Genomic DNA, 69,760 nt, shown 5'->3' on the forward strand with positions numbered 1-69,760 from the left:
GTTGGCTCTACCTCTTCCGTGGTCTAGCAGGGTAAAGGAGGAATTGTGCTCTTTGCTCAGCTTGGACCTCACATCGACGTCCTGCTTAAGCAAAGAGCCACTCGGTGTGAGCTCCTGGATGGAAGGCTGAGCAGAGAGTTTTTCTGAGTGCAGGTAGGGCCCTTGTCCTCACTGAGTCCACGTTACCCAGCACATGAGACCGGCTCTGACTGTCTTCGTGAGTTGGGACAAGCTGCGGCAACCTAGGTTTCCCAAGGAAGAGAGAGAGCAGTGTGCCCCCTTGGGCTGTGCATGAAGAAGTGTTCCGAAGAACCTACACGGCTGCTTTTTGCTCAGCAGGCAGATAGGAGACGTGGGGGGAATCCGTGTGGTAGCATGGGAAACGGTGCGATGGCCAGAGTGCTTGGAGTCCTGAAAGCTATCCTCGCGTTCCATTGAAGCACAACAACGGTGGAGACCTCATGGAAACCGAGGCACGCAGAGCTTGCCCGGTGGAAACTTAGGCACTACCCTGAGGCTCAGGGTGGCCTTGCGCTTTCCCAGGATGAAAGAGTACTGCGGGCTTAACTCTCTTCCAGCGTGGCAGGAACACGGTTTCTCGGGGGAAAGTGCTCGTTTACTACGCAAGTGTACCTGCGGAGGCTAGAACCTGGGCAACATCAAGGTTTGGCAAGCAGCCCCTGAGACACTAGAATCCAAACTTCCAAAGGGAAAAGGCTGCTTTTTCCGCAAAGCCCCCTACCCTTATTAGAACCCAGCAAAAGTACCTGAGCATGGGAGCTGCGAAGGGAAACAAACGGGACACCCTGGGCACCTGAGAAGCTCCCCTCGACACTTGCAAGCAGCCTGTTTCTCTGGGGGAACTATACTCGTTTCCTCCCCGGGCGTGCCTGCAGTGAGTAAAAGCTGGGCCTTCCTAGGGTTTCGCAAACAGCTCCGGGGCTACAAGAATCCAGGTTTCCAAAGGGGAAAAGACTGCTTTTCGAAGCAGGGCCACCTATCCTAGTTCATAGCAAACATGAGTCCCTGCAGTAGTGGAGCTGCCGAGGGAGAGCATGGCGAAACCCTGGGAACTTCGCTAAGTAGCTTTTACTCTGACGGCTTCGTAGTGTGGCAAGATTCCTGAAGGAGGGCTGGCCTGAGCGAGGCCTAGTTGGCTCTACCCCTTCCGGGACCTAGCAGGGTAAAGGAGGAATTGTGCTCTTTGCTTAGCTTGGACCTCACATCGACGTCCTGCTAAACCAACGCGCCAGTTGGTGTGAGCTTCTGGATGGAAGGTTGAGCAGAGTGTTTTTCTGAGTGCAGGTAAGGCCCTTGTCCTCACTGAGTCCACGTTACCCACCACATGAGACCGGCTCTGACTGTCTTCGTGAGCTGGGACAAGCTGCAGCAACCTAGGTTTCCAAAGGAAGAGAGAGAGCAGTGTGCCGCCTTGGGCTGTGCATGCAAGAAGTGTTTCGAAGGGCCTACACTGCTGCTTGTTGCTCAGCAGGCAGAGAGGAGACGTGGGGGGAATCCGTGTGGTAGCATGGGAAACGGTGCGGAGGCCAGAGTGCTTGGAGTCCTGAAAGCTATCCTCGCGTTCCATTGAAGCACAACAACGGTGGAGACCTCATGGAAACCGAGGCACGCAGAGCTTTCCCGGTGGAAACTTAGGCGCTACCCTGAGGCTCAGGGTGGCGTTGCGCTTTCCCAGGATGAAAGAGTACTGCGGGCTTAACTCTCTTCCAGGGTGGCAGGAACACGGTTTCTCGGGGGAAAGTGCTCGTTTACTACGCAAGTGTACCTGCGGAGGCTAGAAGCTGGGCAACATCAAGGTTTGGCAAGCAGCCCCTGAGACACTAGAATCCAAACTTCCAAAGGGAAAAGGCTGCTTTTTCCGAAAGCCCCCTACCCTTATTAAAACCCAGCAAAAGTACCTGAGGATGGGAGCTGCGAAGGGAAACAAACGGGACACACTGGGCACCTGAGAAGCTCCCCTCGACACTTGAAAGCAGCCTGTTTCTCTGGGGGAACATACTCGTTTCTTCCCCGGGCGTGCCTGCAGTAAGTCAAAGCTGGGCCTTCCTACGGTTTCGCAAACAGCTCCGAGGCTACAAGAATCCAGATTTCCAGAGGGGAAAAGACTGCTTTTCGAAGCAGGGCCACCTATCCTAGTTCACAGCAAACATGAGTCCCTGCAGTAGTGGAGCTGCCGAGGGAGAGCATGGCGAAAATCTGAGAACTTCGATAAGTACCTTTTACTGTGTAGGCTTCGAAGTGTGGCAAGATCCCTGAAGGAGGGCTGCCCTGAGCGAGGCCTAGTTGGCTCTACCTCTTCCGGGGCCTAGCACGGTAAAGGAGGAATTGTGCTCTTTGCTCAGCTTGGACCTCACATCGACGTCCTGCTTAAGCAAAGAGCCACTCGGTGTGAGCTCCTGGATGGAAGGCTGAGCAGAGAGTTTTTCTGAGTGCAGGTAGGGCCCTTGTCCTCACTGAGTCCACGTTACCCAGCACATGAGACCGTCTTTGACTGTCTTCGTGAGTTGGGACAAGCTGCGGCAACCTAGGTTTCCAAAGGAAGAGAGAGAGCAGTGTGCCCCCTTGGGCTGTGCATGAAGAAGTGTTCCGAAGAACCTACACTGCTGCTTTTTGCTCAGCAGGCAGAGAGGAGACGTGGGGGGAATCCGTGTGGTAGCATGGGAAACGGTGCGATGGCCAGAGTGCTTGGAGTCCTGAAAGCTATCCTCGCGTTCCATTGAAGCACAACAACGGTGGAGACCTCATGGAAACCGAGGCACGCAGAGCTTGCCCGGTGGAAACTTAGGCACTACCCTGAGGCTCAGGGTGGCCTTGCGCTTTCCCAGGATGAAAGAGTACTGCGGGCTTAACTCTCTTCCAGCGTGGCAGGAACACGGTTTCTCGGGGGAAAGTGCTCGTTTACTACGCAAGTGTACCTGCGGAGGCTAGAACCTGGGCAACATCAAGGTTTGGCAAGCAGCCCCTGAGACACTAGAATCCAAACTTCCAAAGGGAAAAGGCTGCTTTTTCCGCAAAGCCCCCTACCCTTATTAGAACCCAGCAAAAGTACCTGAGGATGGGAGCTGCGAAGGGAAACAAACGGGACACACTGGGCACCTGAGAAGCTCCCCTCGACACTTGCAAGCAGCCTGTTCTTCTGGGGGAACATACTCGTTTCCTCCCCGGGCGTGCCTGCAGTGAGTACAAGCTGGGCCTTCCTAGGGTTCCGCAAACAGCTCCGAGGCTACAAGAATCCAGGTTTCCAAAGGGGAAAAGACTGCTTTTCGAAGCAGGGCCACCTATCCTAGTTCATAGCAAACATGAGTCCCTGCAGTAGTGGAGCTGCCGAGGGAGAGCATGGCGAAACCCTGGGAACTTCGCTAAGTACCTTTTACTCTGACGGCTTCATAGTGTGGCAAGATTCCTGAAGGAGGGCTGGCCTGAGCGAGGCCTAGTTGGCTCTACCCCTTCCGGGACCTAGCAGGGTAAAGGAGGAATTGTGCTCTTTGCTCAGCTTGGACCTCAAATCGAGGTCCTACTAAACCAACGCGCCAGTCGGTGTGAACTCCTGGATGGAAGGCTGAGCAGAGTGTTTTTCTGAGTGCAGGTAGGGCCCTTGTCCTCACTGAGACCACGTTCCCCAGCACATGAGACCGACTTTGACTGTCTTCGTGAGCTGGGACAAGCTGCGGCAACCTAGGTTTCCAAAGGAAGAGAGAGAGCAGTGTGCCGCCTTGGGCTTTGCATGCAAGAAGTGTTTCGAAGGGCCTACACTGCTGCTTGTTGCTCAGCAGGCAGAGAGGAGACGTGGGGGGGATCCGTGTGGTAGCATGGGAAACGGTGCGGAGGCCAGTGTGCTTGGAGTCCTGAAAGCTATCCTCGCGTTCCATTGAAGCACAACAACGGTGGAGACCTCATGGAAAACAAGGCACGCAGAGCTTGCCTGGTGGAAACTTAGGCACTACCCTGGGGCTCAGGTTGGCCTTGCACTTTCCCAGGAGGAACGAGGTCTGCGGGCTTAACTCTCTTCCAGCGTGGCAGGAACCCGGTTTCTCGGGGGAAAGTGCTCGTTTACTACGCAAGTGTACCTGCGGAGACTAGAACCTGGGCAACAACAAGGTTTGGCAAGCAGCCCCTGAGACACTAGAATCCAAGCTTCCAAAGGGAAAAAAGGCTGCTCTTGTCCGCAGAGCCACCTACACTTCTTCGCACCCAACATGAGTACCTGCAGGATGGGAGCTGCGAAGGGAAACAAACAGGACACACTGGGCACCTGAAAAGCTCCCCTCGACACTTGCAAGCAGCCTGTTTCTCTGGGGGAACATACTCGTTTCCTCCCCGGGCGTGCCTGCAGTTACTATAAGCTAGGCCTTCTTAGGGTTTCACAAACAGCTCCGAGGCTACAACAATCCTGAATTCCAAAGGGGAAAAGACTGCTTTTCGAAACAGGGCCACCTATCCTAGTTCACAGCAAACATGAGTCCCTGCAGTAGTGGAGCTGCCGAGGGAGAGCAAGGCGAAACCCTGGGAACTTCTCTAAGTTCTTAAACTGTGCAGGCTTCGAAGTGTGGCAAGATCCCTGAAGGAGGGCTGGCCTGAGCGAGGCCTAGTTGGCTCTACCTCTTCCGTGGTCTAGCAGGGTAAAGGAGGAATTGTGCTCTTTGCTCAGCTTGGACCTCACATCGACGTCCTGCTTAAGCAAAGAGCCACTCGGTGTGAGCTCCTGGATGGAAGGCTGAGCAGAGAGTTTTTCTGAGTGCAGGTAGGGCCCTTGTCCTCACTGAGTCCACGTTACCCAGCACATGAGACCGGCTCTGACTGTCTTCGTGAGTTGGGACAAGCTGCGGCAACCTAGGTTTCCCAAGGAAGAGAGAGAGCAGTGTGCCCCCTTGGGCTGTGCATGAAGAAGTGTTCCGAAGAACCTACACGGCTGCTTTTTGCTCAGCAGGCAGAGAGGAGACGTGGGGGGAATCCGTGTGGTAGCATGGGAAACGGTGCGATGGCCAGAGTGCTTGGAGTCCTGAAAGCTATCCTCGCGTTCCATTGAAGCACAACAACGGTGGAGACCTCATGGAAACCGAGGCACGCAGAGCTTGCCCGGTGGAAACTTAGGCACTACCCTGAGGCTCAGGGTGGCCTTGCGCTTTCCCAGGATGAAAGAGTACTACGGGCTTAACTCTCTTCCAGCGTGGCAGGAACACGGTTTCTCGGGGGAAAGTGCTCGTTTACTACGCAAGTGTCCCTGCGGAGGCTAGAACCTGGGCAACATCAAGGTTTGGCAAGCAGCCCCTGAGACACTAGAATCCAAACTTCCAAAGGGAAAAGGCTGCTTTTTCCGCAAAGCCCCCTACCCTTATTAGAACCCAGCAAAAGTACCTGAGCATGGGAGCTGCGAAGGGAAACAAACGGGACACCCTGGGCACCTGAGAAGCTCCCCTCGACACTTGCAAGCAGCCTGTTTCTCTGGGGGAACTATACTCGTTTCCTCCCCGGGCGTGCCTGCAGTGAGTAAAAGCTGGGCCTTCCTAGGGTTTCGCAAACAGCTCCGAGGCTACAAGAATCCAGGTTTCCAAAGGGGAAAAGACTGCTTTTCGAAGCAGGGCCACCTATCCTAGTTCACAGCAAACATGAGTCCCTGCAGTAGTGGAGCTGCCGAGGGAGAGCATGGCGAAACCCTGGGAACTTCGCTAAGTACCTTTTACTGTGTAGGCTTCGTAGTGTGGCAAGATTCCTGAAGGAGGGCTGGCCTGAGCGAGGCCTAGTTGGCTCTACCTCTTCCGGGGCCTAGCACGGTAAAGGAGGAATTGTGCTCTTTGCTCAGCTTGGACCTCACATCGACGTCCTGCTTAAGCAAAGAGCCACTCGGTGTGAGCTCCTGGATGGAAGGCTGAGCAGAGAGTTTTTCTGAGTGCAGGTAGGGCCCTTGTCCTCACTGAGTCCACGTTCCCCAGCACATGAGACCGGCTCTGACTGTCTTCGTGAGCTGGGACAAGCTGCGGCAACCTCGGTTTCCAAAGGAAGAGAGAGAGCAGTGTGCCGGCTTGGGCTTTGCATGCAAGAAGTGTCTCGAAGGGCCTACACTGCTGCTTGTTGCTCAGCAGGCAGAGAGGAGACGTGGGGGGGATCCGTGTGGTAGCATGGGAAACGGTGCGGAGGCCAGTGTGCTTGGAGTCCTGAAAGCTATCCTCGCGTTCCATTGAAGCACAACAACGGTGGAGACCTCATGGAAAACAAGGCACGCAGAGCTTGCCTGGTGGAAACTTAGGCACTACCCTGGGGCTCAGGTTGGCCTTGCACTTTCCCAGGAGGAACGAGGTCTGCGGGCTTAACTCTCTTCCAGCGTGGCAGGAACCCGGTTTCTCGGGGGAAAGTGCTCGTTTACTACGCAAGTGTACCTGCGGAGACTAGAACCTGGGCAACAACAAGGTTTGGCAAGCAGCCCCTGAGACACTAGAATCCAAGCTTCCAAAGGGAAAAAAGGCTGCTCTTGTCCGCAGAGCCACCTACACTTCTTCGCACCCAACATGAGTACCTGCAGGATGGGAGCTGCGAAGGGAAACAAACAGGACACACTGGGCACCTGAAAAGCTCCCCTCGACACTTGCAAGCAGCCTGTTTCTCTGGGGGAACATACTCGTTTCCTCCCCGGGCGTGCCTGCAGTTACTATAAGCTAGGCCTTCTTAGGGTTTCACAAACAGCTCCGAGGCTACAACAATCCTGAATTCCAAAGGGGAAAAGACTGCTTTTCGAAACAGGGCCACCTATCCTAGTTCACAGCAAACATGAGTCCCTGCAGTAGTGGAGCTGCCGAGGGAGAGCAAGGCGAAACCCTGGGAACTTCTCTAAGTTCTTAAACTGTGCAGGCTTCGAAGTGTGGCAAGATCCCTGAAGGAGGGCTGGCCTGAGCGAGGCCTAGTTGGCTCTACCTCTTCCGTGGTCTAGCAGGGTAAAGGAGGAATTGTGCTCTTTGCTCAGCTTGGACCTCACATCGACGTCCTGCTTAAGCAAAGAGCCACTCGGTGTGAGCTCCTGGATGGAAGGCTGAGCAGAGAGTTTTTCTGAGTGCAGGTAGGGCCCTTGTCCTCACTGAGTCCACGTTACCCAGCACATGAGACCGGCTCTGACTGTCTTCGTGAGTTGGGACAAGCTGCGGCAACCTAGGTTTGCCAAGGAAGAGAGAGAGCAGTGTGCCCCCTTGGGCTGTGCATGAAGAAGTGTTCCGAAGAACCTACACGGCTGCTTTTTGCTCAGCAGGCAGAGAGGAGACGTGGGGGGAATCCGTGTGGTAGCATGGGAAACGGTGCGATGGCCAGAGTGCTTGGAGTCCTGAAAGCTATCCTCGCGTTCCATTGAAGCACAACAACGGTGGAGACCTCATGGAAACCGAGGCACGCAGAGCTTGCCCGGTGGAAACTTAGGCACTACCCTGAGGCTCAGGGTGGCCTTGCGCTTTCCCAGGATGAAAGAGTACTGCGGGCTTAACTCTCTTCCAGCGTGGCAGGAACACGGTTTCTCGGGGGAAAGTGCTCGTTTACTACGCAAGTGTCCCTGCGGAGGCTAGAACCTGGGCAACATCAAGGTTTGGCAAGCAGCCCCTGAGACACTAGAATCCAAACTTCCAAAGGGAAAAGGCTGCTTTTTCCGCAAAGCCCCCTACCCTTATTAGAACCCAGCAAAAGTACCTGAGCATGGGAGCTGCGAAGGGAAACAAACGGGACACCCTGGGCACCTGAGAAGCTCCCCTCGACACTTGCAAGCAGCCTGTTTCTCTGGGGGAACTATACTCGTTTCCTCCCCGGGCGTGCCTGCAGTGAGTAAAAGCTGGGCCTTCCTAGGGTTTCGCAAACAGCTCCGGGGCTACAAGAATCCAGGTTTCCAAAGGGGAAAAGACTGCTTTTCGAAGCAGGGCCACCTATCCTAGTTCATAGCAAACATGAGTCCCTGCAGTAGTGGAGCTGCCGAGGGAGAGCATGGCGAAACCCTGGGAACTTCGCTAAGTAGCTTTTACTCTGACGGCTTCGTAGTGTGGCAAGATTCCTGAAGGAGGGCTGGCCTGAGCGAGGCCTAGTTGGCTCTACCCCTTCCGGGACCTAGCAGGGTAAAGGAGGAATTGTGCTCTTTGCTTAGCTTGGACCTCACATCGACGTCCTGCTAAACCAACGCGCCAGTTGGTGTGAGCTCCTGGATGGAAGGTTGAGCAGAGTGTTTTTCTGAGTGCAGGTAAGGCCCTTGTCCTCACTGAGTCCACGTTACCCACCACATGAGACCGGCTCTGACTGTCTTCGTGAGCTGGGACAAGCTGCAGCAACCTAGGTTTCCAAAGGAAGAGAGAGAGCAGTGTGCCGCCTTGGGCTGTGCATGCAAGAAGTGTTTCGAAGGGCCTACACTGCTGCTTGTTGCTCAGCAGGCAGAGAAGAGACGTGGGGGGAATCCGTGTGGTAGCATGGGAAACGGTGCGGAGGCCAGAGTGCTTGGAGTCCTGAAAGCTATCCTCGCGTTCCATTGAAGCACAACAACGGTGGAGACCTCATGGAAACCGAGGCACGCAGAGCTTTCCCGGTGGAAAGTTAGGCGCTACCCTGAGGCTCAGGGTGGCGTTGCGCTTTCCCAGGATGAAAGAGTACTGCGGGCTTAACTCTCTTCCAGGGTGGCAGGAACACGGTTTCTCGGGGGAAAGTGCTCGTTTACTACGCAAGTGTACCTGCGGAGGCTAGAAGCTGGGCAACATCAAGGTTTGGCAAGCAGCCCCTGAGACACTAGAATCCAAACTTCCAAAGGGAAAAGGCTGCTTTTTCCGAAAGCCCCCTACCCTTATTAAAACCCAGCAAAAGTACCTGAGGATGGGAGCTGCGAAGGGAAACAAACGGGACACACTGGGCACCTGAGAAGCTCCCCTCGACACTTGAAAGCAGCCTGTTTCTCTGGGGGAACATACTCGTTTCTTCCCCGGGCGTGCCTGCAGTAAGTCAAAGCTGGGCCTTCCTACGGTTTCGCAAACAGCTCCGAGGCTACAAGAATCCAGATTTCCAGAGGGGAAAAGACTGCTTTTCGAAGCAGGGCCACCTATCCTAGTTCACAGCAAACATGAGTCCCTGCAGTAGTGGAGCTGCCGAGGGAGAGCATGGCGAAAATCTGAGAACTTCGATAAGTACCTTTTACTGTGTAGGCTTCGAAGTGTGGCAAGATCCCTGAAGGAGGGCTGCCCTGAGCGAGGCCTAGTTGGCTCTACCTCTTCCGGGGCCTAGCACGGTAAAGGAGGAATTGTGCTCTTTGCTCAGCTTGGACCTCACATCGACGTCCTGCTTAAGCAAAGAGCCACTCGGTGTGAGCTCCTGGATGGAAGGCTGAGCAGAGAGTTTTTCTGAGTGCAGGTAGGGCCCTTGTCCTCACTGAGTCCACGTTACCCAGCACATGAGACCGGCTCTGACTGTCTTCGTGAGTTGGGACAAGCTGCGGCAACCTAGGTTTCCCAAGGAAGAGAGAGAGCAGTGTGCCCCCTTGGGCTGTGCATGAAGAAGTGTTCCGAAGAACCTACACGGCTGCTTTTTGCTCAGCAGGCAGAGAGGAGACGTGGGGGGAATCCGTGTGGTAGCATGGGAAACGGTGCGATGGCCAGAGTGCTTGGAGTCCTGAAAGCTATCCTCGCGTTCCATTGAAGCACAACAACGGTGGAGACCTCATGGAAACCGAGGCACGCAGAGCTTGCCCGGTGGAAACTTAGGCACTACCCTGAGGCTCAGGGTGGCCTTGCGCTTTCCCAGGATGAAAGAGTACTGCGGGCTTAACTCTCTTCCAGCGTGGCAGGAACACGGTTTCTCGGGGGAAAGTGCTCGTTTACTACGCAAGTGTACCTGCGGAGGCTAGAACCTGGGCAACATCAAGGTTTGGCAAGCAGCCCCTGAGACACTAGAATCCAAACTTCCAAAGGGAAAAGGCTGCTTTTTCCGCAAAGCCCCCTACCCTTATTAGAACCCAGCAAAAGTACCTGAGGATGGGAGCTGCGAAGGGAAACAAACGGGACACACTGGGCACCTGAGAAGCTCCCCTCGACACTTGCAAGCAGCCTGTTCTTCTGGGGGAACATACTCGTTTCCTCCCCGGGCGTGCCTGCAGTGAGTACAAGCTGGGCCTTCCTAGGGTTCCGCAAACAGCTCCGAGGCTACAAGAATCCAGGTTTCCAAAGGGGAAAAGACTGCTTTTCGAAGCAGGGCCACCTATCCTAGTTCATAGCAAACATGAGTCCCTGCAGTAGTGGAGCTGCCGAGGGAGAGCATGGTGAAACCCTGGGAACTTCGCTAAGTACCTTTTACTCTGACGGCTTCGTAGTGTGGCAAGATTCCTGAAGGAGGGCTGGCCTGAGCGAGGCCTAGTTGGCTCTACCCCTTCCGGGACCTAGCAGGGTAAAGGAGGAATTGTGCTCTTTGCTCAGCTTGGACCTCAAATCGAGGTCCTACTAAACCAACGCGCCAGTCGGTGTGAACTCCTGGATGGAAGGCTGAGCAGAGTGTTTTTCTGAGTGCAGGTAGGGCCCTTGTCCTCACTGAGACCACGTTCCCCAGCACATGAGACCGACTTTGACTGTCTTCGTGAGCTGGGACAAGCTGCGGCAACCTAGGTTTCCAAAGGAAGAGAGAGAGCAGTGTGCCGCCTTGGGCTTTGCATGCAAGAAGTGTTTCGAAGGGCCTACACTGCTGCTTGTTGCTCAGCAGGCAGAGAGGAGACGTGGGGGGGATCCGTGTGGTAGCATGGGAAACGGTGCGGAGGCCAGTGTGCTTGGAGTCCTGAAAGCTATCCTCGCGTTCCATTGAAGCACAACAACGGTGGAGACCTCATGGAAAACAAGGCACGCAGAGCTTGCCTGGTGGAAACTTAGGCACTACCCTGGGGCTCAGGTTGGCCTTGCACTTTCCCAGGAGGAACGAGGTCTGCGGGCTTAACTCTCTTCCAGCGTGGCAGGAACCCGGTTTCTCGGGGGGAAGTGCTCGTTTACTACGCAAGTGTACCTGCGGAGACTAGAACCTGGGCAACAACAAGGTTTGGCAAGCAGCCCCTGAGACACTAGAATCCAAGCTTCCAAAGGGAAAAAAGGCTGCTCTTGTCCGCAGAGCCACCTACACTTCTTCGCACCCAACATGAGTACCTGCAGGATGGGAGCTGCGAAGGGAAACAAACAGGACACACTGGGCACCTGAAAAGCTCCCCTCGACACTTGCAAGCAGCCTGTTTCTCTGGGGGAACATACTCGTTTCCTCCCCGGGCGTGCCTGCAGTTACTATAAGCTAGGCCTTCTTAGGGTTTCACAAACAGCTCCGAGGCTACAACAATCCTGAATTCCAAAGGGGAAAAGACTGCTTTTCGAAACAGGGCCACCTATCCTAGTTCACAGCAAACATGAGTCCCTGCAGTAGTGGAGCTGCCGAGGGAGAGCAAGGCGAAACCCTGGGAACTTCTCTAAGTTCTTAAACTGTGCAGGCTTCGAAGTGTGGCAAGATCCCTGAAGGAGGGCTGGCCTGAGCGAGGCCTAGTTGGCTCTACCTCTTCCGTGGTCTAGCAGGGTAAAGGAGGAATTGTGCTCTTTGCTCAGCTTGGACCTCACATCGACGTCCTGCTTAAGCAAAGAGCCACTCGGTGTGAGCTCCTGGATGGAAGGCTGAGCAGAGAGTTTTTCTGAGTGCAGGTAGGGCCCTTGTCCTCACTGAGTCCACGTTACCCAGCACATGAGACCGGCTCTGACTGTCTTCGTGAGTTGGGACAAGCTGCGGCAACCTAGGTTTGCCAAGGAAGAGAGAGAGCAGTGTGCCCCCTTGGGCTGTGCATGAAGAAGTGTTCCGAAGAACCTACACGGCTGCTTTTTGCTCAGCAGGCAGAGAGGAGACGTGGGGGGAATCCGTGTGGTAGCATGGGAAACGGTGCGATGGCCAGAGTGCTTGGAGTCCTGAAAGCTATCCTCGCGTTCCATTGAAGCACAACAACGGTGGAGACCTCATGGAAACCGAGGCACGCAGAGCTTGCCCGGTGGAAACTTAGGCACTACCCTGAGGCTCAGGGTGGCCTTGCGCTTTCCCAGGATGAAAGAGTACTGCGGGCTTAACTCTCTTCCAGCGTGGCAGGAACACGGTTTCTCGGGGGAAAGTGCTCGTTTACTACGCAAGTGTCCCTGCGGAGGCTAGAACCTGGGCAACATCAAGGTTTGGCAAGCAGCCCCTGAGACACTAGAATCCAAACTTCCAAAGGGAAAAGGCTGCTTTTTCCGCAAAGCCCCCTACCCTTATTAGAACCCAGCAAAAGTACCTGAGCATGGGAGCTGCGAAGGGAAACAAACGGGACACCCTGGGCACCTGAGAAGCTCCCCTCGACACTTGCAAGCAGCCTGTTTCTCTGGGGGAACTATACTCGTTTCCTCCCCGGGCGTGCCTGCAGTGAGTAAAAGCTGGGCCTTCCTAGGGTTTCGCAAACAGCTCCGGGGCTACAAGAATCCAGGTTTCCAAAGGGGAAAAGACTGCTTTTCGAAGCAGGGCCACCTATCCTAGTTCATAGCAAACATGAGTCCCTGCAGTAGTGGAGCTGCCGAGGGAGAGCATGGCGAAACCCTGGGAACTTCGCTAAGTAGCTTTTACTCTGACGGCTTCGTAGTGTGGCAAGATTCCTGAAGGAGGGCTGGCCTGAGCGAGGCCTAGTTGGCTCTACCCCTTCCGGGACCTAGCAGGGTAAAGGAGGAATTGTGCTCTTTGCTTAGCTTGGACCTCACATCGACGTCCTGCTAAACCAACGCGCCAGTTGGTGTGAGCTCCTGGATGGAAGGTTGAGCAGAGTGTTTTTCTGAGTGCAGGTAAGGCCCTTGTCCTCACTGAGTCCACGTTACCCACCACATGAGACCGGCTCTGACTGTCTTCGTGAGCTGGGACAAGCTGCAGCAACCTAGGTTTCCAAAGGAAGAGAGAGAGCAGTGTGCCGCCTTGGGCTGTGCATGCAAGAAGTGTTTCGAAGGGCCTACACTGCTGCTTGTTGCTCAGCAGGCAGAGAAGAGACGTGGGGGGAATCCGTGTGGTAGCATGGGAAACGGTGCGGAGGCCAGAGTGCTTGGAGTCCTGAAAGCTATCCTCGCGTTCCATTGAAGCACAACAACGGTGGAGACCTCATGGAAACCGAGGCACGCAGAGCTTTCCCGGTGGAAAGTTAGGCGCTACCCTGAGGCTCAGGGTGGCGTTGCGCTTTCCCAGGATGAAAGAGTACTGCGGGCTTAACTCTCTTCCAGGGTGGCAGGAACACGGTTTCTCGGGGGAAAGTGCTCGTTTACTACGCAAGTGTACCTGCGGAGGCTAGAAGCTGGGCAACATCAAGGTTTGGCAAGCAGCCCCTGAGACACTAGAATCCAAACTTCCAAAGGGAAAAGGCTGCTTTTTCCGAAAGCCCCCTACCCTTATTAAAACCCAGCAAAAGTACCTGAGGATGGGAGCTGCGAAGGGAAACAAACGGGACACACTGGGCACCTGAGAAGCTCCCCTCGACACTTGAAAGCAGCCTGTTTCTCTGGGGGAACATACTCGTTTCTTCCCCGGGCGTGCCTGCAGTAAGTCAAAGCTGGGCCTTCCTACGGTTTCGCAAACAGCTCCGAGGCTACAAGAATCCAGATTTCCAGAGGGGAAAAGACTGCTTTTCGAAGCAGGGCCACCTATCCTAGTTCACAGCAAACATGAGTCCCTGCAGTAGTGGAGCTGCCGAGGGAGAGCATGGCGAAAATCTGAGAACTTCGATAAGTACCTTTTACTGTGTAGGCTTCGAAGTGTGGCAAGATCCCTGAAGGAGGGCTGCCCTGAGCGAGGCCTAGTTGGCTCTACCTCTTCCGGGGCCTAGCACGGTAAAGGAGGAATTGTGCTCTTTGCTCAGCTTGGACCTCACATCGACGTCCTGCTTAAGCAAAGAGCCACTCGGTGTGAGCTCCTGGATGGAAGGCTGAGCAGAGAGTTTTTCTGAGTGCAGGTAGGGCCCTTGTCCTCACTGAGTCCACGTTACCCAGCACATGAGACCGGCTCTGACTGTCTTCGTGAGTTGGGACAAGCTGCGGCAACCTAGGTTTCCCAAGGAAGAGAGAGAGCAGTGTGCCCCCTTGGGCTGTGCATGAAGAAGTGTTCCGAAGAACCTACACGGCTGCTTTTTGCTCAGCAGGCAGAGAGGAGACGTGGGGGGAATCCGTGTGGTAGCATGGGAAACGGTGCGATGGCCAGAGTGCTTGGAGTCCTGAAAGCTATCCTCGCGTTCCATTGAAGCACAACAACGGTGGAGACCTCATGGAAACCGAGGCACGCAGAGCTTGCCCGGTGGAAACTTAGGCACTACCCTGAGGCTCAGGGTGGCCTTGCGCTTTCCCAGGATGAAAGAGTACTGCGGGCTTAACTCTCTTCCAGCGTGGCAGGAACACGGTTTCTCGGGGGAAAGTGCTCGTTTACTACGCAAGTGTACCTGCGGAGGCTAGAACCTGGGCAACATCAAGGTTTGGCAAGCAGCCCCTGAGACACTAGAATCCAAACTTCCAAAGGGAAAAGGCTGCTTTTTCCGCAAAGCCCCCTACCCTTATTAGAACCCAGCAAAAGTACCTGAGGATGGGAGCTGCGAAGGGAAACAAACGGGACACACTGGGCACCTGAGAAGCTCCCCTCGACACTTGCAAGCAGCCTGTTCTTCTGGGGGAACATACTCGTTTCCTCCCCGGGCGTGCCTGCAGTGAGTACAAGCTGGGCCTTCCTAGGGTTCCGCAAACAGCTCCGAGGCTACAAGAATCCAGGTTTCCAAAGGGGAAAAGACTGCTTTTCGAAGCAGGGCCACCTATCCTAGTTCATAGCAAACATGAGTCCCTGCAGTAGTGGAGCTGCCGAGGGAGAGCATGGTGAAACCCTGGGAACTTCGCTAAGTACCTTTTACTCTGACGGCTTCGTAGTGTGGCAAGATTCCTGAAGGAGGGCTGGCCTGAGCGAGGCCTAGTTGGCTCTACCCCTTCCGGGACCTAGCAGGGTAAAGGAGGAATTGTGCTCTTTGCTCAGCTTGGACCTCAAATCGAGGTCCTACTAAACCAACGCGCCAGTCGGTGTGAACTCCTGGATGGAAGGCTGAGCAGAGTGTTTTTCTGAGTGCAGGTAGGGCCCTTGTCCTCACTGAGACCACGTTCCCCAGCACATGAGACCGACTTTGACTGTCTTCGTGAGCTGGGACAAGCTGCGGCAACCTAGGTTTCCAAAGGAAGAGAGAGAGCAGTGTGCCGCCTTGGGCTTTGCATGCAAGAAGTGTTTCGAAGGGCCTACACTGCTGCTTGTTGCTCAGCAGGCAGAGAGGAGACGTGGGGGGGATCCGTGTGGTAGCATGGGAAACGGTGCGGAGGCCAGTGTGCTTGGAGTCCTGAAAGCTATCCTCGCGTTCCATTGAAGCACAACAACGGTGGAGACCTCATGGAAAACAAGGCACGCAGAGCTTGCCTGGTGGAAACTTAGGCACTACCCTGGGGCTCAGGTTGGCCTTGCACTTTCCCAGGAGGAACGAGGTCTGCGGGCTTAACTCTCTTCCAGCGTGGCAGGAACCCGGTTTCTCGGGGGGAAGTGCTCGTTTACTACGCAAGTGTACCTGCGGAGACTAGAACCTGGGCAACAACAAGGTTTGGCAAGCAGCCCCTGAGACACTAGAATCCAAGCTTCCAAAGGGAAAAAAGGCTGCTCTTGTCCGCAGAGCCACCTACACTTCTTCGCACCCAACATGAGTACCTGCAGGATGGGAGCTGCGAAGGGAAACAAACAGGACACACTGGGCACCTGAAAAGCTCCCCTCGACACTTGCAAGCAGCCTGTTTCTCTGGGGGAACATACTCGTTTCCTCCCCGGGCGTGCCTGCAGTTACTATAAGCTAGGCCTTCTTAGGGTTTCACAAACAGCTCCGAGGCTACAACAATCCTGAATTCCAAAGGGGAAAAGACTGCTTTTCGAAACAGGGCCACCTATCCTAGTTCACAGCAAACATGAGTCCCTGCAGTAGTGGAGCTGCCGAGGGAGAGCAAGGCGAAACCCTGGGAACTTCTCTAAGTTCTTAAACTGTGCAGGCTTCGAAGTGTGGCAAGATCCCTGAAGGAGGGCTGGCCTGAGCGAGGCCTAGTTGGCTCTACCTCTTCCGTGGTCTAGCAGGGTAAAGGAGGAATTGTGCTCTTTGCTCAGCTTGGACCTCACATCGACGTCCTGCTTAAGCAAAGAGCCACTCGGTGTGAGCTCCTGGATGGAAGGCTGAGCAGAGAGTTTTTCTGAGTGCAGGTAGGGCCCTTGTCCTCACTGAGTCCACGTTACCCAGCACATGAGACCGGCTCTGACTGTCTTCGTGAGTTGGGACAAGCTGCGGCAACCTAGGTTTGCCAAGGAAGAGAGAGAGCAGTGTGCCCCCTTGGGCTGTGCATGAAGAAGTGTTCCGAAGAACCTACACGGCTGCTTTTTGCTCAGCAGGCAGAGAGGAGACGTGGGGGGAATCCGTGTGGTAGCATGGGAAACGGTGCGATGGCCAGAGTGCTTGGAGTCCTGAAAGCTATCCTCGCGTTCCATTGAAGCACAACAACGGTGGAGACCTCATGGAAACCGAGGCACGCAGAGCTTGCCCGGTGGAAACTTAGGCACTACCCTGAGGCTCAGGGTGGCCTTGCGCTTTCCCAGGATGAAAGAGTACTGCGGGCTTAACTCTCTTCCAGCGTGGCAGGAACACGGTTTCTCGGGGGAAAGTGCTCGTTTACTACGCAAGTGTCCCTGCGGAGGCTAGAACCTGGGCAACATCAAGGTTTGGCAAGCAGCCCCTGAGACACTAGAATCCAAACTTCCAAAGGGAAAAGGCTGCTTTTTCCGCAAAGCCCCCTACCCTTATTAGAACCCAGAAAAAGTACCTGAGCATGGGAGCTGCGAAGGGAAACAAACGGGACACCCTGGGCACCTAAGAAGCTCCCCTCGACACTTGCAAGCAGCCTGTTTCTCTGGCGGAACTATACTCGTTTCCTCCCCGGGCGTGCCTGCAGTGAGTAAAAGCTGGGCCTTCCTAGGGTTTCGCAAACAGCTCCGAGGCTACAAGAATCCAGGTTTCCAAAGGGGAAAAGACTGCTTTTCGAAGCAGGGCCACCTATCCTAGTTCACAGCAAACATGAGTCCCTGCAGTAGTGGAGCTGCCGAGGGAGAGCATGGCGAAACCCTGGGAACTTCGCTAAGTACCTTTTACTGTGTAGGCTTCGTAGTGTGGCAAGATTCCTGAAGGAGGGCTGGCCTGAGCGAGGCCTAGTTGGCTCTACCTCTTCCGGGGCCTAGCACGGTAAAGGAGGAATTGTGCTCTTTGCTCAGCTTGGACCTCACATCGACGTCCTGCTTAAGCAAAGAGCCACTCGGTGTGAGCTCCTGGATGGAAGGCTGAGCAGAGAGTTTTTCTGAGTGCAGGTAGGGCCCTTGTCCTCACTGAGTCCACGTTCCCCAGCACATGAGACCGGCTCTGACTGTCTTCGTGAGCTGGGACAAGCTGCGGCAACCTAGGTTTCCAAAGGAAGAGAGAGAGCAGTGTGCCGCCTTGGGCTTTGCATGCAAGAAGTGTCTCGAAGGGCCTACACTGCTGCTTGTTGCTCAGCAGGCAGAGAGGAGACGTGGGGGGAATCCGTGTGGTAGCATGGGAAACGGTGCGGAGGCCAGTGTGCTTGGAGTCCTGAAAGCTATCCTCGCGTTCCATTGAAGCACAACAACGGTGGAGACCTCATGGAAAACAAGGCACGCAGAGCTTGCCTGGTGGAAACTTAGGCACTACCCTGGGGCTCAGGTTGGCCTTGCACTTTCCCAGGAGGAACGAGGTCTGCGGGCTTAACTCTCTTCCAGCGTGGCAGGAACCCGGTTTCTCGGGGGAAAGTGCTCGTTTACTACGCAAGTGTACCTGCGGAGACTAGAACCTGGGCAACAACAAGGTTTGGCAAGCAGCCCCTGAGACACTAGAATCCAAGCTTCCAAAGGGAAAAAAGGCTGCTCTTGTCCGCAGAGCCACCTACACTTCTTCGCACCCAACATGAGTACCTGCAGGATGGGAGCTGCGAAGGGAAACAAACAGGACACACTGGGCACCTGAAAAGCTCCCCTCGACACTTGCAAGCAGCCTGTTTCTCTGGGGGAACATACTCGTTTCCTCCCCGGGCGTGCCTGCAGTTACTATAAGCTAGGCCTTCTTAGGGTTTCACAAACAGCTCCGAGGCTACAACAATCCTGAATTCCAAAGGGGAAAAGACTGCTTTTCGAAACTTGGCCACCTATCCTAGTTCACAGCAAACATGAGTCCCTGCAGTAGTGGAGCTGCCGAGGGAGAGCAAGGCGAAACCCTGGGAACTTCTCTAAGTTCTTAAACTGTGCAGGCTTCGAAGTGTGGCAAGATCCCTGAAGGAGGGCTGGCCTGAGCGAGGCCTAGTTGGCTCTACCTCTTCCGTGGTCTAGCAGGGTAAAGGAGGAATTGTGCTCTTTGCTCAGCTTGGACCTCACATCGACGTCCTGCTTAAGCAAAGAGCCACTCGGTGTGAGCTCCTGGATGGAAGGCTGAGCAGAGAGTTTTTCTGAGTGCAGGTAGGGCCCTTGTCCTCACTGAGTCCACGTTCCCCAGCACATGAGACCGGCTCTGACTGTCTTCGTGAGTTGGGACAAGCTGCGGCAACCTAGGTTTGCCAAGGAAGAGAGAGAGCAGTGTGCCCCCTTGGGCTGTGCATGAAGAAGTGTTCCGAAGAACCTACACGGCTGCTTTTTGCTCAGCAGGCAGAGAGGAGACGTGGGGGGAATCCGTGTGGTAGCATGGGAAACGGTGCGATGGCCAGAGTGCTTGGAGTCCTGAAAGCTCTCCTCGCGTTCCATTGAAGCACAACAACGGTGGAGACCTCATGGAAACCGAGGCACGCAGAGCTTGCCCGGTGGAAACTTAGGCACTACCCTGAGGCTCAGGGTGGCCTTGCGCTTTCCCAGGATGAAAGAGTACTGCGGGCTTAACTCTCTTCCAGCGTGGCAGGAACACGGTTTCTCGGGGGAAAGTGCTCGTTTACTACGCAAGTGTCCCTGCGGAGGCTAGAACCTGGGCAACATCAAGGTTTGGCAAGCAGCCCCTGAGACACTAGAAACCAAACTTCCAAAGGGAAAAGGCTGCTTTTTCCGCAAAGCCCCCTACCCTTATTAGAACCCAGCAAAAGTACCTGAGCATGGGAGCTGCGAAGGGAAACAAACGGGACACCCTGGGCACCTGAGAAGCTCCCCTCGACACTTGCAAGCAGCCTGTTTCTCTGGGGGAACTATACTCGTTTCCTCCCCGGGCGTGCCTGCAGTGAGTAAAAGCTGGGCCTTCCTAGGGTTTCGCAAACAGCTCCGAGGCTACAAGAATCCAGGTTTCCAAAGGGGAAAAGACTGCTTTTCGAAGCAGGGCCACCTATCCTAGTTCACAGGAAACATGAGTCCCTGCAGTAGTGGAGCTGCCGAGGGAGAGCATGGCGAAACCCTGGGAACTTCGCTAAGTACCTTTTACTGTGTAGGCTTCGTAGTGTGGCAAGATTCCTGAAGGAGGGCTGGCCTGAGCGAGGCCTAGTTGGCTCTACCTCTTCCGGGGCCTAGCACGGTAAAGGAGGAATTGTGCTCTTTGCTCAGCTTGGACCTCACATCGACGTCCTGCTTAAGCAAAGAGCCACTCGGTGTGAGCTCCTGGATGGAAGGCTGAGCAGAGAGTTTTTCTGAGTGCAGGTAGGGCCCTTGTCCTCACTGAGTCCACGTTCCCCAGCACATGAGACCGGCTCTGACTGTCTTCGTGAGCTGGGACAAGCTGCGGCAACCTCGGTTTCCAAAGGAAGAGAGAGAGCAGTGTGCCGGCTTGGGCTTTGCATGCAAGAAGTGTCTCGAAGGGCCTACACTGCTGCTTGTTGCTCAGCAGGCAGAGAGGAGACGTGGGGGGGATCCGTGTGGTAGCATGGGAAACGGTGCGGAGGCCAGTGTGCTTGGAGTCCTGAAAGCTATCCTCGCGTTCCATTGAAGCACAACAACGGTGGAGACCTCATGGAAAACAAGGCACGCAGAGCTTGCCTGGTGGAAACTTAGGCACTACCCTGGGGCTCAGGTTGGCCTTGCACTTTCCCAGGAGGAACGAGGTCTGCGGGCTTAACTCTCTTCCAGCGTGGCAGGAACCCGGTTTCTCGGGGGAAAGTGCTCGTTTACTACGCAAGTGTACCTGCGGAGACTAGAACCTGGGCAACAACAAGGTTTGGCAAGCAGCCCCTGAGACACTAGAATCCAAGCTTCCAAAGGGAAAAAAGGCTGCTCTTGTCCGCAGAGCCACCTACACTTCTTCGCACCCAACATGAGTACCTGCAGGATGGGAGCTGCGAAGGGAAACAAACAGGACACACTGGGCACCTGAAAAGCTCCCCTCGACACTTGCAAGCAGCCTGTTTCTCTGGGGGAACATACTCGTTTCCTCCCCGGGCGTGCCTGCAGTTACTATAAGCTAGGCCTTCTTAGGGTTTCACAAACAGCTCCGAGGCTACAACAATCCTGAATTCCAAAGGGGAAAAGACTGCTTTTCGAAACAGGGCCACCTATCCTAGTTCACAGCAAACATGAGTCCCTGCAGTAGTGGAGCTGCCGAGGGAGAGCAAGGCGAAACCCTGGGAACTTCTCTAAGTTCTTAAACTGTGCAGGCTTCGAAGTGTGGCAAGATCCCTGAAGGAGGGCTGGCCTGAGCGAGGCCTAGTTGGCTCTACCTCTTCCGTGGTCTAGCAGGGTAAAGGAGGAATTGTGCTCTTTGCTCAGCTTGGACCTCACATCGACGTCCTGCTTAAGCAAAGAGCCACTCGGTGTGAGCTCCTGGATGGAAGGCTGAGCAGAGAGTTTTTCTGAGTGCAGGTAGGGCCCTTGTCCTCACTGAGTCCACGTTACCCAGCACATGAGACCGGCTCTGACTGTCTTCGTGAGTTGGGACAAGCTGCGGCAACCTAGGTTTGCCAAGGAAGAGAGAGAGCAGTGTGCCCCCTTGGGCTGTGCATGAAGAAGTGTTCCGAAGAACCTACACGGCTGCTTTTTGCTCAGCAGGCAGAGAGGAGACGTGGGGGGAATCCGTGTGGTAGCATGGGAAACGGTGCGATGGCCAGAGTGCTTGGAGTCCTGAAAGCTATCCTCGCGTTCCATTGAAGCACAACAACGGTGGAGACCTCATGGAAACCGAGGCACGCAGAGCTTGCCCGGTGGAAACTTAGGCACTACCCTGAGGCTCAGGGTGGCCTTGCGCTTTCCCAGGATGAAAGAGTACTGCGGGCTTAACTCTCTTCCAGCGTGGCAGGAACACGGTTTCTCGGGGGAAAGTGCTCGTTTACTACGCAAGTGTACCTGCGGAGGCTAGAACCTGGGCAACATCAAGGTTTGGCAAGCAGCCCCTGAGACACTAGAATCCAAACTTCCAAAGGGAAAAGGCTGCTTTTTCCGCAAAGGCCCCTACCCTTATTAGAACCCAGCAAAAGTACCTGAGCATGGGAGCTGCGAAGGGAAACAAACGGGACACCCTGGGCACCTGAGAAGCTCCCCTCGACACTTGCAAGCAGCCTGTTTCTCTGGGGGAACTATACTCGTTTCCTCCCCGGGCGTGCCTGCAGTGAGTAAAAGCTGGGCCTTCCTAGGGTTTCGCAAACAGCTCCGGGGCTACAAGAATCCAGGTTTCCAAAGGGGAAAAGACTGCTTTTCGAAGCAGGGCCACCTATCCTAGTTCATAGCAAACATGAGTCCCTGCAGTAGTGGAGCTGCCGAGGGAGAGCATGGCGAAACCCTGGGAACTTCGCTAAGTAGCTTTTACTCTGACGGCTTCGTAGTGTGGCAAGATTCCTGAAGGAGGGCTGGCCTGAGCGAGGCCTAGTTGGCTCTACCCCTTCCGGGACCTAGCAGGGTAAAGGAGGAATTGTGCTCTTTGCTTAGCTTGGACCTCACATCGACGTCCTGCTAAACCAACGCGCCAGTTGGTGTGAGCTCCTGGATGGAAGGTTGAGCAGAGTGTTTTTCTGAGTGCAGGTAAGGCCCTTGTCCTCACTGAGTCCACGTTACCCAGCACATGAGACCGGCTCTGACTGTCTTCGTGAGCTGGGACAAGCTGCAGCAACCTAGGTTTCCAAAGGAAGAGAGAGAGCAGTGTGCCGCCTTGGGCTGTGCATGCAAGAAGTGTTTCGAAGGGCCTACACTGCTGCTTGTTGCTCAGCAGGCAGAGAGGAGACGTGGGGGGAATCCGTGTGGTAGCATGGGAAACGGTGCGGAGGCCAGAGTGCTTGGAGTCCTGAAAGCTATCCTCGCGTTCCATTGAAACACAACAACGGTGGAGACCTCATGGAAACCGAGGCACGCAGAGCTTTCCCGGTGGAAACTTAGGCGCCACCCTGAGGCTCAGGGTGGCGTTGCGCTTTCCCAGGATGAAAGAATACTGCGGGCTTAACTCTCTTCCAGGGTGGCAGGAACACGGTTTCTCGGGGGAAAGTGCTCGTTTACTACGCAAGTGTACCTGCGGAGGCTAGAAGCTGGGCAACATCAAGGTTTGGCAAGCAGCCCCTGAGACACTAGAATCCAAACTTCCAAAGGGAAAAGGCTGCTTTTTCCGAAAGCCCCCTACCCTTATTAAAACCCAGCAAAAGTACCTGAGGATGGGAGCTGCGAAGGGAAACAAACGGGACACACTGGGCACCTGAGAAGCTCCCCTCGACACTTGAAAGCAGCCTGTTTCTCTGGGGGAACATACTCGTTTCTTCCCCGGGCGTGCCTGCAGTAAGTCAAAGCTGGGCCTTCCTACGGTTTCGCAAACAGCTCCGAGGCTACAAGAATCCAGATTTCCAGAGGGGAAAAGACTGCTTTTCGAAGCAGGGCCACCTATCCTAGTTCACAGCAAACATGAGTCCCTGCAGTAGTGGAGCTGCCGAGGGAGAGCATGGCGAAAATCTGAGAACTTCGATAAGTACCTTTTACTGTGTAGGCTTCGAAGTGTGGCAAGATCCCTGAAGGAGGGCTGCCCTGAGCGAGGCCTAGTTGGCTCTACCTCTTCCGGGGCCTAGCACGGTAAAGGAGGAATTGTGCTCTTTGCTCAGCTTGGACCTCACATCGACGTCCTGCTTAAGCAAAGAGCCACTCGGTGTGAGCTCCTGGATGGAAGGCTGAGCAGAGAGTTTTTCTGAGTGCAGGTAGGGCCCTTGTCCTCACTGAGTCCACGTTACCCAGCACATGAGACCGTCTCTGACTGTCTTCGTGAGTTGGGACAAGCTGCGGCAACCTAGGTTTCCAAAGGAAGAGAGAGAGCAGTGTGCCCCCTTGGGCTGTGCATGAAGAAGTGTTCCAAAGAACCTACACGGCTGCTTTTTGCTCAGCAGGCAGAGAGGAGACGTGGGGGGAATCCGTGTGGTAGCATGGGAAACGGTGCGATGGCCAGAGTGCTTGGAGTCCTGAAAGCTCTCCTCGCGTTCCATTGAAGCACAACAACGGTGGAGACCTCATGGAAACCGAGGCACGCAGAGCTTGCCCGGTGGAAACTTAGGCACTACCCTGAGGCTCAGGGTGGCCTTGCGCTTTCCCAGGATGAAAGAGTACTGCGGGCTTAACTCTCTTCCAGCGTGGCAGGAACACGGTTTCTCGGGGGAAAGTGCTCGTTTACTACGCAAGTGTACCTGCGGAGGCTAGAACCTGGGCAACATCAAGGTTTGGCAAGCAGCCCCTGAGACACTAGAATCCAAACTTCCAAAGGGAAAAGGCTGCTTTTTCCGCAAAGCCCCCTACCCTTATTAGAACCCAGCAAAAGTACCTGAGGATGGGAGCTGCGAAGGGAAACAAACGGGACACACTGGGCACCTGAGAAGCTCCCCTCGACACTTGCAAGCAGCCTGTTCTTCTGGGGGAACATACTCGTTTCCTCCCCGGGCGTGCCTGCAGTGAGTAAAAGCTGGGCCTTCCTAGGGTTTCGCAAACAGCTCCGAGGCTACAAGAATCCAGGTTTCCAAAGGGGAAAAGACTGCTTTTCGAAGCAGGGCCACCTATCCTAGTTCATAGCAAACATGAGTCCCTGCAGTAGTGGAGCTGCCGAGGGAGAGCATGGCGAAACCCTGGGAACTTCGCTAAGTACCTTTTACTCTGACGGCTTCATAGTGTGGCAAGATTCCTGAAGGAGGGCTGGCCTGAGCGAGGCCTAGTTGGCTCTACCCCTTCCGGGACCTAGCAGGGTAAAGGAGGAATTGTGCTCTTTGCTCAGCTTGGACCTCAAATCGAGGTCCTACTAAACCAACGCGCCAGTCGGTGTGAACTCCTGGATGGAAGGCTGAGCAGAGTGTTTTTCTGAGTGCAGGTAGGGCCCTTGTCCTCACTGAGACCACGTTACCCAGCACATGAGACCGACTTTGACTGTCTTCGTGAGCTGGGACAAGCTGCGGCAACCTAGGTTTCCAAAGGAAGAGAGAGAGCAGTGTGCCGCCTTGGGCTTTGCATGCAAGAAGTGTTTCGAAGGGCCTACACTGCTGCTTGTTGCTCAGCAGGCAGAGAGGAGACGTGGGGGGGATCCGTGTGGTAGCATGGGAAACGGTGCGGAGGCCAGTGTGCTTGGAGTCCTGAAAGCTATCCTCGCGTTCCATTGAAGCACAACAACGGTGGAGACCTCATGGAAAACAAGGCACGCAGAGCTTGCCTGGTGGAAACTTAGGCACTACCCTGGGGCTCAGGTTGGCCTTGCACTTTCCCAGGAGGAACGAGGTCTGCGGGCTTAACTCTCTTCCAGCGTGGCAGGAACCCGGTTTCTCGGGGGAAAGTGCTCGTTTACTACGCAAGTGTACCTGCGGAGACTAGAACCTGGGCAACAACAAGGTTTGGCAAGCAGCCCCTGAGACACTAGAATCCAAGCTTCCAAAGGGAAAAAAGGCTGCTCTTGTCCGCAGAGCCACCTACACTTCTTCGCACCCAACATGAGTACCTGCAGGATGGGAGCTGCGAAGGGAAACAAACAGGACACACTGGGCACCTGAAAAGCTCCCCTCGACACTTGCAAGCAGCCTGTTTCTCTGGGGGAACATACTCGTTTCCTCCCCGGGCGTGCCTGCAGTTACTATAAGCTAGGCCTTCTTAGGGTTTCACAAACAGCTCCGAGGCTACAACAATCCTGAATTCCAAAGGGGAAAAGACTGCTTTTCGAAACAGGGCCACCTATCCTAGTTCACAGCAAACATGAGTCCCTGCAGTAGTGGAGCTGCCGAGGGAGAGCAAGGCGAAACCCTGGGAACTTCTCTAAGTTCTTAAACTGTGCAGGCTTCGAAGTGTGGCAAGATCCCTGAAGGAGGGCTGGCCTGAGCGAGGCCTAGTTGGCTCTACCTCTTCCGTGGTCTAGCAGGGTAAAGGAGGAATTGTGCTCTTTGCTCAGCTTGGACCTCACATCGACGTCCTGCTTAAGCAAAGAGCCACTCGGTGTGAGCTCCTGGATGGAAGGCTGAGCAGAGAGTTTTTCTGAGTGCAGGTAGGGCCCTTGTCCTCACTGAGTCCACGTTACCCAGCACATGAGACCGGCTCTGACTGTCTTCGTGAGTTGGGACAAGCTGCGGCAACCTAGGTTTGCCAAGGAAGAGAGAGAGCAGTGTGCCCCCTTGGGCTGTGCATGAAGAAGTGTTCCGAAGAACCTACACGGCTGCTTTTTGCTCAGCAGGCAGAGAGGAGACGTGGGGGGAATCCGTGTGGTAGCATGGGAAACGGTGCGATGGCCAGAGTGCTTGGAGTCCTGAAAGCTATCCTCGCGTTCCATTGAAGCACAACAACGGTGGAGACCTCATGGAAAACAAGGCACGCAGAGCTTGCCTGGTGGAAACTTAGGCACTACCCTGGGGCTCAGGTTGGCCTTGCGCTTTCCCAGGATGAAAGAGTACTGCGGGCTTAACTCTCTTCCAGCGTGGCAGGAACACGGTTTCTCGGGGGAAAGTGCTCGTTTACTACGCAAGTGTCCCTGCGGAGGCTAGAACCTGGGCAACATCAAGGTTTGGCAAGCAGCCCCTGAGACACTAGAATCCAAACTTCCAAAGGGAAAAGGCTGCTTTTTCCGCAAAGCCCCCTACCCTTATTAGAACCCAGCAAAAGTACCTGAGCATGGGAGCTGCGAAGGGAAACAAACGGGACACCCTGGGCACCTGAGAAGCTCCCCTCGACACTTGCAAGCAGCCTGTTTCTCTGGGGGAACTATACTCGTTTCCTCCCCGGGCGTGCCTGCAGTGAGTAAAAGCTGGGCCTTCCTAGGGTTTCGCAAACAGCTCCGGGGCTACAAGAATCCAGGTTTCCAAAGGGGAAAAGACTGCTTTTCGAAGCAGGGCCACCTATCCTAGTTCATAGCAAACATGAGTCCCTGCAGTAGTGGAGCTGCCGAGGGAGAGCATGGCGAAACCCTGGGAACTTCGCTAAGTAGCTTTTACTCTGACGGCTTCGTAGTGTGGCAAGATTCCTGAAGGAGGGCTGGCCTGAGCGAGGCCTAGTTGGCTCTACCCCTTCCGGGACCTAGCAGGGTAAAGGAGGAATTGTGCTCTTTGCTTAGCTTGGACCTCACATCGACGTCCTGCTAAACCAACGCGCCAGTTGGTGTGAGCTCCTGGATGGAAGGTTGAGCAGAGTGTTTTTCTGAGTGCAGGTAAGGCCCTTGTCCTCACTGAGTCCACGTTACCCACCACATGAGACCGGCTCTGACTGTCTTCGTGAGCTGGGACAAGCTGCAGCAACCTAGGTTTCCAAAGGAAGAGAGAGAGCAGTGTGCCGCCTTGGGCTGTGCATGCAAGAAGTGTTTCGAAGGGCCTACACTGCTGCTTGTTGCTCAGCAGGCAGAGAAGAGACGTGGGGGGAATCCGTGTGGTAGCATGGGAAACGGTGCGGAGGCCAGAGTGCTTGGAGTCCTGAAAGCTATCCTCGCGTTCCATTGAAGCACAACAACGGTGGAGACCTCATGGAAACCGAGGCACGCAGAGCTTTCCCGGTGGAAAGTTAGGCGCTACCCTGAGGCTCAGGGTGGCGTTGCGCTTTCCCAGGATGAAAGAGTACTGCGGGCTTAACTCTCTTCCAGGGTGGCAGGAACACGGTTTCTCGGGGGAAAGTGCTCGTTTACTACGCAAGTGTACCTGCGGAGGCTAGAAGCTGGGCAACATCAAGGTTTGGCAAGCAGCCCCTGAGACACTAGAATCCAAACTTCCAAAGGGAAAAGGCTGCTTTTTCCGAAAGCCCCCTACCCTTATTAAAACCCAGCAAAAGTACCTGAGGATGGGAGCTGCGAAGGGAAACAAACGGGACACACTGGGCACCTGAGAAGCTCCCCTCGACACTTGAAAGCAGCCTGTTTCTCTGGGGGAACATACTCGTTTCTTCCCCGGGCGTGCCTGCAGTAAGTCAAAGCTGGGCCTTCCTACGGTTTCGCAAACAGCTCCGAGGCTACAAGAATCCAGATTTCCAGAGGGGAAAAGACTGCTTTTCGAAGCAGGGCCACCTATCCTAGTTCACAGCAAACATGAGTCCCTGCAGTAGTGGAGCTGCCGAGGGAGAGCATGGCGAAAATCTGAGAACTTCGATAAGTACCTTTTACTGTGTAGGCTTCGAAGTGTGGCAAGATCCCTGAAGGAGGGCTGCCCTGAGCGAGGCCTAGTTGGCTCTACCTCTTCCGGGGCCTAGCAGGGTAAAGGAGGAATTGTGCTCTTTGCTCAGCTTGGACCTCACATCGACGTCCTGCTTAAGCAAAGAGCCACTCGGTGTGAGCTCCTGGATGGAAGGCTGAGCAGAGAGTTTTTCTGAGTGCAGGTAGGGCCCTTGTCCTCACTGAGTCCACGTTACCCAGCACATGAGACCGGCTCTGACTGTCTTCGTGAGTTGGGACAAGCTGCGGCAACCTAGGTTTCCCAAGGAAGAGAGAGAGCAGTGTGCCCCCTTGGGCTGTGCATGAAGAAGTGTTCCGAAGAACCTACACGGCTGCTTTTTGCTCAGCAGGCAGAGAGGAGACGTGGGGGGAATCCGTGTGGTAGCATGGGAAACGGTGCGATGGCCAGAGTGCTTGGAGTCCTGAAAGCTCTCCTCGCGTTCCATTGAAGCACAACAACGGTGGAGACCTCATGGAAACCGAGGCACGCAGAGCTTGCCCGGTGGAAACTTAGGCACTACCCTGAGGCTCAGGGTGGCCTTGCGCTTTCCCAGGATGAAAGAGTACTGCGGGCTTAACTCTCTTCCAGCGTGGCAGGAACACGGTTTCTCGGGGGAAAGTGCTCGTTTACTACGCAAGTGTACCTGCGGAGGCTAGAACCTGGGCAACATCAAGGTTTGGCAAGCAGCCCCTGAGACACTAGAATCCAAACTTCCAAAGGGAAAAGGCTGCTTTTTCCGCAAAGCCCCCTACCCTTATTAGAACCCAGCAAAAGTACCTGAGGATGGGAGCTGCGAAGGGAAACAAACGGGACACACTGGGCACCTGAGAAGCTCCCCTCGACACTTGCAAGCAGCCTGTTCTTCTGGGGGAACATACTCGTTTCCTCCCCGGGCGTGCCTGCAGTGAGTACAAGCTGGGCCTTCCTAGGGTTCCGCAAACAGCTCCGAGGCTACAAGAATCCAGGTTTCCAAAGGGGAAAAGACTGCTTTTCGAAGCAGGGCCACCTATCCTAGTTCATAGCAAACATGAGTCCCTGCAGTAGTGGAGCTGCCGAGGGAGAGCATGGTGAAACCCTGGGAACTTCGCTAAGTACCTTTTACTCTGACGGCTTCGTAGTGTGGCAAGATTCCTGAAGGAGGGCTGGCCTGAGCGAGGCCTAGTTGGCTCTACCCCTTCCGGGACCTAGCAGGGTAAAGGAGGAATTGTGCTCTTTGCTCAGCTTGGACCTCAAATCGAGGTCCTACTAAACCAACGCGCCAGTCGGTGTGAACTCCTGGATGGAAGGCTGAGCAGAGTGTTTTTCTGAGTGCAGGTAGGGCCCTTGTCCTCACTGAGACCACGTTCCCCAGCACATGAGACCGACTTTGACTGTCTTCGTGAGCTGGGACAAGCTGCGGCAACCTAGGTTTCCAAAGGAAGAGAGAGAGCAGTGTGCCGCCTTGGGCTTTGCATGCAAGAAGTGTTTCGAAGGGCCTACACTGCTGCTTGTTGCTCAGCAGGCAGAGAGGAGACGTGGGGGGGATCCGTGTGGTAGCATGGGAAACGGTGCGGAGGCCAGTGTGCTTGGAGTCCTGAAAGCTCTCCTCGCGTTCCATTGAAGCACAACAACGGTGGAGACCTCATGGAAACCGAGGCACGCAGAGCTTGCCCGGTGGAAACTTAGGCACTACCCTGAGGCTCAGGGTGGCCTTGCGCTTTCCCAGGATGAAAGAGTACTGCGGGCTTAACTCTCTTCCAGCGTGGCAGGAACACGGTTTCTCGGGGGAAAGTGCTCGTTTACTACGCAAGTGTACCTGCGGAGGCTAGAACCTGGGCAACATCAAGGTTTGGCAAGCAGCCCCTGAGACACTAGAATCCAAACTTCCAAAGGGAAAAGGCTGCTTTTTCCGCAAAGCCCCCTACCCTTATTAGAACCCAGCAAAAGTACCTGAGGATGGGAGCTGCGAAGGGAAACAAACGGGACACACTGGGCACCTGAGAAGCTCCCCTCGACACTTGCAAGCAGCCTGTTCTTCTGGGGGAACATACTCGTTTCCTCCCCGGGCGTGCCTGCAGTGAGTAAAAGCTGGGCCTTCCTAGGGTTTCGCAAACAGCTCCGAGGCTACAAGAATCCAGGTTTCCAAAGGGGAAAAGACTGCTTTTCGAAGCAGGGCCACCTATCCTAGTTCATAGCAAACATGAGTCCCTGCAGTAGTGGAGCTGCCGAGGGAGAGCATGGCGAAACCCTGGGAACTTCGCTAAGTACCTTTTACTCTGACGGCTTCGTAGTGTGGCAAGATTCCTGAAGGAGGGCTGGCCTGAGCGAGGCCTAGTTGGCTCTACCCCTTCCGGGACCTAGCAGGGTAAAGGAGGAATTGTGCTCTTTGCTCAGCTTGGACCTCAAATCGAGGTCCTACTAAACCAACGCGCCAGTCGGTGTGAACTCCTGGATGGAAGGCTGAGCAGAGTGTTTTTCTGAGTGCAGGTAGGGCCCTTGTCCTCACTGAGACCACGTTACCCAGCACATGAGACCGACTTTGACTGTCTTCGTGAGCTGGGACAAGCTGCGGCAACCTAGGTTTCCAAAGGAAGAGAGAGAGCAGTGTGCCGCCTTGGGCTTTGCATGCAAGAAGTGTTTCGAAGGGCCTACACTGCTGCTTGTTGCTCAGCAGGCAGAGAGGAGACGTGGGGGGGATCCGTGTGGTAGCATGGGAAACGGTGCGGAGGCCAGTGTGCTTGGAGTCCTGAAAGCTATCCTCGCGTTCCATTGAAGCACAACAACGGTGGAGACCTCATGGAAAACAAGGCACGCAGAGCTTGCCTGGTGGAAACTTAGGCACTACCCTGGGGCTCAGGTTGGCCTTGCACTTTCCCAGGAGGAACGAGGTCTGCGGGCTTAACTCTCTTCCAGCGTGGCAGGAACCCGGTTTCTCGGGGGAAAGTGCTCGTTTACTACGCAAGTGTACCTGCGGAGACTAGAACCTGGGCAACAACAAGGTTTGGCAAGCAGCCCCTGAGACACTAGAATCCAAGCTTCCAAAGGGAAAAAAGGCTGCTCTTGTCCGCAGAGCCACCTACACTTCTTCGCACCCAACATGAGTACCTGCAGGATGGGAGCTGCGAAGGGAAACAAACAGGACACACTGGGCACCTGAAAAGCTCCCCTCGACACTTGCAAGCAGCCTGTTTCTCTGGGGGAACATACTCGTTTCCTCCCCGGGCGTGCCTGCAGTTACTATAAGCTAGGCCTTCTTAGGGTTTCACAAACAGCTCCGAGGCTACAACAATCCTGAATTCCAAAGGGGAAAAGACTGCTTTTCGAAACAGGGCCACCTATCCTAGTTCACAGCAAACATGAGTCCCTGCAGTAGTGGAGCTGCCGAGGGAGAGCAAGGCGAAACCCTGGGAACTTCTCTAAGTTCTTAAACTGTGCAGGCTTCGAAGTGTGGCAAGATCCCTGAAGGAGGGCTGGCCTGAGCGAGGCCTAGTTGGCTCTACCTCTTCCGTGGTCTAGCAGGGTAAAGGAGGAATTGTGCTCTTTGCTCAGCTTGGACCTCACATCGACGTCCTGCTTAAGCAAAGAGCCACTCGGTGTGAGCTCCTGGATGGAAGGCTGAGCAGAGAGTTTTTCTGAGTGCAGGTAGGGCCCTTGTCCTCACTGAGTCCACGTTACCCAGCACATGAGACCGGCTCTGACTGTCTTCGTGAGTTGGGACAAGCTGCGGCAACCTAGGTTTGCCAAGGAAGAGAGAGAGCAGTGTGCCCCCTTGGGCTGTGCATGAAGAAGTGTTCCGAAGAACCTACACGGCTGCTTTTTGCTCAGCAGGCAGAGAGGAGACGTGGGGGGAATCCGTGTGGTAGCATGGGAAACGGTGCGATGGCCAGAGTGCTTGGAGTCCTGAAAGCTATCCTCGCGTTCCATTGAAGCACAACAACGGTGGAGACCTCATGGAAAACAAGGCACGCAGAGCTTGCCTGGTGGAAACTTAGGCACTACCCTGGGGCTCAGGTTGGCCTTGCACTTTCCCAGGAGGAACGAGGTCTGCGGGCTTAACTCTCTTCCAGCGTGGCAGGAACCCGGTTTCTCGGGGGAAAGTGCTCGTTTACTACGCAAGTGTACCTGCGGAGACTAGAACCTGGGCAACAACAAGGTTTGGCAAGCAGCCCCTGAGACACTAGAATCCAAGCTTCCAAAGGGAAAAAAGGCTGCTCTTGTCCGCAGAGCCACCTACACTTCTTCGCACCCAACATGAGTACCTGCAGGATGGGAGCTGCGAAGGGAAACAAACAGGACACACTGGGCACCTGAAAAGCTCCCCTCGACACTTGCAAGCAGCCTGTTTCTCTGGGGGAACATACTCGTTTCCTCCCCGGGCGTGCCTGCAGTTACTATAAGCTAGGCCTTCTTAGGGTTTCACAAACAGCTCCGAGGCTACAACAATCCTGAATTCCAAAAGGGAAAAGACTGCTTTTCGAAACAGGGCCACCTATCCTAGTTCACAGCAAACATGAGTCCCTGCAGTAGTGGAGCTGCCGAGGGAGAGCAAGGCGAAACCCTGGGAACTTCTCTAAGTTCTTAAACTGTGCAGGCTTCGAAGTGTGGCAAGATCCCTGAAGGAGGGCTGGCCTGAGCGAGGCCTAGTTGGCTCTACCTCTTCCGTGGTCTAGCAGGGTAAAGGAGGAATTGTGCTCTTTGCTCAGCTTGGACCTCACATCGACGTCCTGCTTAAGCAAAGAGCCACTCGGTGTGAGCTCCTGGATGGAAGGCTGAGCAGAGAGTTTTTCTGAGTGCAGGTAGGGCCCTTGTCCTCACTGAGTCCACGTTACCCAGCACATGAGACCGGCTCTGACTGTCTTCGTGAGTTGGGACAAGCTGCGGCAACCTAGGTTTGCCAAGGAAGAGAGAGAGCAGTGTGCCCCCTTGGGCTGTGCATGAAGAAGTGTTCCGAAGAACCTACACGGCTGCTTTTTGCTCAGCAGGCAGAGAGGAGACGTGGGGGGAATCCGTGTGGTAGCATGGGAAACGGTGCGATGGCCAGAGTGCTTGGAGTCCTGAAAGCTATCCTCGCGTTCCATTGAAGCACAACAACGGTGGAGACCTCATGGAAAACAAGGCACGCAGAGCTTGCCTGGTGGAAACTTAGGCACTACCCTGGGGCTCAGGTTGGCCTTGCGCTTTCCCAGGATGAAAGAGTACTGCGGGCTTAACTCTCTTCCAGCGTGGCAGGAACACGGTTTCTCGGGGGAAAGTGCTCGTTTACTACGCAAGTGTCCCTGCGGAGGCTAGAACCTGGGCAACATCAAGGTTTGGCAAGCAGCCCCTGAGACACTAGAATCCAAACTTCCAAAGGGAAAAGGCTGCTTTTTCCGCAAAGCCCCCTACCCTTATTAGAACCCAGCAAAAGTACCTGAGCATGGGAGCTGCGAAGGGAAACAAACGGGACACCCTGGGCAACTGAGAAGCTCCCCTCGACACTTGCAAGCAGCCTGTTTCTCTGGGGGAACTATACTCGTTTCCTCCCCGGGCGTGCCTGCAGTGAGTAAAAGCTGGGCCTTCCTAGGGTTTCGCAAACAGCTCCGGGGCTACAAGAATCCAGGTTTCCAAAGGGGAAAAGACTGCTTTTCGAAGCAGGGCCACCTATCCTAGTTCATAGCAAACATGAGTCCCTGCAGTAGTGGAGCTGCCGAGGGAGAGCATGGCGAAACCCTGGGAACTTCGCTAAGTAGCTTTTACTCTGACGGCTTCGTAGTGTGGCAAGATTCCTGAAGGAGGGCTGGCCTGAGCGAGGCCTAGTTGGCTCTACCCCTTCCGGGACCTAGCAGGGTAAAGGAGGAATTGTGCTCTTTGCTTAGCTTGGACCTCACATCGACGTCCTGCTAAACCAACGCGCCAGTTGGTGTGAGCTCCTGGATGGAAGGTTGAGCAGAGTGTTTTTCTGAGTGCAGGTAAGGCCCTTGTCCTCACTGAGTCCACGTTACCCACCACATGAGACCGGCTCTGACTGTCTTCGTGAGCTGGGACAAGCTGCAGCAACCTAGGTTTCCAAAGGAAGAGAGAGAGCAGTGTGCCGCCTTGGGCTGTGCATGCAAGAAGTGTTTCGAAGGGCCTACACTGCTGCTTGTTGCTCAGCAGGCAGAGAAGAGACGTGGGGGGAATCCGTGTGGTAGCATGGGAAACGGTGCGGAGGCCAGAGTGCTTGGAGTCCTGAAAGCTATCCTCGCGTTCCATTGAAGCACAACAACGGTGGAGACCTCATGGAAACCGAGGCACGCAGAGCTTTCCCGGTGGAAAGTTAGGCGCTACCCTGAGGCTCAGGGTGGCGTTGCGCTTTCCCAGGATGAAAGAGTACTGCGGGCTTAACTCTCTTCCAGGGTGGCAGGAACACGGTTTCTCGGGGGAAAGTGCTCGTTTACTACGCAAGTGTACCTGCGGAGGCTAGAAGCTGGGCAACATCAAGGTTTGGCAAGCAGCCCCTGAGACACTAGAATCCAAACTTCCAAAGGGAAAAGGCTGCTTTTTCCGAAAGCCCCCTACCCTTATTAAAACCCAGCAAAAGTACCTGAGGATGGGAGCTGCGAAGGGAAACAAACGGGACACACTGGGCACCTGAGAAGCTCCCCTCGACACTTGAAAGCAGCCTGTTTCTCTGGGGGAACATACTCGTTTCTTCCCCGGGCGTGCCTGCAGTAAGTCAAAGCTGGGCCTTCCTACGGTTTCGCAAACAGCTCCGAGGCTACAAGAATCCAGATTTCCAGAGGGGAAAAGACTGCTTTTCGAAGCAGGGCCACCTATCCTAGTTCACAGCAAACATGAGTCCCTGCAGTAGTGGAGCTGCCGAGGGAGAGCATGGCGAAAATCTGAGAACTTCGATAAGTACCTTTTACTGTGTAGGCTTCGAAGTGTGGCAAGATCCCTGAAGGAGGGCTGCCCTGAGCGAGGCCTAGTTGGCTCTACCTCTTCCGGGGCCTAGCACGGTAAAGGAGGAATTGTGCTCTTTGCTCAGCTTGGACCTCACATCGACGTCCTGCTTAAGCAAAGAGCCACTCGGTGTGAGCTCCTGGATGGAAGGCTGAGCAGAGTGTTTTTCTGAGTGCAGGTAGGGCCCTTGTCCTCACTGAGTCCACGTTACCCAGCACATGAGACCGGCTCTGACTGTCTTCGTGAGTTGGGACAAGCTGCGGCAACCTAGGTTTCCCAAGGAAGAGAGAGAGCAGTGTGCCCCCGTGGGCTGTGCATGAAGAAGTGTTCCGAAGAACCTACACGGCTGCTTTTTGCTCAGCAGGCAGAGAGGAGACGTGGGGGGAATCCGTGTGGTAGCATGGGAAACGGTGCGATGGCCAGAGTGCTTGGAGTCCTGAAAGCTATCCTCGCGTTCCATTGAAGCACAACAACGGTGGAGACCTCATGGAAACCGAGGCACGCAGAGCTTGCCCGGTGGAAACTTAGGCACTACCCTGAGGCTCAGGGTGGCCTTGCGCTTTCCCAGGATGAAAGAGTACTGCGGGCTTAACTCTCTTCCAGCGTGGCAGGAACACGGTTTCTCGGGGGAAAGTGCTCGTTTACTACGCAAGTGTACCTGCGGAGGCTAGAACCTGGGCAACATCAAGGTTTGGCAAGCAGCCCCTGAGACACTAGAATCCAAACTTCCAAAGGGAAAAGGCTGCTTTTTCCGCAAAGCCCCCTACCCTTATTAGAACCCAGCAAAAGTACCTGAGGATGGGAGCTGCGAAGGGAAACAAACGGGACACACTGGGCACCTGAGAAGCTCCCCTCGACACTTGCAAGCAGCCTGTTCTTCTGGGGGAACATACTCGTTTCCTCCCCGGGCGTGCCTGCAGTGAGTACAAGCTGGGCCTTCCTAGGGTTCCGCAAACAGCTCCGAGGCTACAAGAATCCAGGTTTCCAAAGGGGAAAAGACTGCTTTTCGAAGCAGGGCCACCTATCCTAGTTCATAGCAAACATGAGTCCCTGCAGTAGTGGAGCTGCCGAGGGAGAGCATGGTGAAACCCTGGGAACTTCGCTAAGTACCTTTTACTCTGACGGCTTCGTAGTGTGGCAAGATTCCTGAAGGAGGGCTGGCCTGAGCGAGGCCTAGTTGGCTCTACCCCTTCCGGGACCTAGCAGGGTAAAGGAGGAATTGTGCTCTTTGCTCAGCTTGGACCTCAAATCGAGGTCCTACTAAACCAACGCGCCAGTCGGTGTGAACTCCTGGATGGAAGGCTGAGCAGAGTGTTTTTCTGAGTGCAGGTAGGGCCCTTGTCCTCACTGAGACCACGTTACCCAGCACATGAGACCGACTTTGACTGTCTTCGTGAGCTGGGACAAGCTGCGGCAACCTAGGTTTCCAAAGGAAGAGAGAGAGCAGTGTGCCGCCTTGGGCTTTGCATGCAAGAAGTGTTTCGAAGGGCCTACACTGCTGCTTGTTGCTCAGCAGGCAGAGAGGAGACGTGGGGGGGATCCGTGTGGTAGCATGGGAAACGGTGCGGAGGCCAGTGTGCTTGGAGTCCTGAAAGCTATCCTCGCGTTCCATTGAAGCACAACAACGGTGGAGACCTCATGGAAAACAAGGCACGCAGAGCTTGCCTGGTGGAAACTTAGGCACTACCCTGGGGCTCAGGTTGGCCTTGCACTTTCCCAGGAGGAACGAGGTCTGCGGGCTTAACTCTCTTCCAGCGTGGCAGGAACCCGGTTTCTCGGGGGAAAGTGCTCGTTTACTACGCAAGTGTACCTGCGGAGACTAGAACCTGGGCAACAACAAGGTTTGGCAAGCAGCCCCTGAGACACTAGAATCCAAGCTTCCAAAGGGAAAAAAGGCTGCTCTTGTCCGCAGAGCCACCTACACTTCTTCGCACCCAACATGAGTACCTGCAGGATGGGAGCTGCGAAGGGAAACAAACAGGACACACTGGGCACCTGAAAAGCTCCCCTCGACACTTGCAAGCAGCCTGTTTCTCTGGGGGAACATACTCGTTTCCTCCCCGGGCGTGCCTGCAGTTACTATAAGCTAGGCCTTCTTAGGGTTTCACAAACAGCTCCGAGGCTACAACAATCCTGAATTCCAAAGGGGAAAAGACTGCTTTTCGAAACAGGGCCACCTATCCTAGTTCACAGCAAACATGAGTCCCTGCAGTAGTGGAGCTGCCGAGGGAGAGCAAGGCGAAACCCTGGGAACTTCTCTAAGTTCTTAAACTGTGCAGGCTTCGAAGTGTGGCAAGATCCCTGAAGGAGGGCTGGCCTGAGCGAGGCCTAGTTGGCTCTACCTCTTCCGTGGTCTAGCAGGGTAAAGGAGGAATTGTGCTCTTTGCTCAGCTTGGACCTCACATCGACGTCCTGCTTAAGCAAAGAGCCACTCGGTGTGAGCTCCTGGATGGAAGGCTGAGCAGAGAGTTTTTCTGAGTGCAGGTAGGGCCCTTGTCCTCACTGAGTCCACGTTACCCAGCACATGAGACCGGCTCTGACTGTCTTCGTGAGTTGGGACAAGCTGCGGCAACCTAGGTTTGCCAAGGAAGAGAGAGAGCAGTGTGCCCCCTTGGGCTGTGCATGAAGAAGTGTTCCGAAGAACCTACACGGCTGCTTTTTGCTCAGCAGGCAGAGAGGAGACGTGGGGGGAATCCGTGTGGTAGCATGGGAAACGGTGCGATGGCCAGAGTGCTTGGAGTCCTGAAAGCTATCCTCGCGTTCCATTGAAGCACAACAACGGTGGAGACCTCATGGAAACCGAGGCACGCAGAGCTTGCCCGGTGGAAACTTAGGCACTACCCTGAGGCTCAGGGTGGCCTTGCGCTTTCCCAGGATGAAAGAGTACTGCGGGCTTAACTCTCTTCCAGCGTGGCAGGAACACGGTTTCTCGGGGGAAAGTGCTCGTTTACTACGCAAGTGTACCTGCGGAGGCTAGAAGCTGGGCAACATCAAGGTTTGGCAAGCAGCCCCTGAGACACTAGAATCCAAACTTCCAAAGGGAAAAGGCTGCTTTTTCCGCAAAGCCCCCTACCCTTATTAGAACCCAGCAAAAGTACCTGAGCATGGGAGCTGCGAAGGGAAACAAACGGGACACCCTGGGCACCTGAGAAGCTCCCCTCGACACTTGCAAGCAGCCTGTTTCTCTGGGGGAACTATACTCGTTTCCTCCCCGGGCGTGCCTGCAGTGAGTAAAAGCTGGGCCTTCCTAGGGTTTCGCAAACAGCTCCGAGGCTACAAGAATCCAGGTTTCCAAAGGGGAAAAGACTGCTTTTCGAAGCAGGGCCACCTATCCTAGTTCACAGCAAACATGAGTCCCTGCAGTAGTGGAGCTGCCGAGGGAGAGCATGGCGAAACCCTGGGAACTTCGCTAAGTACCTTTTACTGTGTAGGCTTCGTAGTGTGGCAAGATTCCTGAAGGAGGGCTGGCCTGAGCGAGGCCTAGTTGGCTCTACCTCTTCCGGGGCCTAGCACGGTAAAGGAGGAATTGTGCTCTTTGCTCAGCTTGGACCTCACATCGACGTCCTGCTTAAGCAAAGAGCCACTCTGTGTGAGCTCCTGGATGGAAGGCTGAGCAGAGAGTTTTTCTGAGTGCAGGTAGGGCCCTTGTCCTCACTGAGTCCACGTTCCCCAGCACATGAGACCGGCTCTGACTGTCTTCGTGAGCTGGGACAAGCTGCGGCAACCTCGGTTTCCAAAGGAAGAGAGAGAGCAGTGTGCCGCCTTGGGCTTTGCATGCAAGAAGTGTCTCGAAGGGCCTACACTGCTGCTTGTTGCTCAGCAGGCAGAGAGGAGACGTGGGGGGGATCCGTGTGGTAGCATGGGAAACGGTGCGGAGGCCAGTGTGCTTGGAGTCCTGAAAGCTATCCTCGCGTTCCATTGAAGCACAACAACGGTGGAGACCTCATGGAAAACAAGGCACGCAGAGCTTGCCTGGTGGAAACTTAGGCACTACCCTGGGGCTCAGGTTGGCCTTGCACTTTCCCAGGAGGAACGAGGTCTGCGGGCTTAACTCTCTTCCAGCGTGGCAGGAACCCGGTTTCTCGGGGGGAAGTGCTCGTTTACTACGCAAGTGTACCTGCGGAGACTAGAACCTGGGCAACAACAAGGTTTGGCAAGCAGCCCCTGAGACACTAGAATCCAAGCTTCCAAAGGGAAAAAAGGCTGCTCTTGTCCGCAGAGCCACCTACACTTCTTCGCACCCAACATGAGTACCTGCAGGATGGGAGCTGCGAAGGGAAACAAACAGGACACACTGGGCACCTGAAAAGCTCCCCTCGACACTTGCAAGCAGCCTGTTTCTCTGGGGGAACATACTCGTTTCCTCCCCGGGCGTGCCTGCAGTTACTATAAGCTAGGCCTTCTTAGGGTTTCACAAACAGCTCCGAGGCTACAACAATCCTGAATTCCAAAGGGGAAAAGACTGCTTTTCGAAACAGGGCCACCTATCCTAGTTCACAGCAAACATGAGTCCCTGCAGTAGTGGAGCTGCCGAGGGAGAGCAAGGCGAAACCCTGGGAACTTCTCTAAGTTCTTAAACTGTGCAGGCTTCGAAGTGTGGCAAGATCCCTGAAGGAGGGCTGGCCTGAGCGAGGCCTAGTTGGCTCTACCTCTTCCGTGGTCTAGCAGGGTAAAGGAGGAATTGTGCTCTTTGCTCAGCTTGGACCTCACATCGACGTCCTGCTTAAGCAAAGAGCCACTCGGTGTGAGCTCCTGGATGGAAGGCTGAGCAGAGAGTTTTTCTGAGTGCAGGTAGGGCCCTTGTCCTCACTGAGTCCACGTTACCCAGCACATGAGACCGGCTCTGACTGTCTTCGTGAGTTGGGACAAGCTGCGGCAACCTAGGTTCCAAAGGAAGAGAGAGAGCAGTGTGCCCCCTTGGGCTGTGCATGAAGAAGTGTTCCGAAGAACCTACACGGCTGCTTTTTGCTCAGCAGGCAGATAGGAGACGTGGGGGGAATCCGTGTGGTAGCATGGGAAACGGTGCGATGGCCAGAGTGCTTGGAGTCCTGAAAGCTATCCTCGCGTTCCATTGAAGCACAACAACGGTGGAGACCTCATGGAAACCGAGGCACGCAGAGCTTGCCCGGTGGAAACTTAGGCACTACCCTGAGGCTCAGGGTGGCCTTGCGCTTTCCCAGGATGAAAGAGTACTGCGGGCTTAACTCTCTTCCAGCGTGGCAGGAACACGGTTTCTCGGGGGAAAGTGCTCGTTTACTACGCAAGTGTCCCTGCGGAGGCTAGAACCTGGGCAACATCAAGGTTTGGCAAGCAGCCCCTGAGACACTAGAATCCAAACTTCCAAAGGGAAAAGGCTGCTTTTTCCGCAAAGCCCCCTACCCTTATTAGAACCCAGCAAAAGTACCTGAGCATGGGAGCTGCGAAGGGAAACAAACGGGACACCCTGGGCACCTGAGAAGCTCCCCTCGACACTTGCAAGCAGCCTGTTTCTCTGGGGGAACTATACTCGTTTCCTCCCCGGGCGTGCCTGCAGTGAGTAAAAGCTGGGCCTTCCTAGGGTTTCGCAAACAGCTCCGGGGCTACAAGAATCCAGGTTTCCAAAGGGGAAAAGACTGCTTTTCGAAGCAGGGCCACCTATCCTAGTTCATAGCAAACATGAGTCCCTGCAGTAGTGGAGCTGCCGAGGGAGAGCATGGCGAAACCCTGGGAACTTCGCTAAGTAGCTTTTACTCTGACGGCTTCGTAGTGTGGCAAGATTCCTGAAGGAGGGCTGGCCTGAGCGAGGCCTAGTTGGCTCTACCCCTTCCGGGACCTAGCAGGGTAAAGGAGGAATTGTGCTCTTTGCTTAGCTTGGACCTCACATCGACGTCCTGCTAAACCAACGCGCCAGTTGGTGTGAGCTTCTGGATGGAAGGTTGAGCAGAGTGTTTTTCTGAGTGCAGGTAAGGCCCTTGTCCTCACTGAGTCCACGTTACCCACCACATGAGACCGGCTCTGACTGTCTTCGTGAGCTGGGACAAGCTGCAGCAACCTAGGTTTCCAAAGGAAGAGAGAGAGCAGTGTGCCGCCTTGGGCTGTGCATGCAAGAAGTGTTTCGAAGGGCCTACACTGCTGCTTGTTGCTCAGCAGGCAGAGAGGAGACGTGGGGGGAATCCGTGTGGTAGCATGGGAAACGGTGCGGAGGCCAGAGTGCTTGGAGTCCTGAAAGCTATCCTCGCGTTCCATTGAAGCACAACAACGGTGGAGACCTCATGGAAACCGAGGCACGCAGAGCTTTCCCGGTGGAAACTTAGGCGCTACCCTGAGGCTCAGGGTGGCGTTGCGCTTTCCCAGGATGAAAGAGTACTGCGGGCTTAACTCTCTTCCAGGGTGGCAGGAACACGGTTTCTCGGGGGAAAGTGCTCGTTTACTACGCAAGTGTACCTGCGGAGGCTAGAAGCTGGGCAACATCAAGGTTTGGCAAGCAGCCCCTGAGACACTAGAATCCAAACTTCCAAAGGGAAAAGGCTGCTTTTTCCGAAAGCCCCCTACCCTTATTAAAACCCAGCAAAAGTACCTGAGGATGGGAGCTGCGAAGGGAAACAAACGGGACACACTGGGCACCTGAGAAGCTCCCCTCGACACTTAAAAGCAGCCTGTTTCTCTGGGGGAACATACTCGTTTCTTCCCCGGGCGTGCCTGCAGTAAGTCAAAGCTGGGCCTTCCTACGGTTTCGCAAACAGCTCCGAGGCTACAAGAATCCAGATTTCCAGAGGGGAAAAGACTGCTTTTCGAAGCAGGGCCACCTATCCTAGTTCACAGCAAACATGAGTCCCTGCAGTAGTGGAGCTGCCGAGGGAGAGCATGGCGAAAATCTGAGAACTTCGATAAGTACCTTTTACTGTGTAGGCTTCGAAGTGTGGCAAGATCCCTGAAGGAGGGCTGCCCTGAGCGAGGCCTAGTTGGCTCTACCTCTTCCGGGGCCTAGCACGGTAAAGGAGGAATTGTGCTCTTTGCTCAGCTTGGACCTCACATCGACGTCCTGCTTAAGCAAAGAGCCACTCGGTGTGAGCTCCTGGATGGAAGGCTGAGCAGAGAGTTTTTCTGAGTGCAGGTAGGGCCCTTGTCCTCACTGAGTCCACGTTACCCAGCACATGAGACCGGCTCTGACTGTCTTCGTGAGTTGGGACAAGCTGCGGCAACCTAGGTTTCCAAAGGAAGAGAGAGAGCAGTGTGCCCCCTTGGGCTGTGCATGAAGAAGTGTTCCGAAGAACCTACACGGCTGCTTTTTGCTCAGCAGGCAGAGAGGAGACGTGGGGGGAATCCGTGTGGTAGCATGGGAAACGGTGCGATGGCCAGAGTGCTTGGAGTCCTGAAAGCTATCCTCGCGTTCCATTGAAGCACAACAACGGTGGAGACCTCATGGAAACCGAGGCACGCAGAGCTTGCCCGGTGGAAACTTAGGCACTACCCTGAGGCTCAGGGTGGCCTTGCGCTTTCCCAGGATGAAAGAGTACTGCGGGCTTAACTCTCTTCCAGCGTGGCAGGAACACGGTTTCTCGGGGGAAAGTGCTCGTTTACTACGCAAGTGTACCTGCGGAGGCTAGAACCTGGGCAACATCAAGGTTTGGCAAGCAGCCCCTGAGACACTAGAATCCAAACTTCCAAAGGGAAAAGGCTGCTTTTTCCGCAAAGCCCCCTACCCTTATTAGAACCCAGCAAAAGTACCTGAGGATGGGAGCTGCGAAGGGAAACAAACGGGACACACTGGGCACCTGAGAAGCTCCCCTCGACACTTGCAAGCAGCCTGTTCTTCTGGGGGAACATACTCGTTTCCTCCCCGGGCGTGCCTGCAGTGAGTACAAGCTGGGCCTTCCTAGGGTTCCGCAAACAGCTCCGAGGCTACAAGAATCCAGGTTTCCAAAGGGGAAAAGACTGCTTTTCGAAGCAGGGCCACCTATCCTAGTTCATAGCAAACATGAGTCCCTGCAGTAGTGGAGCTGCCGAGGGAGAGCATGGCGAAACCCTGGGAACTTCGCTAAGTACCTTTTACTCTGACGGCTTCATAGTGTGGCAAGATTCCTGAAGGAGGGCTGGCCTGAGCGAGGCCTAGTTGGCTCTACCCCTTCCGGGACCTAGCAGGGTAAAGGAGGAATTGTGCTCTTTGCTCAGCTTGGACCTCAAATCGAGGTCCTACTAAACCAACGCGCCAGTCGGTGTGAACTCCTGGATGGAAGGCTGAGCAGAGTGTTTTTCTGAGTGCAGGTAGGGCCCTTGTCCTCACTGAGACCACGTTCCCCAGCACATGAGACCGACTTTGACTGTCTTCGTGAGCTGGGACAAGCTGCGGCAACCTAGGTTTCCAAAGGAAGAGAGAGAGCAGTGTGCCGCCTTGGGCTTTGCATGCAAGAAGTGTTTCGAAGGGCCTACACTGCTGCTTGTTGCTCAGCAGGCAGAGAGGAGACGTGGGGGGGATCCGTGTGGTAGCATGGGAAACGGTGCGGAGGCCAGTGTGCTTGGAGTCCTGAAAGCTATCCTCGCGTTCCATTGAAGCACAACAACGGTGGAGACCTCATGGAAAACAAGGCACGCAGAGCTTGCCTGGTGGAAACTTAGGCACTACCCTGGGGCTCAGGTTGGCCTTGCACTTTCCCAGGAGGAACGAGGTCTGCGGGCTTAACTCTCTTCCAGCGTGGCAGGAACCCGGTTTCTCGGGGGAAAGTGCTCGTTTACTACGCAAGTGTACCTGCGGAGACTAGAACCTGGGCAACAACAAGGTTTGGCAAGCAGCCCCTGAGACACTAGAATCCAAGCTTCCAAAGGGAAAAAAGGCTGCTCTTGTCCGCAGAGCCACCTACACTTCTTCGCACCCAACATGAGTACCTGCAGGATGGGAGCTGCGAAGGGAAACAAACAGGACACACTGGGCACCTGAAAAGCTCCCCTCGACACTTGCAAGCAGCCTGTTTCTCTGGGGGAACATACTCGTTTCCTCCCCGGGCGTGCCTGCAGTTACTATAAGCTAGGCCTTCTTAGGGTTTCACAAACAGCTCCGAGGCTACAACAATCCTGAATTCCAAAGGGGAAAAGACTGCTTTTCGAAACAGGGCCACCTATCCTAGTTCACAGCAAACATGAGTCCCTGCAGTAGTGGAGCTGCCGAGGGAGAGCAAGGCGAAACCCTGGGAACTTCTCTAAGTTCTTAAACTGTGCAGGCTTCGAAGTGTGGCAAGATCCCTGAAGGAGGGCTGGCCTGAGCGAGGCCTAGTTGGCTCTACCTCTTCCGTGGTCTAGCAGGGTAAAGGAGGAATTGTGCTCTTTGCTCAGCTTGGACCTCACATCGACGTCCTGCTTAAGCAAAGAGCCACTCGGTGTGAGCTCCTGGATGGAAGGCTGAGCAGAGAGTTTTTCTGAGTGCAGGTAGGGCCCTTGTCCTCACTGAGTCCACGTTACCCAGCACATGAGACCGGCTCTGACTGTCTTCGTGAGTTGGGACAAGCTGCGGCAACCTAGGTTTGCCAAGGAAGAGAGAGAGCAGTGTGCCCCCTTGGGCTGTGCATGAAGAAGTGTTCCGAAGAACCTACACGGCTGCTTTTTGCTCAGCAGGCAGAGAGGAGACGTGGGGGGAATCCGTGTGGTAGCATGGGAAACGGTGCGATGGCCAGAGTGCTTGGAGTCCTGAAAGCTATCCTCGCGTTCCATTGAAGCACAACAACGGTGGAGACCTCATGGAAACCGAGGCACGCAGAGCTTGCCCGGTGGAAACTTAGGCACTACCCTGAGGCTCAGGGTGGCCTTGCGCTTTCCCAGGATGAAAGAGTACTGCGGGCTTAACTCTCTTCCAGCGTGGCAGGAACACGGTTTCTCGGGGGAAAGTGCTCGTTTACTACGCAAGTGTCCCTGCGGAGGCTAGAACCTGGGCAACATCAAGGTTTGGCAAGCAGCCCCTGAGACACTAGAATCCAAACTTCCAAAGGGAAAAGGCTGCTTTTTCCGCAAAGCCCCCTACCCTTATTAGAACCCAGCAAAAGTACCTGAGCATGGGAGCTGCGAAGGGAAACAAACGGGACACCCTGGGCACCTGAGAAGCTCCCCTCGACACTTGCAAGCAGCCTGTTTCTCTGGGGGAACTATACTCGTTTCCTCCCCGGGCGTGCCTGCAGTGAGTAAAAGCTGGGCCTTCCTAGGGTTTCGCAAACAGCTCCGAGGCTACAAGAATCCAGGTTTCCAAAGGGGAAAAGACTGCTTTTCGAAGCAGGGCCACCTATCCTAGTTCACAGCAAACATGAGTCCCTGCAGTAGTGGAGCTGCCGAGGGAGAGCATGGCGAAACCCTGGGAACTTCGCTAAGTACCTTTTACTGTGTAGGCTTCGTAGTGTGGCAAGATTCCTGAAGGAGGGCTGGCCTGAGCGAGGCCTAGTTGGCTCTACCTCTTCCGGGGCCTAGCACGGTAAAGGAGGAATTGTGCTCTTTGCTCAGCTTGGACCTCACATCGACGTCCTGCTTAAGCAAAGAGCCACTCGGTGTGAGCTCCTGGATGGAAGGCTGAGCAGAGAGTTTTTCTGAGTGCAGGTAGGGCCCTTGTCCTCACTGAGTCCACGTTCCCCAGCACATGAGACCGGCTCTGACTGTCTTCGTGAGCTGGGACAAGCTGCGGCAACCTAGGTTTCCAAAGGAAGAGAGAGAGCAGTGTGCCGGCTTGGGCTTTGCATGCAAGAAGTGTCTCGAAGGGCCTACACTGCTGCTTGTTGCTCAGCAGGCAGAGAGGAGACGTGGGGGGGATCCGTGTGGTAGCATGGGAAACGGTGCGGAGGCCAGTGTGCTTGGAGTCCTGAAAGCTATCCTCGCGTTCCATTGAAGCACAACAACGGTGGAGACCTCATGGAAAACAAGGCACGCAGAGCTTGCCTGGTGGAAACTTAGGCACTACCCTGGGGCTCAGGTTGGCCTTGCACTTTCCCAGGAGGAACGAGGTCTGCGGGCTTAACTCTCTTCCAGCGTGGCAGGAACCCGGTTTCTCGGGGGAAAGTGCTCGTTTACTACGCAAGTGTACCTGCGGAGACTAGAACCTGGGCAACAACAAGGTTTGGCAAGCAGCCCCTGAGACACTAGAATCCAAGCTTCCAAAGGGAAAAAAGGCTGCTCTTGTCCGCAGAGCCACCTACACTTCTTCGCACCCAACATGAGTACCTGCAGGATGGGAGCTGCGAAGGGAAACAAACAGGACACACTGGGCACCTGAAAAGCTCCCCTCGACACTTGCAAGCAGCCTGTTTCTCTGGGGGAACATACTCGTTTCCTCCCCGGGCGTGCCTGCAGTTACTATAAGCTAGGCCTTCTTAGGGTTTCACAAACAGCTCCGAGGCTACAACAATCCTGAATTCCAAAGGGGAAAAGACTGCTTTTCGAAACAGGGCCACCTATCCTAGTTCACAGCAAACATGAGTCCCTGCAGTAGTGGAGCTGCCGAGGGAGAGCAAGGCGAAACCCTGGGAACTTCTCTAAGTTCTTAAACTGTGCAGGCTTCGAAGTGTGGCAAGATCCCTGAAGGAGGGCTGGCCTGAGCGAGGCCTAGTTGGCTCTACCTCTTCCGTGGTCTAGCAGGGTAAAGGAGGAATTGTGCTCTTTGCTCAGCTTGGACCTCACATCGACGTCCTGCTTAAGCAAAGAGCCACTCGGTGTGAGCTCCTGGATGGAAGGCTGAGCAGAGAGTTTTTCTGAGTGCAGGTAGGGCCCTTGTCCTCACTGAGTCCACGTTACCCAGCACATGAGACCGGCTCTGACTGTCTTCGTGAGTTGGGACAAGCTGCGGCAACCTAGGTTTGCCAAGGAAGAGAGAGAGCAGTGTGCCCCCTTGGGCTGTGCATGAAGAAGTGTTCCGAAGAACCTACACGGCTGCTTTTTGCTCAGCAGGCAGAGAGGAGACGTGGGGGGAATCCGTGTGGTAGCATGGGAAACGGTGCGATGGCCAGAGTGCTTGGAGTCCTGAAAGCTCTCCTCGCGTTCCATTGAAGCACAACAACGGTGGAGACCTCATGGAAACCGAGGCACGCAGAGCTTGCCCGGTGGAAACTTAGGCACTACCCTGAGGCTCAGGGTGGCCTTGCGCTTTCCCAGGATGAAAGAGTACTGCGGGCTTAACTCTCTTCCAGCGTGGCAGGAACACGGTTTCTCGGGGGAAAGTGCTCGTTTACTACGCAAGTGTCCCTGCGGAGGCTAGAACCTGGGCAACATCAAGGTTTGGCAAGCAGCCCCTGAGACACTAGAAACCAAACTTCCAAAGGGAAAAGGCTGCTTTTTCCGCAAAGCCCCCTACCCTTATTAGAACCCAGCAAAAGTACCTGAGCATGGGAGCTGCGAAGGGAAACAAACGGGACACCCTGGGCACCTGAGAAGCTCCCCTCGACACTTGCAAGCAGCCTGTTTCTCTGGGGGAACTATACTCGTTTCCTCCCCGGGCGTGCCTGCAGTGAGTAAAAGCTGGGCCTTCCTAGGGTTTCGCAAACAGCTCCGAGGCTACAAGAATCCAGGTTTCCAAAGGGGAAAAGACTGCTTTTCGAAGCAGGGCCACCTATCCTAGTTCACAGCAAACATGAGTCCCTGCAGTAGTGGAGCTGCCGAGGGAGAGCATGGCGAAACCCTGGGAACTTCGCTAAGTACCTTTTACTGTGTAGGCTTCGTAGTGTGGCAAGATTCCTGAAGGAGGGCTGGCCTGAGCGAGGCCTAGTTGGCTCTACCTCTTCCGGGGCCTAGCACGGTAAAGGAGGAATTGTGCTCTTTGCTCAGCTTGGACCTCACATCGACGTCCTGCTTAAGCAAAGAGCCACTCGGTGTGAGCTCCTGGATGGAAGGCTGAGCAGAGAGTTTTTCTGAGTGCAGGTAGGGCCCTTGTCCTCACTGAGTCCACGTTCCCCAGCACATGAGACCGGCTCTGACTGTCTTCGTGAGCTGGGACAAGCTGCGGCAACCTCGGTTTCCAAAGGAAGAGAGAGAGCAGTGTGCCGGCTTGGGCTTTGCATGCAAGAAGTGTCTCGAAGGGCCTACACTGCTGCTTGTTGCTCAGCAGGCAGAGAGGAGACGTGGGGGGGATCCGTGTGGTAGCATGGGAAACGGTGCGGAGGCCAGTGTGCTTGGAGTCCTGAAAGCTATCCTCGCGTTCCATTGAAGCACAACAACGGTGGAGACCTCATGGAAAACAAGGCACGCAGAGCTTGCCTGGTGGAAACTTAGGCACTACCCTGGGGCTCAGGTTGGCCTTGCACTTTCCCAGGAGGAACGAGGTCTGCGGGCTTAACTCTCTTCCAGCGTGGCAGGAACCCGGTTTCTCGAGGGAAAGTGCTCGTTTACTACGCAAGTGTACCTGCGGAGACTAGAACCTGGGCAACAACAAGGTTTGGCAAGCAGCCCCTGAGACACTAGAATCCAAGCTTCCAAAGGGAAAAAAGGCTGCTCTTGTCCGCAGAGCCACCTACACTTCTTCGCACCCAACATGAGTACCTGCAGGATGGGAGCTGCGAAGGGAAACAAACAGGACACACTGGGCACCTGAAAAGCTCCCCTCGACACTTGCAAGCAGCCTGTTTCTCTGGGGGAACATACTCGTTTCCTCCCCGGGCGTGCCTGCAGTTACTATAAGCTAGGCCTTCTTAGGGTTTCACAAACAGCTCCGAGGCTACAACAATCCTGAATTCCAAAGGGGAAAAGACTGCTTTTCGAAACAGGGCCACCTATCCTAGTTCACAGCAAACATGAGTCCCTGCAGTAGTGGAGCTGCCGAGGGAGAGCAAGGCGAAACCCTGGGAACTTCTCTAAGTTCTTAAACTGTGCAGGCTTCGAAGTGTGGCAAGATCCCTGAAGGAGGGCTGGCCTGAGCGAGGCCTAGTTGGCTCTACCTCTTCCGTGGTCTAGCAGGGTAAAGGAGGAATTGTGCTCTTTGCTCAGCTTGGACCTCACATCGACGTCCTGCTTAAGCAAAGAGCCACTCGGTGTGAGCTCCTGGATGGAAGGCTGAGCAGAGAGTTTTTCTGAGTGCAGGTAGGGCCCTTGTCCTCACTGAGTCCACGTTACCCAGCACATGAGACCGGCTCTGACTGTCTTCGTGAGTTGGGACAAGCTGCGGCAACCTAGGTTTGCCAAGGAAGAGAGAGAGCAGTGTGCCCCCTTGGGCTGTGCATGAAGAAGTGTTCCGAAGAACCTACACGGCTGCTTTTTGCTCAGCAGGCAGAGAGGAGACGTGGGGGGAATCCGTGTGGTAGCATGGGAAACGGTGCGATGGCCAGAGTGCTTGGAGTCCTGAAAGCTATCCTCGCGTTCCATTGAAGCACAACAACGGTGGAGACCTCATGGAAACCGAGGCACGCAGAGCTTGCCCGGTGGAAACTTAGGCACTACCCTGAGGCTCAGGGTGGCCTTGCGCTTTCCCAGGATGAAAGAGTACTGCGGGCTTAACTCTCTTCCAGCGTGGCAGGAACACGGTTTCTCGGGGGAAAGTGCTCGTTTACTACGCAAGTGTACCTGCGGAGGCTAGAACCTGGGCAACATCAAGGTTTGGCAAGCAGCCCCTGAGACACTAGAATCCAAACTTCCAAAGGGAAAAGGCTGCTTTTTCCGCAAAGGCCCCTACCCTTATTAGAACCCAGCAAAAGTACCTGAGCATGGGAGCTGCGAAGGGAAACAAACGGGACACCCTGGGCACCTGAGAAGCTCCCCTCGACACTTGCAAGCAGCCTGTTTCTCTGGGGGAACTATACTCGTTTCCTCCCCGGGCGTGCCTGCAGTGAGTAAAAGCTGGGCCTTCCTAGGGTTTCGCAAACAGCTCCGGGGCTACAAGAATCCAGGTTTCCAAAGGGGAAAAGACTGCTTTTCGAAGCAGGGCCACCTATCCTAGTTCATAGCAAACATGAGTCCCTGCAGTAGTGGAGCTGCCGAGGGAGAGCATGGCGAAACCCTGGGAACTTCGCTAAGTAGCTTTTACTCTGACGGCTTCGTAGTGTGGCAAGATTCCTGAAGGAGGGCTGGCCTGAGCGAGGCCTAGTTGGCTCTACCCCTTCCGGGACCTAGCAGGGTAAAGGAGGAATTGTGCTCTTTGCTTAGCTTGGACCTCACATCGACGTCCTGCTAAACCAACGCGCCAGTTGGTGTGAGCTCCTGGATGGAAGGTTGAGCAGAGTGTTTTTCTGAGTGCAGGTAAGGCCCTTGTCCTCACTGAGTCCACGTTACCCACCACATGAGACCGGCTCTGACTGTCTTCGTGAGCTGGGACAAGCTGCAGCAACCTAGGTTTCCAAAGGAAGAGAGAGAGCAGTGTGCCGCCTTGGGCTTTGCATGCAAGAAGTGTTTCGAAGGGCCTACACTGCTGCTTGTTGCTCAGCAGGCAGAGAGGAGACGTGGGGGGAATCCGTGTGGTAGCATGGGAAACGGTGCGGAGGCCAGAGTGCTTGGAGTCCTGAAAGCTATCCTCGCGTTCCATTGAAACACAACAACGGTGGAGACCTCATGGAAAACAAGGCACGCAGAGCTTGCCTGGTGGAAACTTAGGCACTACCCTGGGGCTCAGGTTGGCCTTGCACTTTCCCAGGAGGAACGAGGTCTGCGGGCTTAACTCTCTTCCAGCGTGGCAGGAACCCGGTTTCTCGGGGGAAAGTGCTCGTTTACTACGCAAGTGTACCTGCGGAGACTAGAACCTGGGCAACAACAAGGTTTGGCAAGCAGCCCCTGAGACACTAGAATCCAAGCTTCCAAAGGGAAAAAAGGCTGCTCTTGTCCGCAGAGCCACCTACACTTCTTCGCACCCAACATGAGTACCTGCAGGATGGGAGCTGCGAAGGGAAACAAACAGGACACACTGGGCACCTGAAAAGCTCCCCTCGACACTTGCAAGCAGCCTGTTTCTCTGGGGGAACATACTCGTTTCCTCCCCGGGCGTGCCTGCAGTTACTATAAGCTAGGCCTTCTTAGGGTTTCACAAACAGCTCCGAGGCTACAACAATCCTGAATTCCAAAGGGGAAAAGACTGCTTTTCGAAACAGGGCCACCTATCCTAGTTCACAGCAAACATGAGTCCCTGCAGTAGTGGAGCTGCCGAGGGAGAGCAAGGCGAAACCCTGGGAACTTCTCTAAGTTCTTAAACTGTGCAGGCTTCGAAGTGTGGCAAGATCCCTGAAGGAGGGCTGGCCTGAGCGAGGCCTAGTTGGCTCTACCTCTTCCGTGGTCTAGCAGGGTAAAGGAGGAATTGTGCTCTTTGCTCAGCTTGGACCTCACATCGACGTCCTGCTTAAGCAAAGAGCCACTCGGTGTGAGCTCCTGGATGGAAGGCTGAGCAGAGAGTTTTTCTGAGTGCAGGTAGGGCCCTTGTCCTCACTGAGTCCACGTTACCCAGCACATGAGACCGGCTCTGACTGTCTTCGTGAGTTGGGACAAGCTGCGGCAACCTAGGTTTGCCAAGGAAGAGAGAGAGCAGTGTGCCCCCTTGGGCTGTGCATGAAGAAGTGTTCCGAAGAACCTACACGGCTGCTTTTTGCTCAGCAGGCAGAGAGGAGACGTGGGGGGAATCCGTGTGGTAGCATGGGAAACGGTGCGATGGCCAGAGTGCTTGGAGTCCTGAAAGCTATCCTCGCGTTCCATTGAAGCACAACAACGGTGGAGACCTCATGGAAAACAAGGCACGCAGAGCTTGCCTGGTGGAAACTTAGGCACTACCCTGGGGCTCAGGTTGGCCTTGCACTTTCCCAGGAGGAACGAGGTCTGCGGGCTTAACTCTCTTCCAGCGTGGCAGGAACCCGGTTTCTCGGGGGAAAGTGCTCGTTTACTACGCAAGTGTACCTGCGGAGACTAGAACCTGGGCAACAACAAGGTTTGGCAAGCAGCCCCTGAGACACTAGAATCCAAGCTTCCAAAGGGAAAAAAGGCTGCTCTTGTCCGCAGAGCCACCTACACTTCTTCGCACCCAACATGAGTACCTGCAGGATGGGAGCTGCGAAGGGAAACAAACAGGACACACTGGGCACCTGAAAAGCTCCCCTCGACACTTGCAAGCAGCCTGTTTCTCTGGGGGAACATACTCGTTTCCTCCCCGGGCGTGCCTGCAGTTATTATAAGCTAGGCCTTCTTAGGGTTTCACAAACAGCTCCGAGGCTACAACAATCCTGAATTCCAAAGGGGAAAAGACTGCTTTTCGAAACAGGGCCACCTATCCTAGTTCACAGCAAACATGAGTCCCTGCAGTAGTGGAGCTGCCGAGGGAGAGCAAGGCGAAACCCTGGGAACTTCTCTAAGTTCTTAAACTGTGCAGGCTTCGAAGTGTGGCAAGATCCCTGAAGGAGGGCTGGCCTGAGCGAGGCCTAGTTGGCTCTACCTCTTCCGTGGTCTAGCAGGGTAAAGGAGGAATTGTGCTCTTTGCTCAGCTTGGACCTCACATCGACGTCCTGCTTAAGCAAAGAGCCACTCGGTGTGAGCTCCTGGATGGAAGGCTGAGCAGAGAGTTTTTCTGAGTGCAGGTAGGGCCCTTGTCCTCACTGAGTCCACGTTACCCAGCACATGAGACCGGCTCTGACTGTCTTCGTGAGTTGGGACAAGCTGCGGCAACCTAGGTTTGCCAAGGAAGAGAGAGAGCAGTGTGCCCCCTTGGGCTGTGCATGAAGAAGTGTTCCGAAGAACCTACACGGCTGCTTTTTGCTCAGCAGGCAGAGAGGAGACGTGGGGGGAATCCGTGTGGTAGCATGGGAAACGGTGCGATGGCCAGAGTGCTTGGAGTCCTGAAAGCTATCCTCGCGTTCCATTGAAGCACAACAACGGTGGAGACCTCATGGAAACCGAGGCACGCAGAGCTTGCCCGGTGGAAACTTAGGCACTACCCTGAGGCTCAGGGTGGCCTTGCGCTTTCCCAGGATGAAAGAGTACTGCGGGCTTAACTCTCTTCCAGCGTGGCAGGAACACGGTTTCTCGGGGGAAAGTGCTCGTTTACTACGCAAGTGTACCTGCGGAGGCTAGAACCTGGGCAACATCAAGGTTTGGCAAGCAGCCCCTGAGACACTAGAATCCAAACTTCCAAAGGGAAAAGGCTGCTTTTTCCGCAAAGCCCCCTACCCTTATTAGAACCCAGCAAAAGTACCTGAGCATGGGAGCTGCGAAGGGAAACAAACGGGACACCCTGGGCACCTGAGAAGCTCCCCTCGACACTTGCAAGCAGCCTGTTTCTCTGGGGGAACTATACTCGTTTCCTCCCCGGGCGTGCCTGCAGTGAGTAAAAGCTGGGCCTTCCTAGGGTTTCGCAAACAGCTCCGGGGCTACAAGAATCCAGGTTTCCAAAGGGGAAAAGACTGCTTTTCGAAGCAGGGCCACCTATCCTAGTTCATAGCAAACATGAGTCCCTGCAGTAGTGGAGCTGCCGAGGGAGAGCATGGCGAAACCCTGGGAACTTCGCTAAGTAGCTTTTACTCTGACGGCTTCGTAGTGTGGCAAGATTCCTGAAGGAGGGCTGGCCTGAGCGAGGCCTAGTTGGCTCTACCCCTTCCGGGACCTAGCAGGGTAAAGGAGGAATTGTGCTCTTTGCTTAGCTTGGACCTCACATCGACGTCCTGCTAAACCAACGCGCCAGTTGGTGTGAGCTCCTGGATGGAAGGTTGAGCAGAGTGTTTTTCTGAGTGCAGGTAAGGCCCTTGTCCTCACTGAGTCCACGTTACCCAGCACATGAGACCGGCTCTGACTGTCTTCGTGAGCTGGGACAAGCTGCAGCAACCTAGGTTTCCAAAGGAAGAGAGAGAGCAGTGTGCCGCCTTGGGCTGTGCATGCAAGAAGTGTTTCGAAGGGCCTACACTGCTGCTTGTTGCTCAGCAGGCAGAGAGGAGACGTGGGGGGAATCCGTGTGGTAGCATGGGAAACGGTGCGGAGGCCAGAGTGCTTGGAGTCCTGAAAGCTATCCTCGCGTTCCATTGAAACACAACAACGGTGGAGACCTCATGGAAACCGAGGCACGCAGAGCTTTCCCGGTGGAAACTTAGGCGCCACCCTGAGGCTCAGGGTGGCGTTGCGCTTTCCCAGGATGAAAGAATACTGCGGGCTTAACTCTCTTCCAGGGTGACAGGAACACGGTTTCTCGGGGGAAAGTGCTCGTTTACTACGCAAGTGTACCTGCGGAGGCTAGAAGCTGGGCAACATCAAGGTTTGGCAAGCAGCCCCTGAGACACTAGAATCCAAACTTCCAAAGGGAAAAGGCTGCTTTTTCCGAAAGCCCCCTACCCTTATTAAAACCCAGCAAAAGTACCTGAGGATGGGAGCTGCGAAGGGAAACAAACGGGACACACTGGGCACCTGAGAAGCTCCCCTCGACACTTGAAAGCAGCCTGTTTCTCTGGGGGAACATACTCGTTTCTTCCCCGGGCGTGCCTGCAGTAAGTCAAAGCTGGGCCTTCCTACGGTTTCGCAAACAGCTCCGAGGCTACAAGAATCCAGATTTCCAGAGGGGAAAAGACTGCTTTTCGAAGCAGGGCCACCTATCCTAGTTCACAGCAAACATGAGTCCCTGCAGTAGTGGAGCTGCCGAGGGAGAGCATGGCGAAAATCTGAGAACTTCGATAAGTACCTTTTACTGTGTAGGCTTCGAAGTGTGGCAAGATCCCTGAAGGAGGGCTGCCCTGAGCGAGGCCTAGTTGGCTCTACCTCTTCCGGGGCCTAGCACGGTAAAGGAGGAATTGTGCTCTTTGCTCAGCTTGGACCTCACATCGACGTCCTGCTTAAGCAAAGAGCCACTCGGTGTGAGCTCCTGGATGGAAGGTTGAGCAGAGTGTTTTTCTGAGTGCAGGTAAGGCCCTTGTCCTCACTGAGTCCACGTTACCCAGCACATGAGACCGTCTCTGACTGTCTTCGTGAGTTGGGACAAGCTGCGGCAACCTAGGTTCCAAAGGAAGAGAGAGAGCAGTGTGCCCCCTTGGGCTGTGCATGAAGAAGTGTTCCGAAGAACCTACACGGCTGCTTTTTGCTCAGCAGGCAGAGAGGAGACGTGGGGGGAATCCGTGTGGTAGCATGGGAAACGGTGCGATGGCCAGAGTGCTTGGAGTCCTGAAAGCTATCCTCGCGTTCCATTGAAGCACAACAACGGTGGAGACCTCATGGAAACCGAGGCACGCAGAGCTTGCCCGGTGGAAACTTAGGCACTACCCTGAGGCTCAGGGTGGCCTTGCGCTTTCCCAGGATGAAAGAGTACTGCGGGCTTAACTCTCTTCCAGCGTGGCAGGAACACCGTTTCTCGGGGGAAAGTGCTCGTTTACTACGCAAGTGTACCTGCGGAGGCTAGAACCTGGGCAACATCAAGGTTTGGCAAGCAGCCCCTGAGACACTAGAATCCAAACTTCCAAAGGGAAAAGGCTGCTTTTTCCGCAAAGCCCCCTACCCTTATTAGAACCCAGCAAAAGTACCTGAGGATGGGAGCTGTGAAGGGAAACAAACGGGACACACTGGGCACCTGAGAAGCTCCCCTCGACACTTGCAAGCAGCCTGTTCTTCTGGGGGAACATACTCGTTTCCTCCCCGGGCGTGCCTGCAGTGAGTAAAAGCTGGGCCTTCCTAGGGTTTCGCAAACAGCTCCGAGGCTACAAGAATCCAGGTTTCCAAAGGGGAAAAGACTGCTTTTCGAAGCAGGGCCACCTATCCTAGTTCATAGCAAACATGAGTCCCTGCAGTAGTGGAGCTGCCGAGGGAGAGCATGGCGAAACCCTGGGAACTTCGCTAAGTACCTTTTACTGTGACGGCTTCGTAGTGTGGCAAGATTCCTGAAGGAGGGCTGGCCTGAGCGAGGCCTAGTTGGCTCTACCCCTTCCGGGACCTAGCAGGGTAAAGGAAGAATTGTGCTCTTTGCTCAGCTTGGACCTCAAATCGAGGTCCTACTAAACCAACGCGCCAGTCGGTGTGAACTCCTGGATGGAAGGCTGAGCAGAGTGTTTTTCTGAGTGCAGGTAGGGCCCTTGTCCTCACTGAGACCACGTTACCCAGCACATGAGACCGACTCTGACTGTCTTCGTGAGCTGGGACAAGCTGCGGCAACCTAGGTTTCCAAAGGAAGAGAGAGAGCAGTGTGCCGCCTTGGGCTTTGCATGCAAGAAGTGTTTCGAAGGGCCTACACTGCTGCTTGTTGCTCAGCAGGCAGAGAGGAGACGTGGGGGGGATCCGTGTGGTAGCATGGGAAACGGTGCGGAGGACAGTGTGCTTGGAGTCCTGAAAGCTATCCTCGAGTTCCATTGAAGCACAACAACGGTGGAGACCTCATGGAAAACAGGGGACGCAGAGCTTGCCTGGTGGAAACTTAGGCGCTACCCTGAGGCTCAGGGTGGCCTTGCACTTTCCCAGGAGGAACGAGGTCTGCGGGCTTAACTCTCCTCCAGCGTGGCAGGAACCCGGTTTCTCGGGGGAAAGTGCTCGTTTGCTACGCAGGCGTACCTGCGGAGGCTAGAACCTGGGCAACTTCAAGGTTTGGCAAGCAGCCCCTGAGACACTAGAATCCAAGCTTCCAAAGGGAAAAGGCTGCTCTTGTCCGCAGAGCCACCTACACTTCTTCGCACCCAACCTAAGGACCTGCAGGATGGGAGCTGCGAAGGGAAACAAACGGGACACACTGGGCACCTGAGAAGCTCCCCTCGACACTTGCAAGCAGCCTGTTTCTCTGGGGAACATACTCGTTTCCTCCCCGGGCGTGCCTGCAGTGAGTTAAAGCTGGGCCTTCCTAGGGTATCACAAACACCTCCGGGGCTACAAGAATCCAGGTTTCCAAAGGGGAAAAGACTGCTTTTCGAAGCAGGGCCACCTATCCTAGTTCACAGCAAACATGAGTCCCTGCAGTAGTGGAGCTGCCGAGGGAGAGCATGGCGAAAATCTGAGAACTTCGATAAGTACCTTTTACTGTGTAGGCTTCGAAGTGTGGCAAGATCCCTGAAGGAGGGCTGCCCTGAGCGAGGCCTATTTGGCTCTACCTCTTCCGGGGCCTAGCAGGGTAAAGGAGGAATTGTGCTCTTTGCTCAGCTTGGACCTCACATCGACGTCCTGCTTAAGCAAAGAGCTACTCGGTGTGAGCTCCTGGATGGAAGGCTGAGCAGAGAGTTTTTCTGAGTGCAGGTAGGGCCCTTGTCCTCACTGAGTCCACGTTACCCAGCACATGAGACCGTCTCTGACTGTCTTCGTGAGTTGGGACAAGCTGCGGCAACCTAGGTTTCCAAAGGAAGAGAGAGAGCAGTGTGCCCCCTTGGGCTGTGCATGAAGAAGTGTTCCGAAGAACCTACACGGCTGCTTTTTGCTCAGCAGGCAGAGAGGAGACGTGGGGGGAATCCGTGTGGTAGCATGGGAAACGGTGCGATGGCCAGAGTGCTTGGAGTCCTGAAAGCTATCCTCGCGTTCCATTGAAGCACAACAACGGTGGAGACCTCATGGAAACCGAGGCACGCAGAGCTTGCCCGGTGGAAACTTAGGCACTACCCTGAGGCTCAGGGTGGCCTTGCGCTTTCCCAGGATGAAAGAGTACTGCGGGCTTAACTCTCTTCCAGCGTGGCAGGAACACCGTTTCTCGGGGGAAAGTGCTCGTTTACTACGCAAGTGTACCTGCGGAGGCTAGAAGCTGGGCAACATCAAGGTTTGGCAAGCAGCCCCTGAGACACTAGAATCCAAACTTCCAAAGGGAAAAGGCTGCTTTTTCCGCAAAGCCCCCTACCCTTATTAGAACCCAGCAAAAGTACCTGAGGATGGGAGCTGCGAAGGGAAACAAACGGGACACACTGGGCACCTGAGAAGCTCCCCTCGACACTTGCAAGCAGCCTGTTCTTCTGGGGGAACATACTCGTTTCCTCCCCGGGCGTGCCTGCAGTGAGTAAAAGCTGGGCCTTCCTAGGGTTTCGCAAACAGCTCCGAGGCTACAAGAATCCAGGTTTCCAAAGGGGAAAAGACTGCTTTTCGAAGCAGGGCCACCTATCCTAGTTCATAGCAAACATGAGTCCCTGCAGTAGTGGAGCTGCCGAGGGAGAGCATGGCGAAACCCTGGGAACTTCGCTAAGTACCTTTTACTGTGACGGCTTCGTAGTGCGGCAAGATTCCTGAAGGAGGGCTGGCCTGAGCGAGGCCTAGTTGGCTCTAAATCTTCCGGGGCCTAGCAGGGTAAAGGAGGAATTGTGCTCTTTGCTTAGCTTGGACCTCACATCGACGTCCTGCTAAACCAACGCGCCAGTTGGTGTGAGCTCCTGGATGGAAGGTTGAGCAGAGTGTTTTTCTGAGTGCAGGTAAGGCCCTTGTCCTCACTGAGTCCACGTTACCCAGCACATGAGACCGTCTCTGACTGTCTTCGTGAGTTGGGACAAGCTGCGGCAACCTAGGTTTCCAAAGGAAGAGAGAGAGCAGTGTGCCCCCTTGGGCTGTGCATGAAGAAGTGTTCCGAAGAACCTACACGGCTGCTTTTTGCTCAGCAGGCAGAGAGGAGACGTGGGGGGAATCCGTGTGGTAGCATGGGAAACGGTGCGATGGCCAGAGTGCTTGGAGTCCTGAAAGCTATCCTCGCGTTCCATTGAAGCACAACAACGGTGGAGACCTCATGGAAACCGAGGCACGCAGAGCTTGCCCGGTGGAAACTTAGGCACTACCCTGAGGCTCAGGGTGGCCTTGCGCTTTCCCAGGATGAAAGAGTACTGCGGGCTTAACTCTCTTCCAGCGTGGCAGGAACACGGTTTCTCGGGGGAAAGTGCTCGTTTACTACGCAAGTGTACCTGCGGAGGCTAGAACCTGGGCAACATCAAGGTTTGGCAAGCAGCCCCTGAGACACTAGAATCCAAACTTCCAAAGGGAAAAGGCTGCTTTTTCCGCAAAGCCCCCTACCCTTATTAGAACCCAGCAAAAGTACCTGAGGATGGGAGCTGTGAAGGGAAACAAACGGGACACACTGGGCACCTGAGAAGCTCCCCTCGACACTTGCAAGCAGCCTGTTCTTCTGGGGGAACATACTCGTTTCCTCCCCGGGCGTGCCTGCAGTGAGTAAAAGCTGGGCCTTCCTAGGGTTTCGCAAACAGCTCCGGGGCTACAAGAATCCAGGTTTCCAAAGGGGAAAAGACTGCTTTTCGAAGCAGGGCCACCTATCCTAGTTCATAGCAAACATGAGTCCCTGCAGTAGTGGAGCTGCCGAGGGAGAGCATGGCGAAACCCTGGGAACTTCGCTAAGTACCTTTTACTGTGACGGCTTCGTAGTGTGGCAAGATTCCTGAAGGAGGGCTGGCCTGAGCGAGGCCTAGTTGGCTCTACCCCTTCCGGGACCTAGCAGGGTAAAGGAGGAATTGTGCTCTTTGCTCAGCTTGGACCTCAAATCGAGGTCCTACTAAACCAACGCGCCAGTCGGTGTGAACTCCTGGATGGAAGGCTGAGCAGAGTGTTTTTCTGAGTGCAGGTAGGGCCCTTGTCCTCACTGAGACCACGTTACCCAGCACATGAGACCGACTCTGACTGTCTTCGTGAGCTGGGACAAGCTGCGGCAACCTAGGTTTCCAAAGGAAGAGAGAGAGCAGTGTGCCGCCTTGGGCTTTGCATGCAAGAAGTGTTTCGAAGGGCCTACACTGCTGCTTGTTGCTCAGCAGGCAGAGAGGAGACGTGGGGGGGATCCGTGTGGTAGCATGGGAAACGGTGCGGAGGACAGTGTGCTTGGAGTCCTGAAAGCTATCCTCGAGTTCCATTGAAGCACAACAACGGTGGAGACCTCATGGAAAACAGGGGACGCAGAGCTTGCCTGGTGGAAACTTAGGCGCTACCCTGAGGCTCAGGGTGGCCTTGCACTTTCCCAGGAGGAACGAGGTCTGCGGGCTTAACTCTCCTCCAGCGTGGCAGGAACCCGGTTTCTCGGGGGAAAGTGCTCGTTTGCTACGCAGGCGTACCTGCGGAGGCTAGAACCTGGGCAACTTCAAGGTTTGGCAAGCAGCCCCTGAGACACTAGAATCCAAGCTTCCAAAGGGAAAAGGCTGCTCTTGTCCGCAGAGCCACCTACACTTCTTCGCACCCAACCTAAGGACCTGCAGGATGGGAGCTGCGAAGGGAAACAAACGGGACACACTGGGCACCTGAGAAGCTCCCCTCGACACTTGCAAGCAGCCTGTTTCTCTGGGGAACATACTCGTTTCCTCCCCGGGCGTGCCTGCAGTGAGTTAAAGCTGGGCCTTCCTAGGGTATCACAAACACCTCCGGGGCTACAACAATCCAGGTTTCCAAAGGGGAAAAGACTGCTTTTCGAAGCAGGGCCACCTATCCTAGTTCATAGCAAACATGAGTCCCTGCAGTAGTGGAGCTGCCGAGGGAGAGCATGGCGAAACCCTGGGAACTTCGCTAAGTAGCTTTTACTCTGACGGCTTCGTAGTGTGGCAAGATTCCTGAAGGAGGGCTGGCCTGAGCGAGGCCTAGTTGGCTCTACCCCTTCCGGGACCTAGCAGGGTAAAGGAGGAATTGTGCTCTTTGCTCAGCTTGGACCTCAAATCGAGGTCCTACTAAACCAACGCGCCAGTCGGTGTGAACTCCTGGATGGAAGGCTGAGCAGAGTGTTTTTCTGAGTGCAGGTAGGGCCCTTGTCCTCACTGAGACCACGTTACCCAGCACATGAGACCGACTTTGACTGTCTTCGTGAGCTGGGACAAGCTGCGGCAACCTAGGTTTCCAAAGGAAGAGAGAGAGCAGTGTGCCGCCTTGGGCTTTGCATGCAAGAAGTGTTTCGAAGGGCCTACACTGCTGCTTGTTGCTCAGCAGGCAGAGAGGAGACGTGGGGGGGATCCGTGTGGTAGCATGGGAAACGGTGCGGAGGCCAGTGTGCTTGGAGTCCTGAAAGCTATCCTCGCGTTCCATTGAAGCACAACAACGGTGGAGACCTCATGGAAAACAAGGCACGCAGAGCTTGCCTGGTGGAAACTTAGGCACTACCCTGGGGCTCAGGTTGGCCTTGCACTTTCCCAGGAGGAACGAGGTCTGCGGGCTTAACTCTCTTCCAGCGTGGCAGGAACCCGGTTTCTCGGGGGAAAGTGCTCGTTTACTACGCAAGTGTACCTGCGGAGACTAGAACCTGGGCAACAACAAGGTTTGGCAAGCAGCCCCTGAGACACTAGAATCCAAGCTTCCAAAGGGAAAAAAGGCTGCTCTTGTCCGCAGAGCCACCTACACTTCTTCGCACCCAACATGAGTACCTGCAGGATGGGAGCTGCGAAGGGAAACAAACAGGACACACTGGGCACCTGAAAAGCTCCCCTCGACACTTGCAAGCAGCCTGTTTCTCTGGGGGAACATACTCGTTTCCTCCCCGGGCGTGCCTGCAGTTACTATAAGCTAGGCCTTCTTAGGGTTTCACAAACAGCTCCGAGGCTACAACAATCCTGAATTCCAAAGGGGAAAAGACTGCTTTTCGAAACAGGGCCACCTATCCTAGTTCACAGCAAACATGAGTCCCTGCAGTAGTGGAGCTGCCGAGGGAGAGCAAGGCGAAACCCTGGGAACTTCTCTAAGTTCTTAAACTGTGCAGGCTTCGAAGTGTGGCAAGATCCCTGAAGGAGGGCTGGCCTGAGCGAGGCCTAGTTGGCTCTACCTCTTCCGTGGTCTAGCAGGGTAAAGGAGGAATTGTGCTCTTTGCTCAGCTTGGACCTCACATCGACGTCCTGCTTAAGCAAAGAGCCACTCGGTGTGAGCTCCTGGATGGAAGGCTGAGCAGAGAGTTTTTCTGAGTGCAGGTAGGGCCCTTGTCCTCACTGAGTCCACGTTACCCAGCACATGAGACCGGCTCTGACTGTCTTCGTGAGTTGGGACAAGCTGCGGCAACCTAGGTTTGCCAAGGAAGAGAGAGAGCAGTGTGCCCCCTTGGGCTGTGCATGAAGAAGTGTTCCGAAGAACCTACACGGCTGCTTTTTGCTCAGCAGGCAGAGAGGAGACGTGGGGGGAATCCGTGTGGTAGCATGGGAAACGGTGCGATGGCCAGAGTGCTTGGAGTCCTGAAAGCTATCCTCGCGTTCCATTGAAGCACAACAACGGTGGAGACCTCATGGAAAACAAGGCACGCAGAGCTTGCCTGGTGGAAACTTAGGCACTACCCTGGGGCTCAGGTTGGCCTTGCACTTTCCCAGGAGGAACGAGGTCTGCGGGCTTAACTCTCTTCCAGCGTGGCAGGAACCCGGTTTCTCGGGGGAAAGTGCTCGTTTACTACGCAAGTGTACCTGCGGAGACTAGAACCTGGGCAACAACAAGGTTTGGCAAGCAGCCCCTGAGACACTAGAATCCAAGCTTCCAAAGGGAAAAAAGGCTGCTCTTGTCCGCAGAGCCACCTACACTTCTTCGCACCCAACATGAGTACCTGCAGGATGGGAGCTGCGAAGGGAAACAAACAGGACACACTGGGCACCTGAAAAGCTCCCCTCGACACTTGCAAGCAGCCTGTTTCTCTGGGGGAACATACTCGTTTCCTCCCCGGGCGTGCCTGCAGTTACTATAAGCTAGGCCTTCTTAGGGTTTCACAAACAGCTCCGAGGCTACAACAATCCTGAATTCCAAAGGGGAAAAGACTGCTTTTCGAAACAGGGCCACCTATCCTAGTTCACAGCAAACATGAGTCCCTGCAGTAGTGGAGCTGCCGAGGGAGAGCAAGGCGAAACCCTGGGAACTTCTCTAAGTTCTTAAACTGTGCAGGCTTCGAAGTGTGGCAAGATCCCTGAAGGAGGGCTGGCCTGAGCGAGGCCTAGTTGGCTCTACCTCTTCCGTGGTCTAGCAGGGTAAAGGAGGAATTGTGCTCTTTGCTCAGCTTGGACCTCACATCGACGTCCTGCTTAAGCAAAGAGCCACTCGGTGTGAGCTCCTGGATGGAAGGCTGAGCAGAGAGTTTTTCTGAGTGCAGGTAGGGCCCTTGTCCTCACTGAGTCCACGTTACCCAGCACATGAGACCGGCTCTGACTGTCTTCGTGAGTTGGGACAAGCTGCGGCAACCTAGGTTTGCCAAGGAAGAGAGAGAGCAGTGTGCCCCCTTGGGCTGTGCATGAAGAAGTGTTCCGAAGAACCTACACGGCTGCTTTTTGCTCAGCAGGCAGAGAGGAGACGTGGGGGGAATCCGTGTGGTAGCATGGGAAACGGTGCGATGGCCAGAGTGCTTGGAGTCCTGAAAGCTATCCTCGCGTTCCATTGAAGCACAACAACGGTGGAGACCTCATGGAAACCGAGGCACGCAGAGCTTGCCCGGTGGAAACTTAGGCACTACCCTGAGGCTCAGGGTGGCCTTGCGCTTTCCCAGGATGAAAGAGTACTGCGGGCTTAACTCTCTTCCAGCGTGGCAGGAACACCGTTTCTCGGGGGAAAGTGCTCGTTTACTACGCAAGTGTACCTGCGGAGGCTAGAACCTGGGCAACATCAAGGTTTGGCAAGCAGCCCCTGAGACACTAGAATCCAAACTTCCAAAGGGAAAAGGCTGCTTTTTCCGCAAAGCCCCCTACCCTTATTAGAACCCAGCAAAAGTACCTGAGCATGGGAGCTGCGAAGGGAAACAAACGGGACACCCTGGGCACCTGAGAAGCTCCCCTCGACACTTGCAAGCAGCCTGTTTCTCTGGGGGAACTATACTCGTTTCCTCCCCGGGCGTGCCTGCAGTGAGTAAAAGCTGGGCCTTCCTAGGGTTTCGCAAACAGCTCCGGGGCTACAAGAATCCAGGTTTCCAAAGGGGAAAAGACTGCTTTTCGAAGCAGGGCCACCTATCCTAGTTCATAGCAAACATGAGTCCCTGCAGTAGTGGAGCTGCCGAGGGAGAGCATGGCGAAACCCTGGGAACTTCGCTAAGTAGCTTTTACTCTGACGGCTTCGTAGTGTGGCAAGATTCCTGAAGGAGGGCTGGCCTGAGCGAGGCCTAGTTGGCTCTACCCCTTCCGGGACCTAGCAGGGTAAAGGAGGAATTGTGCTCTTTGCTTAGCTTGGACCTCACATCGACGTCCTGCTAAACCAACGCGCCAGTTGGTGTGAGCTCCTGGATGGAAGGTTGAGCAGAGTGTTTTTCTGAGTGCAGGTAAGGCCCTTGTCCTCACTGAGTCCACGTTACCCACCACATGAGACCGGCTCTGACTGTCTTCGTGAGCTGGGACAAGCTGCAGCAACCTAGGTTTCCAAAGGAAGAGAGAGAGCAGTGTGCCGCCTTGGGCTGTGCATGCAAGAAGTGTTTCGAAGGGCCTACACTGCTGCTTGTTGCTCAGCAGGCAGAGAGGAGACGTGGGGGGAATCCGTGTGGTAGCATGGGAAACGGTGCGGAGGCCAGAGTGCTTGGAGTCCTGAAAGCTATCCTCGCGTTCCATTGAAACACAACAACGGTGGAGACCTCATGGAAACCGAGGCACGCAGAGCTTTCCCGGTGGAAACTTAGGCGCCACCCTGAGGCTCAGGGTGGCGTTGCGCTTTCCCAGGATGAAAGAATACTGCGGGCTTAACTCTCTTCCAGGGTGACAGGAACACGGTTTCTCGGGGGAAAGTGCTCGTTTACTACGCAAGTGTACCTGCGGAGGCTAGAAGCTGGGCAACATCAAGGTTTGGCAAGCAGCCCCTGAGACACTAGAATCCAAACTTCCAAAGGGAAAAGGCTGCTTTTTCCGAAAGCCCCCTACCCTTATTAAAACCCAGCAAAAGTACCTGAGGATGGGAGCTGCGAAGGGAAACAAACGGGACACACTGGGCACCTGAGAAGCTCCCCTCGACACTTGAAAGCAGCCTGTTTCTCTGGGGGAACATACTCGTTTCTTCCCCGGGCGTGCCTGCAGTAAGTCAAAGCTGGGCCTTCCTACGGTTTCGCAAACAGCTCCGAGGCTACAAGAATCCAGATTTCCAGAGGGGAAAAGACTGCTTTTCGAAGCAGGGCCACCTATCCTAGTTCACAGCAAACATGAGTCCCTGCAGTAGTGGAGCTGCCGAGGGAGAGCATGGCGAAAATCTGAGAACTTCGATAAGTACCTTTTACTGTGTAGGCTTCGAAGTGTGGCAAGATCCCTGAAGGAGGGCTGCCCTGAGCGAGGCCTAGTTGGCTCTACCTCTTCCGGGGCCTAGCACGGTAAAGGAGGAATTGTGCTCTTTGCTCAGCTTGGACCTCACATCGACGTCCTGCTTAAGCAAAGAGCCACTCGGTGTGAGCTCCTGGATGGAAGGTTGAGCAGAGTGTTTTTCTGAGTGCAGGTAAGGCCCTTGTCCTCACTGAGTCCACGTTACCCAGCACATGAGACCGTCTCTGACTGTCTTCGTGAGTTGGGACAAGCTGCGGCAACCTAGGTTCCAAAGGAAGAGAGAGAGCAGTGTGCCCCCTTGGGCTGTGCATGAAGAAGTGTTCCGAAGAACCTACACGGCTGCTTTTTGCTCAGCAGGCAGAGAGGAGACGTGGGGGGAATCCGTGTGGTAGCATGGGAAACGGTGCGATGGCCAGAGTGCTTGGAGTCCTGAAAGCTATCCTCGCGTTCCATTGAAGCACAACAACGGTGGAGACCTCATGGAAACCGAGGCACGCAGAGCTTGCCCGGTGGAAACTTAGGCACTACCCTGAGGCTCAGGGTGGCCTTGCGCTTTCCCAGGATGAAAGAGTACTGCGGGCTTAACTCTCTTCCAGCGTGGCAGGAACACCGTTTCTCGGGGGAAAGTGCTCGTTTACTACGCAAGTGTACCTGCGGAGGCTAGAACCTGGGCAACATCAAGGTTTGGCAAGCAGCCCCTGAGACACTAGAATCCAAACTTCCAAAGGGAAAAGGCTGCTTTTTCCGCAAAGCCCCCTACCCTTATTAGAACCCAGCAAAAGTACCTGAGGATGGGAGCTGTGAAGGGAAACAAACGGGACACACTGGGCACCTGAGAAGCTCCCCTCGACACTTGCAAGCAGCCTGTTCTTCTGGGGGAACATACTCGTTTCCTCCCCGGGCGTGCCTGCAGTGAGTAAAAGCTGGGCCTTCCTAGGGTTTCGCAAACAGCTCCGAGGCTACAAGAATCCAGGTTTCCAAAGGGGAAAAGACTGCTTTTCGAAGCAGGGCCACCTATCCTAGTTCATAGCAAACATGAGTCCCTGCAGTAGTGGAGCTGCCGAGGGAGAGCATGGCGAAACCCTGGGAACTTCGCTAAGTACCTTTTACTGTGACGGCTTCGTAGTGTGGCAAGATTCCTGAAGGAGGGCTGGCCTGAGCGAGGCCTAGTTGGCTCTACCCCTTCCGGGACCTAGCAGGGTAAAGGAGGAATTGTGCTCTTTGCTCAGCTTGGACCTCAAATCGAGGTCCTACTAAACCAACGCGCCAGTCGGTGTGAACTCCTGGATGGAAGGCTGAGCAGAGTGTTTTTCTGAGTGCAGGTAGGGCCCTTGTCCTCACTGAGACCACGTTACCCAGCACATGAGACCGACTCTGACTGTCTTCGTGAGCTGGGACAAGCTGCGGCAACCTAGGTTTCCAAAGGAAGAGAGAGAGCAGTGTGCCGCCTTGGGCTTTGCATGCAAGAAGTGTTTCGAAGGGCCTACACTGCTGCTTGTTGCTCAGCAGGCAGAGAGGAGACGTGGGGGGGATCCGTGTGGTAGCATGGGAAACGGTGCGGAGGACAGTGTGCTTGGAGTCCTGAAAGCTATCCTCGAGTTCCATTGAAGCACAACAACGGTGGAGACCTCATGGAAAACAGGGGACGCAGAGCTTGCCTGGTGGAAACTTAGGCGCTACCCTGAGGCTCAGGGTGGCCTTGCACTTTCCCAGGAGGAACGAGGTCTGCGGGCTTAACTCTCCTCCAGCGTGGCAGGAACCCGGTTTCTCGGGGGAAAGTGCTCGTTTGCTACGCAGGCGTACCTGCGGAGGCTAGAACCTGGGCAACTTCAAGGTTTGGCAAGCAGCCCCTGAGACACTAGAATCCAAGCTTCCAAAGGGAAAAGGCTGCTCTTGTCCGCAGAGCCACCTACACTTCTTCGCACCCAACCTAAGGACCTGCAGGATGGGAGCTGCGAAGGGAAACAAACGGGACACACTGGGCACCTGAGAAGCTCCCCTCGACACTTGCAAGCAGCCTGTTTCTCTGGGGAACATACTCGTTTCCTCCCCGGGCGTGCCTGCAGTGAGTTAAAGCTGGGCCTTCCTAGGGTATCACAAACACCTCCGGGGCTACAAGAATCCAGGTTTCCAAAGGGGAAAAGACTGCTTTTCGAAGCAGGGCCACCTATCCTAGTTCACAGCAAACATGAGTCCCTGCAGTAGTGGAGCTGCCGAGGGAGAGCATGGCGAAAATCTGAGAACTTCGATAAGTACCTTTTACTGTGTAGGCTTCGAAGTGTGGCAAGATCCCTGAAGGAGGGCTGCCCTGAGCGAGGCCTATTTGGCTCTACCTCTTCCGGGGCCTAGCAGGGTAAAGGAGGAATTGTGCTCTTTGCTCAGCTTGGACCTCACATCGACGTCCTGCTTAAGCAAAGAGCTACTCGGTGTGAGCTCCTGGATGGAAGGCTGAGCAGAGAGTTTTTCTGAGTGCAGGTAGGGCCCTTGTCCTCACTGAGTCCACGTTACCCAGCACATGAGACCGTCTCTGACTGTCTTCGTGAGTTGGGACAAGCTGCGGCAACCTAGGTTTCCAAAGGAAGAGAGAGAGCAGTGTGCCCCCTTGGGCTGTGCATGAAGAAGTGTTCCGAAGAACCTACACGGCTGCTTTTTGCTCAGCAGGCAGAGAGGAGACGTGGGGGGAATCCGTGTGGTAGCATGGGAAACGGTGCGATGGCCAGAGTGCTTGGAGTCCTGAAAGCTATCCTCGCGTTCCATTGAAGCACAACAACGGTGGAGACCTCATGGAAACCGAGGCACGCAGAGCTTGCCCGGTGGAAACTTAGGCACTACCCTGAGGCTCAGGGTGGCCTTGCGCTTTCCCAGGATGAAAGAGTACTGCGGGCTTAACTCTCTTCCAGCGTGGCAGGAACACCGTTTCTCGGGGGAAAGTGCTCGTTTACTACGCAAGTGTACCTGCGGAGGCTAGAACCTGGGCAACATCAAGGTTTGGCAAGCAGCCCCTGAGACACTAGAATCCAAACTTCCAAAGGGAAAAGGCTGCTTTTTCCGCAAAGCCCCCTACCCTTATTAGAACCCAGCAAAAGTACCTGAGGATGGGAGCTGCGAAGGGAAACAAACGGGACACACTGGGCACCTGAGAAGCTCCCCTCGACACTTGCAAGCAGCCTGTTCTTCTGGGGGAACATACTCGTTTCCTCCCCGGGCGTGCCTGCAGTGAGTAAAAGCTGGGCCTTCCTAGGGTTTCGCAAACAGCTCCGAGGCTACAAGAATCCAGGTTTCCAAAGGGGAAAAGACTGCTTTTCGAAGCAGGGCCACCTATCCTAGTTCATAGCAAACATGAGTCCCTGCAGTAGTGGAGCTGCCGAGGGAGAGCATGGCGAAACCCTGGGAACTTCGCTAAGTACCTTTTACTGTGACGGCTTCGTAGTGCGGCAAGATTCCTGAAGGAGGGCTGGCCTGAGCGAGGCCTAGTTGGCTCTAAATCTTCCGGGGCCTAGCAGGGTAAAGGAGGAATTGTGCTCTTTGCTCAGCTTGGACCTCAAATCGAGGTCCTACTAAACCAACGCGCCAGTCGGTGTGAACTCCTGGATGGAAGGCTGAGCAGAGTGTTTTTCTGAGTGCAGGTAGGGCCCTTGTCCTCACTGAGACCACGTTACCCAGCACATGAGACCGACTCTGACTGTCTTCGTGAGCTGGGACAAGCTGCGGCAACCTAGGTTTCCAAAGGAAGAGAGAGAGCAGTGTGCCGCCTTGGGCTTTGCATGCAAGAAGTGTTTCGAAGGGCCTACACTGCTGCTTGTTGCTCAGCAGGCAGAGAGGAGACGTGGGGGGGATCCGTGTGGTAGCATGGGAAACGGTGCGGAGGACAGTGTGCTTGGAGTCCTGAAAGCTATCCTCGAGTTCCATTGAAGCACAACAACGGTGGAGACCTCATGGAAAACAGGGGACGCAGAGCTTGCCTGGTGGAAACTTAGGCGCTACCCTGAGGCTCAGGGTGGCCTTGCACTTTCCCAGGAGGAACGAGGTCTGCGGGCTTAACTCTCCTCCAGCGTGGCAGGAACCCGGTTTCTCGGGGGAAAGTGCTCGTTTGCTACGCAGGCGTACCTGCGGAGGCTAGAACCTGGGCAACTTCAAGGTTTGGCAAGCAGCCCCTGAGACACTAGAATCCAAGCTTCCAAAGGGAAAAGGCTGCTCTTGTCCGCAGAGCCACCTACACTTCTTCGCACCCAACCTAAGGACCTGCAGGATGGGAGCTGCGAAGGGAAACAAACGGGACACACTGGGCACCTGAGAAGCTCCCCTCGACACTTGCAAGCAGCCTGTTTCTCTGGGGAACATACTCGTTTCCTCCCCGGGCGTGCCTGCAGTGAGTAAAAGCTGGGCCTTCCTAGGGTTTCGCAAACAGCTCCGAGGCTACAAGAATCCAGGTTTCCAAAGGGGAAAAGACTGCTTTTCGAAGCAGGGCCACCTATCCTAGTTCACAGCAAACATGAGTCCCTGCAGTAGTGGAGCTGCCGAGGGAGAGCATGGCGAAACCCTGGGAACTTCGCTAAGTACCTTTTACTGTGACGGCTTCGTAGTGTGGCAAGATTCCTGAAGGAGGGCTGGCCTGAGCGAGGCCTAGTTGGCTCTACCCCTTCCGGGGCCTAGCAGGGTAAAGGAGGAATTGTGCTCTTTGCTCAGCTTGGACCTCACATCGAGGTCCTACTAAACCAACGCGCCAGTCGGTGTGAGCTCCTGGATGGAAGGCTGTGCAGAGTGTTTTTCTGAGTGCAGGTAGGGCCCTTGTCCTCACTGAGTCCACGTTCCCCAGCACATGAGACCGGCTCTGACTGTCTTCGTGAGCTGGGACAAGCTGCGGCAACCTCGGTTTCCAAAGGAAGAGAGAGAGCAGTGTGCCGGCTTGGGCTTTGCATGCAAGAAGTGTCTCGAAGGGCCTACACTGCTGCTTGTTGCTCAGCAGGCAGAGAGGAGACGTGGGGGGGATCCGTGTGGTAGCATGGGAAACGGTGCGGAGGCCAGTGTGCTTGGAGTCCTGAAAGCTATCCTCGCGTTCCATTGAAGCACAACAACGGTGGAGACCTCATGGAAAACAAGGCACGCAGAGCTTGCCTGGTGGAAACTTAGGCACTACCCTGGGGCTCAGGTTGGCCTTGCACTTTCCCAGGAGGAACGAGGTCTGCGGGCTTAACTCTCTTCCAGCGTGGCAGGAACCCGGTTTCTCGGGGGAAA

Source organism: Balaenoptera borealis (genome assembly GCF_965194805.1).
Source record: "Balaenoptera borealis genome assembly, chromosome: 6".
In the NCBI taxonomy this organism is placed as follows: Eukaryota; Metazoa; Chordata; class Mammalia; order Artiodactyla; family Balaenopteridae; genus Balaenoptera; species Balaenoptera borealis.